The sequence below is a fragment of the Triturus cristatus genome, chromosome 7, assembly GCF_964204655.1.
Source record: "Triturus cristatus chromosome 7, aTriCri1.1, whole genome shotgun sequence".
NCBI classification, from domain to species: Eukaryota; Metazoa; Chordata; class Amphibia; order Caudata; family Salamandridae; genus Triturus; species Triturus cristatus.
This window is the reverse complement of record NC_140590.1, coordinates 604,366,617-604,438,705: the sequence shown is the minus strand read 5'-3', so window position 1 is coordinate 604,438,705 and position 72,089 is coordinate 604,366,617.

Below are 72,089 nucleotides of genomic sequence, written 5' to 3'. Positions count from 1 at the left end.
AGTGGTGTCAGAAACATCTGTTGAACTTAATGGAGGACTTCGAAGAAGAGCCACTGCAGGGAAGAAGGAAATTGTCAGTTGGAATCCAAAGGTGGATTCTTGATGAAGAGTACCTGAAATCAGAGGGGACAGAGTCTGGGTCTCTCAGGAGTGACCAGGGACTCGGTAGAAGAAAGCCCACCCATGTTGGGTGCTTCAGGTGAGAAGAGGTGTTCTTGACTCTGCAGCCACTGGGGCCAGGAGATGTTGAGGATAACCAGGAGCCGGATACAAGCTGTCCCACAAAGGATGTCGAGTGCTGAGGGGTCATTGTCTGGCTGAAGCACCAACATGCCTTGGCAACGGCAACCCACAAGGAAGGTCAAGAAAGGCTACGGTTCGGACCAGCAAGGTCCAGGAGACTCATCAAACACAGAGGAGTCAGGGTAGGCCTGGAGCAACCAGAGAAGCCCAAGAAAAGCAGTGTTGACCCTCAAGAAGACTCACAGGCCGGAGGCACAGGAGTCGCAAGGGGACCTCAAGCAGTTTCACAAAGCTGCAGCCCACGGATCCCTCGGTGCAAGGAGGCTGGAGTTCTTTGGTGGAAATGGTGCCAGAGGTTAGGGCTACTGAGAGCCAAGTGCACTTGTTTTGGAAACACCAACAAGCATATGCACTTGCAAAAGTATGCAATGCACAGGGATACAGGTATTGCAGCCCTCACATGGGATTCTGACCTCAAACTTGGTAAGAGGTCAGCTCAAACCTCGAGGAACTTGGATAGCTACCTCCTGTGTTGCTGGAGCCATAGGAGTTGGTAGGAGCTCAGGAGCAGCAGACTACCAACCGTGATGTGGTGCCTGCGGTTGCAAGGGAATGACTCCTTCACTCCAAGGGAGATGTCTTCAGTTGTCCTTGATGCTCCACATGTCCTGCACTCAGCCTGTGTGGTGCACATGCACACACGAGGCTTCAGACTGAGAGGGAGAGGAAGTTGGGCCCAAACAAAGTCCAGCGAAGTCCAGAGTGTCCAGACGGTCGAAGTTCAGTGGTTTCTGGTTCAGAATCTTGTCCATGTCAAATCTAGGGTCCTACAGCCAGGTAAGCCCTTTTGTACCCTCGGGAGAGGGTTGGACAGATTCAGAGCACCCTCCCAGGGGAGGGGCAGGTCAGTGGGGAGGTTACTCCCAATGTCCATTGTCCAATTTTGCACCAGATCAGGAGCCAATGGCTCCCAGGACTGGTTTGAACTGGACTATGCACAGGGACACCAAATGTGCCCCTCATGCAGACTTTCGGTCGCCGGCAAGCGCACCCACCGAGGCCTAATACACTAAATCCTGTCTGGGAGGTGGTAACAACTCCCTGTGACAGGATGCCTATTGTTCTGCCTTCCCCTGCTCGAGCATTGCTCAGCAGCAGGAGGGCAGAAATGTGTCTCTGGTCGGCAGCAACCATTTTGGGCTGCCCGGGACTAGAAGGCTGGTACCGGGAACACCAGTGACCTCACAAAGCTAATTTCTGAGGGGTAGAATCATGCCTCCCACACCGATTACCGGTGTGGGGGTATGATGGTTTGATACCAAACACGATAGGGTTACTTTCAGCCATTTTGGAGTTGGTCATTACGCGGTTGCGTAATGCCAACTGAAATTTCGAAAATGCATGATACACTGACAACCCGGAAGAATGGACTCCGTAGGCTGCAGGGGTGTTCTGCTCATGCAGGGGCACCCTCTCACTTAGAACAAAGCACCCTGCCTTCACAATTTTTAAGGCCTGCTATAGGGGTGACTTATAGGTTTTAAGTGCAGTGACCCTTAGATAAAGGAACCCTATATCTTAAAGTAAGAGGGGCATGTACCATCTTACACAGGCTGCAATGAAAGGCCTGTAGTTCCATTTTGCAAGACCTCTCATTGGTGGCATAATACATGCTTCAGCCCATGAGAGGCATCTGGGGTGCCTATGACCTGGGTACTTTGGTACCATATACTAGGGACTGACAAGGGTACCCCAGTATCCAATATGGAGTGTGCCTAGGTACATGGCATAAGCATTTAGGGAGAAAGCAGATAGACCGGGGTCCTGATTAGCAGGATCCCAGTCAGACTAGTCAAAAACAGTATCACTTGAAGCAAAGAGTGGGGGTAACCATAAGAAGCAGATCCGATTTTTCGACACCATCTTCTTCTCTTAGTCTTTGTCAAAGTGAGTGACCAACCCCAAAATCCTGGCCCACTATGGTAATCTTAAAAAGTACATATAAATACTTGTCTACAACCTGTAACACAGAGTGATAACAATTCACTGTTAGAGGCCTACTGGCTTTAACAAATGTTTTCAATCTAAATAAGCCAGGCAAACTGCCTTTGTCATAACTTTTCATAATAAATGGACAAAATCTATGGCATCTGGGATCATTTTTCCCAGTCCACCAATCAGGCCTATAGATGTTATTGTTGACGTGTCACCATAACTGACTGCAGCTTACTGTAATGAGCATAAAGTGTCTCTTCTGACAGGTGTTTTAACTATAGTATGACAATTCACCAGCATGCTCACGTGAAATAGCTTGTGTCATGTTTTCCAGGAATTTAGGGGTTATTCCATTGTTTTTGATTGGTTAACTTTTAGGTTTTTAGTTCCTTGTGTTTTCTGGGGCCTTGAGAGGCCTTAAATGTATAAAGGCTGAAACGCGTTTACCTTTGTTCAGGAGGAGCCTCACTAGACATAGTTAGACAACTAGTATAGTCATAAGGAGCCAAGGTAAGGTACTGATGCCTCACCACTCCTTAGACTCTGTGGATAATCAAAGGCGGAATAACATTTGGACTTTTTGTAACCACCTCCTTCAGAGTACAAAGAAAACAAGGAGGAATGAAAGGACTCTCAAAGTAAAAAGCAAAGAACAATGAAAGGGCAATACATTCCCTCGTGGAGTGAAAAATTGGGGAATACGTGGCATGTGAAAATTGTATAATGTGGTTGTATGTAATTTGGTGTGTATAAGTGTAGTTACATGTGTTACTTTGTTCTGTTGTATCAGAGACTAAGAAATAACGAAGAATGTAGTTGTATGAAAAGACAGGTTTAGGATATTAAAAAACAAATTGATTTACGTGGAATTAAATTCATAAGCCAGTAAAAACTGACTGTTTCATTGTCGATCTATTGTATTGTATGTGAATTTGTCCATTCAGAACACCACAGCTTTGTGTTTGAGTTTTACTGCGCAGGTTATGTGGGGTGAGGTGGGAAAACCCACCCCTCCCTTACCTTCTTTTGTGGACCCATCATTCACATTGGCATATGCGGGACATGAGAAGTCAAATACAACAGCATTTCTTGGTAAAGAGGCTGGCTGAACCGGCAAGTACTCTTTCTGTGGAAGCACTGGCAATTACTCAGGGCCTGATACCAGTCCATAGTTATTTTGCACACCACGGAACCTCAGTTTGGACCCAGCTATATACAGAACAGTCTTGTCCCTGCTTCAGGTGGAACAGTCCAGCCCAAACTGCCAAGCCAGGTCCTCCCTGAAATGTAAAACAATCAACCCTGGACTGGTTCCACTCTTGTTATGGGCTCTTCAGCCCGGTATAGCTTGGTTCCAGTGGCACAGTGAGCCAGGAACCCATACCTGTGCATACCCAAGGCACTTAGGAAGTAAAATGTAAAAACAACAAGATGATGGATGCAATGCTTAAATTTATCTTAGCCATTAGCAATTGCTCAGGCTGCATCTCAATCCATTCTTTTTCACCCACCTTGCCACCTCAGTTTGCACCCAGACCAGTCACGGCCAGTGCAGGTAAGAGCGGTGGCTGGGGCGGGGCAGGAGGGAAGTTGACGGGAGATGGACTAGGGAAAATAAAATAAGAAAATAAAGAAAAACACTTATCTTGCGCTTGCCACATCGCCGATGTGGCGAGCACAAAGTGGTTTTATTTATGTTTTTATTTTTTTCTCCCTATTCTGTCATCTGTCAACGTCCCCACACCCTGCCCTAGCCCCCGCCCCACCAGTCTTACCTGCACCAGCCGTGACTGACCCAGAAATACGCAAATCAGCCTTGATCCTGCTCTTCATGGGAGGTCATAAGCAGGGCATTGCTGGGGCATAAGTTATAGATAGCTCAGGTAACTATAACTGCTGAATGTCACTGGTTTTGTAAGAGTGAAATGTGAGCCTGACTATAACATCCCTGTAACCTTTGCATTTTTCAGTGAATTTCTGAGGTATTTTAAATGTTGTGTCCTAACTATCAGTATAAATGCAAATGGTCCCAGAACATACGTAAAATTGAAAAAAGGTAAACAAAATAACTGTTGCAACGAATAAGGCAGAACCAAAGTGTTATTTAATCACACTTGGAACAAGCACATAAATGCATTTGAAAAAATCACACTATTTATAAAGGTGCAGGGTGCCACGGGGAAGGGGAAGGAGTGACGAGTTAGGTAGGGTAGTAGGATAAGTGACATATAAGTGTTCATAACAATAATACAAATCAATTGCTGGGCACGTTGCTGTCGTGCCGATTAGTCAGGATTAGAGTCATTCATTGACAAAATTGAATGTTTAACCGAACAACCATATACAAGTGATAGTCCACAGTGCTCAACGCACTATTGAATGTATTGGCATGGTGGGATGTCGACGTTTCGACCCCTCTTCCAAGGTAGGTTGATTAAATCCTTACAGGTGGGGTCTTCCTCAGGACAAAGAGGATGGTTGAAAGGGGAAGGTGGGCACCAGTTAAAGGAACGAACATCTAATCAGTGTCAGCTTAACAGCAGGGCAAAAAGGCTCCAAAGACGGGTGGGAGTGAAAAGCACGTGTATTGCTTGAAACAAAAGGGAGGAATTGATTACTCCATCGAAGCACACCGTCGCGTAGATCGGTATGTTGAGTGAAAATGAATCACTGGAAAAACAGCCTCTTGAAGCGGCGTTCGAGACTCCAACTGCTCGGATCTGGCTGCTTGTAAGAGTGAAATGTGAGCCTGACTATAACATCCCTGTAACCTTTGCATTTTTCAGTGAATTTCTGAGGTATTTTAAATGTTGTGTCCTAACTATAACATTCCTGCAACCTTTGTTGTTTTACATGAATTTCTAATGTTTTTTCAAATTTAATTTCCTAACTATAAACACTAACCTTTGACAGTGAGAATGTGAGTGAGTACATGAGTGTCTCAGTAGGTCTGTAAATGGGTGTGTAAGTCTCTGAGTGAGTCTGTGAATGGGTGTGTGAGTATCTAAGTGGGTCTGACAGTGCTTGAGTGTCTGAGTGGGTTTGTGAGTGAGGGCATGAGTCCCTGAGAGGGTCTGTGAGTAGGTGCATGAGTCACTGAGTGGGTCGGTGAATGGCGGCATGAGCCTGAGTGGGTCTGCGAGTGGGTGCATGCGTGTCTGTGTTTGGGTGTAAGTACATGAGTCTTTGAGTGAGTCTGTGAGTGTGTGCATGAGTCTCTGAGTAGAAGTGTGAGCCTGAGTGAGTCTGTGAGTGGATGTGTGAGTCAGAGTGGTTCAGTAGATGGGTGCATGAGTGGCTATATGGGTCTGTGAGTGGGTGCATGAGTTTCTCATTGGTCTGTAATTGGGTGTATGAATCCGAGTGGTTCTGTGAGTGAGTGCTCTCTGTTTTGCCTTTCCTTTCCCAACCCTTTGTTTTGCCTTTTTTGCTCAATTTTCTGCCCTCTGTTTTGCCTTTTCTGCTGTCTTTTTGCCCTCTGGTTTGCCTTTCTGCTCATTTTTCTGCCCTCTGTTTTCCTTTTTTTCTCCCTCTAAAATGAGGAAAGGCAGAAACGTTTTAAGGCCGTGGCCCAGGGCCCCAGCAATTGAGGGATTTGCCTGATAGAATAAGCTCTGTTCTTTAGAGAGTCATGCCCGGATGACCTTGAACAGTTCTTATTCAGATGTCTTTAACTGCTGTTTTCCTTGAATTTATTTTTAATGTGGGTGATATGAGCATGCAACATCCATAAAAAAAATTGTTTTAGATCCAAAAAGGACCTCACATATGGAAAATGGGAGATGGTGGCCGCACGATTATTTGCAAAAAATATTAGCGAGTGGCTGCTGCATTAGAATATTGGAAAAACACATCAATAGCCATAAATATTAAAAGCAAACAGGTTTAGAATTTGGACTAGTGTGCCTCTGCACTGGCTAAAGAGGGCATGAAAGAGCTGAAACTGGATCATAAATTCAAAGCTGTCCCAAACAGGGGCCCCAAAAATACCTTTGTCCCAGGGCCCCTGAAATCCTTAAGATGTCAGCCAATGTAATTTCAATGGGAGAGGAGGACCACGCAGTCCCCCCCCCCCTGATTTCGGACCCGGAAAAGCAATCCTCCCTGTGTCTGCCATAATACAATGGGGCATGGGGCCAATAGCCGCCTCCTAGTGCTGATTTTGGCTCAGGGGGCCCCAGGTCCCAGCCATAAATGAATGGGGAGGGGACCCATGCACACCCCCTCAGCTTATTTCCGGCCCAGGTACTACATCCCCGGGAGCTCGACTGTGATTCTCTGGGTGCCCTGGTCCCAGCCAGGGCAGCCTAAGTGCTATGTGACCACAGGGGGAGCATCAAGGCCCCTGTGGTCCCAGCAGGCTTCATGCCACCTGGGGGAGCCAGAATTGCTATTGCACATAGGGAGCTGCTGGATATGCAGCTCCGTGTGTGCAAGAGCAATCATTTTTTCTCTTTCCCTGTCTGTATGTCTGCAGGCAATGAAAGGAATGAAACCTCTGCCTCCGGGGGAGGGAGGACTTTGGCAGCTCCCGCCTGTTGGAACCAGAGTGTTTGCTTTTGCTTGGGGGTAGCTGTCAGCTCCCATTGTGCAAAAGCAAACAGCTATGTCATTCCGGGACATAGCAGGGCCATATGTGACTTCAGGAGGGCGGCCATGTGGCCTTCTTTGTTAATTGTGTATGGAACAGCCCCAGGGAGGTGATGGTCCCTGGGGTCATATATGGCCTGGGAGGGGGGTTGAGCACCCCCCTAGTATTATTTGGGCCATGGGTGGTGGTGGTCCCCGGGGTCTGAGTGGGGCAATGTAGTCCCCCACAAATATATTTGCCCGGGGAGGTGGTGGTCCCAGCGGCTTCTAAAAGCCCAGGAGGGAGGGTCTGTGCGGTCCTCCTTTATTTGAAATTAAGCCCTGGGGAGGTGGTGGTCCCGGGGATCAAAGAGCATCAGCAGGGGACCTTGTGTGCCCCCTCCTTTTCCTTTTTTTTATAAAATGCCCCAGGATCTACCCCACCTGGGACCCTTTTCAAAACAAGCGTGGGAGCCTGTGCTTGTTTTTTGTTTATCTTTTTGCTGCAATTGTTTTTTTTTTTTAAACTCCTTTTTTGCCCTGCCAGGGTCTCCTCGATCCCAAGACCAAGGCTTGGGGGTCCGGTAGTCCTACCCTGCCCCCTTTTCTTTTTTTCCACTTGTTTTGGTGGTACTTAGCAGCCAATCAGAGCTCTGCAGGTCACAGCACAAGCTATCATTATTCACGAAGACTTTGAGATAGCAGATTAACAAATTTGAAGTTCCTTAAATTTCTCAACAACCAGTGAACAGATTTACACCAAATAATTGAAAGCACGATCTGCTAACCCAAATCTACCTTTCTGCCAAAGTTAGTGTAATTCCATCCAGTGGTGTGGGCTGCAGGAGTGTCTAAAGACTCTGCAGGGATTAACATGGGAAACACACTTTTACTGACCACTCCTTTTTCTCGGCCTTCGCTTGACGGATCTCCTCGAAGCCTTCCATGCAGAACAAGATTCACCGGGCACTATTTTTAAAAAAATTTGTGAGCATTTGGCAATCTGCGTCAAAGTTATAGGCAAGTGAAAAACGCTTTTCCTGTGGATCATGGTCCTACCAATAACTAGCTACTGGTGAAACCTGGAGTGTGGGTGCTAACCCTGCGATAGAGCCAACAGGCTACTTTTTCTATTTTGGTGTTCTGGCTTTTTGACGATGTCAGTACGTCTGCACAGTAAGGCCAGGGTCTGCAAGACCAACCGCATGCTGCACAGAAGGTTATGTGCTGTGTTTCATTCAGGTAGCACACTTTTAAAGCATTTGGGGCAGGGCCTAAGCAGAGGGCAGGATTTACACCCAATCCCACACTGTACTCTGAGGGGGTAGCTCACTTGCAGGGGTTCGGGAGCAGGCCCTGACTAGTCCATGATTATTGTCTAAAGCATCAATCTCGTCAAAACTAATTAGCCACACTATTTGTAGAACAATTAATTTCCAATGCCATATCATTGTTTTCTGATGCTTATGCATAATGTAAGTTGACACTAGAGGCATTCAGGTGAAAGGAAATAGGAGTAGGAACACACGTCATTGCTACTGGAGTACTAGCATGGCTTCAGTTGCTAGGGGAACAGCCTCCTTTTCTCTGTATGAATTTATAATGTCTACCTCATTTGGAATATGTCTCGTGCACAACACAAATAACATTACAATATTGAGAGCAGTGCCATGTAACTCTCATATAATGCATCTTTTAATTACTCATAAAAAGACACGCTAGGGCTCCTTCATTATATTGGATAATGTTATGCAGGGACTTTAGACAAGATTTTAAGACGACAGTCTTGAGGTTTTCAGTTGATGTGTGTGAATTGATTTGTGTGTCATGTTTGTCTTAAACATAGGATGGTTGCTACTCCGTATTTTACGTGCATTTCACGCACAATGCATGTCATGGGGTACTGCCGAGCGCAACCTCGGGAGATAACTGAGCTTCCCAAGGAAGGCATCCTTAAAGTAATTCAAGAGAAGACATAAAGGGGCATATCATCATGGATGGCGTTAAAATAGGAAAGTGCCGCTAAAGCGGCGATAATGGGCTTGATAATATGCTGCAGACAATTCCAATAGAAGCCCAGGTTCACACCAGAACATGGGCTTCTATTGGAATTCTCTGCGGCATATTTTACGCCGTCCTTGATAATATGTTCCTGTGTATTTACTGATTCTAAAGTGCGCTACATGTTTTAGCAAATATACCAGATGCACTTAAAGAGCTCTGATAATGCTTTCCTGTAATGCACTTGTATTTGTAATCTCTTTCACAAATTTCTAATTCTTCAGAAATCTTGGAGGGAAGCGTTGATATTAGTGGTACGAAAGGGGAGAAGGCAGATGACAAAGAGTTCATCTTATTGGAAATCTCCAGAGTACAAAGGGGCATATTAACAAGCCAGGCGATAAAATTGTCGCAGCGTTAGCGGCAGAAAACTGCCGCTAAAACGGCGATAATGGGCTTGATAATATGCTCTATGGAATTTCAATTGAAGCCCATGTTAAATGCCCTTCACATCTAACATGGGTTTCAATTGGAATTCCACAGAGCATATTATCAAGCACATTATCAGCGTTTTAGCGGCAGTTTTCTGCCGCTAACGCGGCGATAATTTTATCGCCTGGCTTGTTAATATGCCCCATAGTGTTCTCCATCTGAGCCGCTCTCAGCGCAGTCAACTGGTGCTATTTCATTGCCTAGCTCCCATGTGAACAATGGAAGCAGTTTGTTAGGGATATAAATAAGCGTCATGAACGTATGTACTATACAGTGAAACGCACACCTTACATACTGACAAGTTTATATTCGTTATTATGTTGCTCACAATATATACTGAAATACGTGCGCTGTACAATGTAGTCGCAGTGAAGTTTACATCAGTACACCTTCTATATCTTGAAAGACCGGAAGAGTAAACTTCCACTGTGCAAGTGATGCCACATAACAGGAGTACGTCACTCACTGGCCTTTACAGGGTGAATCCTGACAGATCAGCACACATTGTTAACAAAGCAGTTCATTAGCACTGCAAGCACATATGGAGAAGACCAAGGAATACTAGGATGAGATCATGTTTTTGGATGTGCTGTGGAGCAAGCCCTAGTACCCTATTCTAGGCGCTTGGCAGAATGAGGTGCTTCAGAATGAGGAATGGAAAGACATTGGTTTGAGGGTGCCCCAGAAACACATGAAACTATCGGGAGCATGGGCGGACTATAGATGCATCATCATCACCACGAAGACAAGCTCTCACGCCATGAATATAGAGGATACAGTCCGAACAGACATGGGCTCTGGGCTGCAACGCAAGGCTGACGCGCACATTTCCATTTAACTTCTGGCAAGGGTGTGGAGGGTGGAGGTTGGAAAGTGGTGATTGATGGTGCATTGCATCTTGTTACAAACACTTCAAAAGCCAATAAAATGTGTATTTAAATAATTTCAAATCAAGAAATGAATTCATAATAAAAAAACAAAAACACATTGGCTCAATTACGTTTCCTCAGATCTTTTGCAAGAGGTAGCACCTGTATTTTTTAATGTGCCAATGCTGACTAGCAGCAATGCTGATTCTCCAGCAGATAGATGTTCTGAGGCATAGGACAAGAAGCATCACTCGATGTTCTGGGTCTAGTCCTAAACCTTGCTATTTATTGAGGTACCCAATGCCTCTCTTCATTCAAGCTCTTACACCACACATATAACCGAATGCTAAAGTATTTCTAGACACTTCTCGATATCTGGCTAAAGGGAGAAAATCCATTCCCTTTATTAGGCCTAATGGAGGGGCACGTTACAATACATGTATGATATTACCTTGAACTAAAATCAAGTTTCCGCCACAGCATCAGATGCCACCATGTCACGTACATGTCATGTATTATACTACTTTTACTAGGACAGTGCCCAAAATGAATGATGTTGCATTCACATGCCCTTTCTTGACATATATGTACTTGGTATTCAACTAGAATACTTAGTAAATGGGTCAGCAGAAGAGATGGTGATGTATTTTTCTTTTCACAGGACTTCCTCTACGGTTTGCTACATTTTCTCCAACATATCTTTGGGATAGCCTTCAACTTCTCAGTCTAAATGGCCATTTTATGAACTGGTCTAAGGGTAGAGCACTTTCACCTCCGATACATAAATATCTAGTCATCATCTCTCCTCTCAACCTCTCCAGCTTCTCAAATATATGGCTATTCTTCCATCCAGGCAAGGCGTGTCAGCTCTTAGTCAGAGGATTGTTTCTGCGTTTTTATCATCTGCGGCTGATTTCCACTATTTGATGGTTTCCGGAAATGGCCACATAAGGTTCTTTCACTAACTTCAAACTTGGTAATGTTGTGCTCTGATAATAGAAGGTTCCAGTTCTAGATTTCTGTGGGGAATGGAATGCAGGGTTTGAATTGCATCGGAGGGTTGAGGGAGTTGAGCATGGCAGCAAAGGATGCAATTGGGCTGTATGGTTGCCCCCCACCTGGCCAAATAAAATGCACTTACTTGCAACTGGAGGTGAAGAGCTTCATTCGATACCACAGAACTGGTGATGAGATTCGGCCCCAGCAGAGAACACGCGTGGAAGGCAGAAAGTAATTTCATTGCTATAGATCACTGCTTGCTAGATACCTAGCGGTATCTAAACTAAAATGAAGAAACATGGAAGTGGCGGAGAGTAAAGGGCAGACAGGAAAAGGCTGAATTCATCTGTGTTTATAATATGGTGTGGTGAGCGCATTGGGGTCACAATCTTGATCGACCAAGCTCGCAGAGTAATGCGAGCTGTAGCTCTCAAGCTCGTTGGCTTCACGCGCTCAACAGTTCACTACAGACCAGCCTGCCTCGCGGAGGAGCATGAGTCACAGTGGGCACAGTGCAGGCTCATGCCTCTCTTTCGTGGCCACAAACTACGAAGTCAAACTACATGATCCCAGCAGGTGGCGATATTTTTCTTTCATCGATTATTATAAACACCATCTCTATGAGGACTCGCAACGTAACCCCAGGGAGCGGCATATTTTTTTGTGGTCATTATTTTATTACTATAAGCTACGTGCCTCCATTTTCGTGACAACCTTGTTTGAGTGCAAGTTTTCCGCTGCACATGAAACCTTCAGTCTGTAACCCAATTGTCACCTTATCTACACCGAGGTTTACAGTTCTTTAATTAAGGCATCATGTGACTTATTTTTTGGGAAGTTCCAAATGTATTGATACTGAGGATAAAGTACGGAAAATTAGCAAGGACATTTTTGAAAGTAATAACTGTGTGGGGCAACTGAGCTGGTGGAAAGGGGCATTGAAGCAAAGCATAGTCGATGAACAGGAGTAACAAAATGTTTGCGTCACAGACTTTCACACTGACACCTCTACAACTGTTTCTAGCTGTGCCAGGGGACCCAACATTGAAGTGGCAGGAGCGGAAGGAGTAGTTCTTGAATTATATAGACACTATAGAGGATGATGAATTGACTCAAGAGGTGAAAAAGAAAGTTCTGTTACATTCTCTGGGGCCTTTATTTTAAAACAGTATAGAAAAGAAAAACGAGACTACCTGGCAAAGGAGACATTTTTTCAAATGCTTTGTTTCATCTTCATAGTTATTATTCACCATTGGCATGTGATGCTGTAGATAGGTTTACATTTTTAGGTCTCGCCTAGCGTTGCTGCGCACATGCGCAGATTGCTCAGCGAGATTTAATGCATATGAGTACTTTTCTGAAAAGGGCTTGAAGCCCCGCCCCTTATTCCCATTGGCTTGCTTCACCATTTATGTTAAACGGTGCACCACCATTGGGAATAAGCTTTCCAGGGTGCCTCCTTTTCCCTTTTTTGACCGGCCCACCCGGACTGGCTGACCTGCATTACGGCTGTCATGACAAAGTTTCTTATCAGAAGCTTTGTCCCGCTGCCTTGCACGCGCCAGTCCGGCTCTTTGATTGGGTCGGACAAAAAAGCAGACACAGTGCTGCGTGTTTATTTTTGCATCTCACTTTCACTTTAAAGTGAAAGCGTGATGCAAAAATAAACAGCGGATTCCTGGCGAGCGCTTGTTCTTCATAGCCGTGTGAGTTAAAAGCTCGCTGTAGAACGTGCTGCTGTGTAGATGGCAATTCCCCCCTCCCCCCACTCCTCATGCCATCAATCTGAAGTAAAATTAGTATCTTTAAAACTTCTGACATTATTACGCTACCTGTACCGCTTAGAAACGACATCAGTGCGATATGAGGCGCTATTTACAATCATGTGGATGCTTTCAGCAGAACACGATGGCGGTGTTGCTAAGGCCCCGTTCCCCTCCTGGCTGGCCTTAATCTCCAGTGCGCACCCCCTACTCTCCCTCATGTCTGGGCTGCAGCTGATGCCCACGGTGCCCCTCCCATCCCCGGATCGGAGCGTTATCCTTACAGCGGAAGGGGAGCTATTCATTATCCTTCTTATAGTCGTGATGCAGGAGGCTTTGTGCAACCCCCAAACCCTCCGTTTGGATATGGGTTAGTTGCATTTTGTTTCATCCCTTACGGTAAGCCATTGGGGGCATCCTACGGGTTTGTGCGCTGCTGCCCACCCTCTTTGAACCCCTTGCAGAGCGCTCAGTGCTTCTTCGAGTATCCTGAAGAAGCGCCAGGGGGAGGGGAGAAGTCGTTGGTGGCCTCAGCTGACAGTGTCTCTTTGTTGTTTTCACACTGGGGGCCGGTGTTCCTTAAAAATGAGGTTAGCGTTAGAGTATCATTGCAGGAGCTCTAGAGGCCCTTTTAGTAAGATGGCGGGCTGTCTGGTGGGCTGTCTGGTCACCAAGAGATTGATCCACGTGAAGCCTTCATCTCGCGCTTTGAAATCCAGCTGTCTTTGCTCAGCCTTTCTTCCTGCTGAGGTAAGTAATATAAGTATCGTTTATTTAGGTACTAAAATAACACAGCAGTGGAAGAAAGCTCTACTTAACAGTGTCCTCTGTTGTTCTTTTTTCCTTCCCCTCCAATTGCTAATTCTTTCTACCACTAATGGAAAGTCTAGCCACATTCCACATAGCACTGCCTTCTGGTCGCTCTCCATGCTAGCTTTGTGTGTGTGCAGGTGAGGCCTTGTCCTTTACCAGAGGCCGCTTAATTCTGGCCCTTTCTGCCAGAGCTGTCAACTGTCTGACTTCTCCCGTCTTCACAAACGCAGAGTGCTTAGAAGCTAAACTGCCGACACAGAAACGCTACATAAAAGCAGGGTTACTAACTCTTTTCACGCAGACATAAGCGCCGTTGGACCTGTCCTGATTATTTTTGGGGTGTTCTCTTTTAGTTATGGCCTGACTAGAACTAGCTCAGCAAGATTTTCCAGGTTGAGGAGTTACCCGCAAGGGGTAGATGAACACACAGAAATATACATCTTGGTTGGTGTTTATCTACCGCTGTAGGTGGGACCTCCCTGGAGCGCCCTCAATCCAGTCCCTAAACTAAAATTTGCCAATATGGAAATTACAGCACAGAAACATAATTTCTGTGTTTGCAAATCCCTTGTGCAGTGGAAAATTCTATCATCGCTTTCTGCACATCTCAGGAGAACTTAGGTGCACAAAAATGTTGAATTGGACCCTTTAGTTATAGCCTTGTTCTCCTTGGAGTGTGTGCTTTTTCTACTTGTTCGCACCTATTTCAAGATTCCTTTCACTAGGGCCCCAACAGTAGCTTTGAGATTCATCTATGTGTGTGTTGTGTGACAACACCAAGAGTGTGGGCCTTTGGAACATTAAGGTGCAATGGCAGCTCTACATTTAGATCTGGCTAGGCAGTGCACTATCTACTTCACAATCTACTTATTGTTACCAGTTCATTAAAATATACATTGAGTGTGCTTTGGCCAACATAAGTATTTGTCTTTGAGCTCACACTGTTGGCTGTGTGGTGTATAATTACACCTCCAATGAGGTGCTAGCTTTGAAAAGTAGAAGGGCTATTTTACATCTCAAAAGAACACTGAAAAGACACACATAAAATTCAAGCAATCTGATTTTGGGTTCAACTCAGCATTTTTTTAGCTGGACTGTAATAATGATTGACACATTTCTCCCACAGGCAAGGAGGTATAGTTTTAGAAAAAGAAGCATAACCTATTCCTTGAAAGTTCAAATTGTGTGCAATGCAGAAACAGCTCGTTGTTAATCTAACTTTGATCCCTCTTTGGTTTCATTAGATGTTTGAACTCGTGGGGCAAACATTTTGTATGTCTTTTTCCCCCCAAAGGTGCCAATGGGCATTGTCAAAAGGCATGGCTTCTGATACCAATGCACGGCGAATTTCACCGTGCGCGCACCGTGCGCGCAAGGTGAAATACCTTAAAAATATATATATATTAATAAATACATAACTTAGCATTTAAAAAACCGTACAAATTCACTTAAAAAACCATAGGTTTCACACACGTTATAGTTAGGAATTAGCATTTAAAAAACCTTGCAAATTCACTTAAAAAACCATAGGTTTCACACAGGTTATAGTTAGGTGGACATTTCACTCGTAAAAAAACAATGAAATTCCCCCGTTATAGTTAGTTCAGATAACTACAACTCGCGCGACCGCCACTCTATCACAAGGATGATGTCATCAGTGATGTCATGAGTGATGCCACTGACCATGTCATGAGTGATGTAATATGTGACGTCATGAGCAGTGGATTGCGGGCGCGCGAGTTATAGTTATCTGAACTAACTATAACGGGGGAATTTCATTGGTTTTTTATGAGTGAAATGTCCACCTAACTATAACCTATGGTTTTTTAAGTGAATATATATATATATATATATATATATATATATATATATATATATATATAAATATATATATATAGGCACAGAGCATTCGTCAATTTCTCCAAGAAAAAGAATGCCCAAACTCCTCTTCGTCGGTAAGAACTTCTTTATTTTCAAAGTATTAGAATCTCCCTTTATCTGTCATGACGCGTTTCGGCCGAAGAACGGCCTTGATCACATGAAGCAAACTTTGCGTGTGACAGTGTTTAAAAATACTAACACCCATATCACGTGATGGAGAGAAATAGAAAACATACTATCATTTACGAATTCAATTTCCTGCAAAAAACAACATCATAATACTCGCATAATGCAAATAAAAAGTTATTGTTCGTGTGTGTGTATATATTCAATACAATATTCGATCTAACATTCCGAGTTTTACATTTAATGAAGAGTCTAAATACTATTGATTTTGACAAACTCAGAACACATAAAGCCAATTCTATGCCAGAGTTAGATCGTATAGAGTAAATGGGCAATCCCAAGCAGATCTCCTATATAATACATATCCTACAACACGAAACAATTATAACTAAATGTGCAAATATTGCTAGCAGTATATCTAAGGACCTGCAAAATATATCACATGGATAAAATCCGAAAGGCAGGAACCTCGTGTATTCAATAAAGTTCTATGTCAATCCATACAAAATATACTATGTGGCTTTCTATCGATATGAATTGTAGTTTTTTTGGTATGTTTTTTGTTTGTTATGTATTTTTTGATAATTTATTTCTTTAATGTGTATGTGCAATCAGATTAAAGTGCAAAAAGTGCATATAAGTGCAATTGATAAAGTGCAAATAGTGCAAAAGTGTAATTCAAGCATATGTGCAAATGCGCAATAAATGTGCAAAATATGTAACACTCATAAAGCACATACATTAGGATGATACATAACGATAGAATCCTAATATCACCTAAAATAGTGTTTTTGAATTACATAGACATGTAGGTGTTGTAAATTTTTTTTTAATCTTTTCTAAATAATAACCATGAAAGCGAGGCTGCAGTCACGTCCCAATGTAAACCGCAAGACTCTAAAAGCCAATGGACATACTGTCAAATTGAAAACATATATGAAGACAAGGAACATAGTCAATGCACAAACAAAATTTAATGAATAAATATGGAAATCAAACTGTTCAATATTTATGATCCAATCTTTTCCATTGTCATAAAAATTAATAAAAAGTTGTGCAAGTCTTCCGTTGTGTTGAGCCCGAGCGGTGTCTTACTGTCAAGCTCAATAATGAACCGAGTCTCCAGTTGTCTAAGCATACGCTCTCTATTTCCCCCATGTTTTAATTTAGGGATTGCGTCTACTACAAAGTATGAGAGGCAGGTTAAGTCATTGTCATGGACTGCTCTAAAATGACGGGCCACAGGATAAGTGGAATCATTGTTTACAATAGCCCTAAGGTGCTGTAAGATGCGCGCATGTACCTGCAGTTTGGTGCTGCCCACGTATTTAAGGCCGCAGGTGCAAGTTAAAATATATTCTGCAAATTCAGTACGGCAGGTGTAATGCCCCCTGATTCGTATTGGAGTGGGACTAAAAGGAGTGTTGTAATGCGTAGTATTCACTCCAAATTTACATGCCCTGCATGATGCGCATTTAAAGAAACCTTTAGTGGGCTGCAACCAATTTGTTTTGGTTGAAATTTGTGAATTTTTAAAAACCAACTGGTTTCTCATCGAAACTGCCCGTCTGAAGGTAATAGTGGGTGTAGATGGTAATCTAGGTGGCAGTACTGCATCTGTTTTCAGTATTGGCCAATTGTTGTTGACTATCCCTCTAAGCTGGTTATGTTGTTTGTTAAATGTATTAATGAGACGGGGTACGTTGGTATTTTCAGAACTGCTCGTCAATGATGTCGTAGTGTCACTGTTAGAGGATAGAAGGTCCTCTCTGGATTTGAGAGCCACCTTCACCTGGGCTTGTCGGAGGATATTGTTATTGTATCCCCTTTCTCTGAATCTGGACAATGCCTGTTCAGAGCATTTGACAAATTCCTCATAGGTGCTGCAGATATGTTTCAACCTATATATATGTCACCTACTGGCGGTCGCCAGTAGGTAGTTATAGTTAGAACCTAGTTTCCATAGAAAAAGCATTTTTTGATTTGCTAATAACTTTGGCGTCGTTTGACGAATCTTTGTGAAATTCTCCCAAACAAAAGTCTATCCAGGTCAGCTCCTATCCTGAAAGTTTGGGGCAGATTCGTCAAGCGGGGGCTGAGAAAAAGGGGGGTCTCAAAATGCATTTTCTCCATGGTAATTTCCATAGGAAATTTTGAGATGGGCTACAGCCTGAACTGCTGAACGGAATTACCCCAAAGTTGGCAAAAAAGTAAAGCTTGGTTCAGAAAGTGACCTTTTTTAAATGGGGTAAATCCGTTCAGTAGTTTTTGAGAAATTTCAAAAGTAAGAGTCAAAACATGAATTTCCCATGGGAAACTTTGGGCAAGGCTACAGCCGAAACTGCTGAACGGAATTACCCCAAATTTTGCAAAAATATGGTGCTTGGTTCAGAAAGCGACCTTTTTTTTAAATGGTGTAAATCCGTTCAGCAGTTGCTGAGAAATTAAAAAAATAAAAGTTTCGATATCAAGGGCAGCGGTGGAGTCGCGAACCCTCCCGACCACGAGCTTCATTCTAATTGGATGCCACGACCACGAGCTTCATTCTAATTGGCTGTCAACACTCCAAACCAGGAAGTGCTCTGCAGCCATCTTGTGACTCAGTAGAAGCGAGTCACCAGAAAACAGAGAAACAAAGATATAAAACAAGAGAAGGGGGCAGGGTAGAAACACCCTGACCCCCTAGGCCTGCTCAGGGGTCCCAGAAGGACCCCCAGTGCCAAAAAAAAGCATTTAAGAAAAAATAAATGGTGCAATATGCGCTGGGGTCGCGAATTCTGCCGAAATTGTTAAAAAACAATGAATCACGGGTTCCCATGTTTTATTTTAATGAGGCCCCCGGGTGGGCTAGGTCCCGGGGGCATTTCTTGAAAAATAATAGCGGGGGCCCACTGGGGCCCCCGCAGCTCCGGGGACCACCACCTCCCTGGGGCTTCACTCATGTGGGGAAGGCGGGCACGCGACCTCCTTCTGGATCCCGTGATGGCTCTGGGGACCGCCCACCCCCTGGACACTGCTGTTTGCTATGACAGGGCAGGAGCCGTGCGGCTCCTGCTCTGTCATAGCAAACTTGCTTTGGATTTTGGAAGCGAAAGCAGGAAAACCTGCACTCGCTTCCAAAATCCAAAGCCGATTGCTTTTCCACACGGGGAGCTGCATGTCAGCAGCTCCCCGTGTGGAAAAGCAATGCCGGCTCCCGCAGGACGCAGGGAGCCGGTGGGACCATGGGGGCATTGGGGCTCCCCCCACGGTCCCCAACGGTGAGGCCAGGCCCCGGGGGATGGCATCCTCTGGGCCGGAAATGGCCACGGGAGGGGGGCCGATGTGGCCCTCTTCTCTTTTAATTTTTGCGCGGCTCTCAGCGCGGCACTCGAGTACTTCTTTAGTCTTTCAAACACCGAAGGGTATATTCTGAAGGACACATCGTCGAGTTAACAGCCCTTTATCGCAACCAAAATGGTGATAAATTTAACGCACCATTCACAAGCTGGAGCAAACAGCCCATATAACCAATTTACCAGTGATAGCAGCCTCAAAAAGCATCGTCACGGATGACCCTGGTAAATATTGCAAATGAGATGTAGAGTAGGCGTACCCGTGCAAAAAGCAGCGAACACATAACTTCGCAAGTTTCTCAAACACCAGCAAGATTGTCGAAGAGAGTACAAAACAGGCGATAAGGTGTGTTAGTAGTAGGAAGTTTACACCTGCTCTGAGCTGGTGTAAAGTCAGACTACAACCTGCAACATGAAAGGGAGCCCAGCCCAGAGCCACACGTGAATGACAACAGATGCAATGGAGCCAACGATCATGCAGCTCGGACACCCAACACTGCTCCGACACCCCCGCCACCAGCCCCTTGTCTGCCATCCCCCCACACCACCACCCCCACTAACAAATGTGAGAGCAATCTTAGGAAATCTGGAACGTAACATATTGGGTGATGTCACACAATTAGAATTAAGAACATGCATGTGAGGTTGGACAAATAAGAATCTCAGTCATCTATGGATTTACATATAAAACATGTTTATTTAAACAAAACAACACATTAAAAGTAGGTATAGGCATGGCGTATTATCCCTCTACAATTTGTGAATCACAGCCTGCAAGACAAAAAGAAAGATAAGATTGTGCATCATGCGTCCATCAAAGGAGAGAGAGAGAAAGAGTGAGAGAGAGGAAGAGAGAGAAAGAAAGAAAGAGTGAGAGAGAGAGAGGAAGAAAGAGAAAGAGAGAAAGAGTGAGAGAGAGGAAGAGAGAGAGAAAGAGAGAAAGAGTGAGATACAAGGAAGAGAGACAGAAAGAGAGAAACAGGGTGAGAGAGAGGAAGAGAGAGAGAGAAAGAGTGAGACAGAGAGGAAGAGAGAGAGAAAGAAAGAACGAGAGAGGAAGAGACAGAGAAAGAGAGAAAGTGTGTGAGAGAGAAAGGAAGAGATAGAGAATGAGAGAGAGCAAAAGAGTGTGAGTGACAGAAAGGAAGAGATGGAGAGGGATAGTGAGTGTTGACACTGTGGAGAAAATCCTCACAGCTCACCTTTCTGCCACGGGTGTGTCTCCAACCACGTGCCGGGACATAGTGCAGCCCTCTAGTTAAGTCATCTGAAATATGGTATAGAATCAGTATTGGCAGAGTACATTCAACTGTACACGCGTAATTCTCTGTTATGCCCCTGCGCACCCAAGCTGCTGCACCCCATCGACTCTCGCAGCCCAGAGGTGTCTGTCCACCCTGCCCAATCAGGCTGCTGCACCCCATCGACTCCTGCCACCCAGAGGTGTCTGCCCGCCTCTGCGCACCCAGGCTGCTGTACCCCATCCACTCCCACTGCCCATAGGTGTCTGCCCGCTGCTGTGCACCCAGGCTGTTGCACCCCATCCACTCCCACTGCCCGGAGGTGACTGTCCATTCCTGCACACCCACACTGCTGCACCCCATCCACTCACACTGCGTAGAGGTGTCTGCCCGATCCTGTGCACCCAGGCTGCTGCACCCCATCCACTCCCACTGCTCGGAGGTGTCTGCCTGCTCTTGTGCACCCAGGCTGCTGCACACTATCCACTCCCACCGCCCAGAGGTGACTGCCCGCTGCTGCAGAAACAAGCCTCTCTGCTCACCTTCCGCCACTGGCGTTTGTGTAAGAGGGTCCACCACGTGCCAAAGCAACCTCCTCAGCCGTTGCGTACACGCTGTCAAGCCAAGCTCACAATTCAGAGTTGGTGTTGATTGCAGGATGGCCACGCATCATCGCAGGCCTGCTAGAGAAAAAGCAAGATAAGATTGTGCATCATGCATCCATCAAAGGAGAGAGAGAGAGAGAGAAAGAGTAAGAGAGAGGAAGAGAGAGAGAGAAAGAAAGAAAGAGTGAGAGGAAGACAGAGAGAAAGAGTGAGAGAGAGAGAAACAGTGAGAGAGGAAGAGAGAGAGAGAAAGAGAGGAACAGTGTGAGAGAGAGGAAAACAGAGAAAGAGTGTGAGGGGGAGAAAGGAAGAGATTGAGAGGGACAGTGAGTGCCAACACTGTGGAAAAAACCCTCAAAGTTCACCTTTCCGCCACCCGTGTGTCTCCAACCATGTGCTGGGACATAATGGAGCCCTCAAGCTCACCCATCTGAAACATATTAAAGAATCAGTAATGGCAGAGTACATACGACTGTGCATGCCTAAATGGCTGTCCTGCCTTTGTGCATCCAGGCTGCTGCACCCCATCCACTTCCACTGCCCGGAGGTGTCTGTCCACCTCTGCGCACCCAGACTGCTGAACCCATCCACTCCCTCTGCCCAGAGGTGGCTGTCCCACCCCTGCACACCAAGGCCTCACTGCTCACCTTTCTGCGGACAGGGCACCCTCCACATCATGCAACCCCGCTCTGCAGGCAACCAGGTCTCATATTTGGTGCTGCGTCTTGATTTTACCATTGCAGAGGACATACTAGTGCACCTATAATCATCGCAGGTTGCACACCTGCTCAGTCCTTGTGGTGCCACTAACTCTGTGACCAGTGAGGCCACGCCACGTGGCGGTAGGCCCCCGCTGGTTGATGGCTCAGGTCTACACTGCAGTCCAGCAGGGCACACAAAACCTGACCTGTCCGGACCACTGGGATGGGACATCAATGCAGGCTGCACACCTGCTCAGCACTTACAGTGCTCCTACCTCAGTGCACCGAAAGTCACCGTCCCGTGGCGGTGTGCCTGTGCCGGCCGCAGTGCATCCGGTGCACCAAGTCTGAAATGCAAATGGTGTGGAGCACGTGCGCCCGGTCCTTTTTATTGGCAGGGTCACGTGTCCTGTGACGCCTGTGCTTGATGGGTGTGGTGTGGGTATAAACCAGCCGGGAGTGGCTGTGGCATATTGACAACTAGACCTGTGAGCAGCAGATCACTACAATAAAAATCTGGGCCATGTAGTGTTGTTGTCACTCCCTGTATGCGTAAGCGGATTGGGCTGGCCTGGCGTATGGCAGTCCTGCGTGAGGCTGTGAACAATTAATCCAGAGCTCTGGGCGTGGTTCCTTCCTGGGCTGTATGAGAAATCAACTGATGCGGGTGTCCCTGTTGTAGTGCTGCCTCCGCCCGGGCCGCAAGCGCCAATGTGTCACTCTGTGACCCAAGTCCTAAAACATGGCCAACATGGAAGGTAGGGGGAATCACTGACACTACATTTGTCCATATTTCCACACATGAAAGATTGTGTACATGACATATCTATGTGGATATGAATGTTTATTGCACATTCAGTGGAGTGTTGCAGCAGTAGCAATACAGGGCCATGCAAAGTACAAATTTACGTTTTTGGCACATGGAGGGCAGCCAATTAGGGGTTAGGCTCCGTTAACATATGTACTTTTCCAATCACTCTGCCAATTCCGAAGCACTCATAAATTCACTATACACTCTCCTTGCAGTACTCTAATGATCCAGTCTCTACCTATGTACTTATACAATGACCGAGACAAAGTTACATAACCAAAGTTTTCCCCACTGCCAGAGGTAACATGGTTGGGAGCGCTGTCCACAGCAGAATGTAATGTGGTAGGGCCCAGGGGCAGCATCATGCATACATAATGAACACACAGACACAGTTAGATAGATAGTGGAACTGGGTACGGGCACGTGCGCTCGGCCCCTTTTTATTACCGGGGTTACATGTCCAGTGACGTCAGTGCTGGATGCGTGTGGGGTGAGTGTAAGCCAGCCCTCAGGGAATGGTTGGTGCTGGCAACAAGTACAACAGTAATCATCAGATCAAACACAGAGATTCAATCTTAAAGGGTCCATGACTTGTGCTGCACTAAGGTAGGGGCACCAGATGTGAAATAATACACAAAAGATTCTATCGTAAAGGGTTCATGACTTGTGGTACACTGATGTAGGGGCAGCAGATCTGAAATCATACACAAAAAATTCTATCAAAAAGGGTCCATGAGTTGTGGTGCACCGAGGTAGGGGCATCAGAAGCATTCCGTGTGTGCACAGCTGGCGATGACGCATGGTCCGGGAGGGCCGCAATGGTAGCAATGTCTGTTGCCTACTGGCCTGCATCATCTGCAATCGCAACTCGATCTAAATTGTGAGCCCCGCAGTCCGCAATGTAGATGGAAGGCAGTAGTCAGCACAGACATCGAGGAATGCTTTTTGTCACTTCCTCTTGACAAAATCCGAGGACATAGAGTACAATTCAGTCTGCAATTAATAAATCATGTCTCAATGTAAATTGTGAGCTCAGCTGACCGCAGTGTAGGTAACAAAAGATGAAATATGTATGGAATACATTGTCGAAATGTGTAGGTTTTGGGGACATTATAGTTAGTTGCCTACTGGACTCTGCAATTAATGAATCAAGACTGAATTTGAACTGTGATCTTTGCTGGCCACAGTGTAGACTGCCATTCAGTGTTCCTTTGGACTTGTATGATGAATTTGGTCATTGTACTAAAGCTATAATTGAAATCAAAAAAGTTCTTGAAGCAAGGATACTAAAAGGATATTGTGCAGGTTTCAGGGACGTTGTTGTTAGTTGCCTACTGGACTCTGTATTTAATGAATCAAGACTCAATTTTAATTGTGAGCCATGCTGACCGCAGTGTAGGCCAGAGGCAGCGGTCAGCAAGGGCCCACAGACACGTGGCAGTGAGTTGAGCGGCACAGTTAGGGGCATCAGAAGTATTCAGCGTGTGCGGAGCCTGCGATGATGCATGATCCAGGCAGGCCGCACTGGTAGCAATGTCTTTTGTCTAATGAATTCTGCCTTTATAAGGCTGCGTGGCGATGATTTGTGGTGCAGTGAGTTAGTGGCACCTGAAGCAACCAGCATGTAAGCACCCTGCGATGATGCGTGGTCCGGGCGGGCTGCACATGTCTTTTGTCTAATGATTTCCGCCTCAGTAAGGCCATGTGGCGGTGACTTTTGGTGCACTGTGTTAGTGGCACCACCTGAAGCACTCAGCGTATGCGCACCCTGCGATGATGTATAGTCCAGGCAGGTAGCAATGTCTTTTGTCTAACGAATTCTGCCATAATAAGGCCACCTGGTGTTGACTTGTGGTGCACTGAGTTAGTGGTACCTCTGGCGCTCAGCGTGTTTGCAGCCTGCGATGATGCGTGGTCTGGGCGGGTCGCACTGGTAGCAATGTGTCTTGCCTACCGGACTGCGTCATCTGCAATCGCGACTCCATCTGAATTGTGAGCCCTGCTGTCCGCAGTGTAGATCGAAGGCAGTAGTGTGTACAGACATAACTCTGCGGTCCTGTGTCGAGGAGGCCCGTGGTCATGGTGGCAGCCATGTGGCAGACGCGTTGGCCTTACAAGTGAACCACGCCCAGAGCCCCAGACTATTTATTCACACTTCTACGCTGGAGTGGCGTACGTTGGACCAGCCCACTGTGCTTCCGCTTACAGGGGACGATGACACAGGTACATGACCGAGGTCTTCCCCACTGCCTGAGGTAACATGGTTGCATCCACTGTCCACAACAGTACAAGCACCAGCAGTATATGTACACATGGAGAGGTATGTGCTCTGCATAGTGAGGTCTGTCCAGCACATCACCGCTACACTTGGTATTGTGATTGATGGGTGACTTGCTTCCTTCACACATGTTTGGTTTCCACATCTTCCAACATTCAGCTATTGTGTGGCTGAGGGGCCATGCCATTTTGGGAAGGTCCACTGTTCTGTTCTGCGCTGCCTCGGTGGTAGTAGGGGGGGTGCGAAGGGTAGGTCCTGGGGGTGGTGGCGGTGGGTGTTGTGGCCTTCTTGGGTGTCGGAGATGCATGGTCAGTAGCTCTATGACATGTGTTGGGCTACATATGTGGTTCTGGGCTGGGCTCCCTGTCATACTGTAGGTAATCGTCCTGCTTTACAACAGTAAAAGGCAGATGTTAAATTCCTACTGCTAATGCAGCTTATCGCCTGTTTTTGGATCGCAGATTTCGCTGGTTGTTGAAAATATCGGAAAGTGGTGTTTTCATGGTTGTTTTTGCACAGGAATGCCTATTCTGCATATCATTAGCGTTAGTTGCCGCTCTCATTGGTGGCGATGTTTTTTTGAGGAAGCTATCACTGGAAAACTGGAGATATCGGCAGTTTTCGCCAGGTTGAGAATGGGATGATAATTCTTTTGCTGCAGTAAAGTGCCGATAACTCAGCGACAAGTTCTTGAGAATACACCCCATCGTTTTTTGGTTTTTTTCCGTCCGGATTCATGCACCCAGCCGCTTTTAAAAAAATAAAATAGTAATCATTTTTGGGCCCTGGAGCTTTTTGTGGGATCCCCTGAGCAGGCCTAGGGGGTCAGGGTGTTTGTAACCTGCCCACTTTTCTTGTTTTTTCATCTTTTTTCTTGTGATTCGCATGTAGCTACAACAAAGTACTAATAAACACCAGGGCTCGTTTTAGAGTCACCCTATAACCCAACAGTTGGGACTTATCGCCGAGTTATCAGCAGTTTAGTGCAGCAAAAGTGGCGAAAGAATTATCACCCCATTCTCAAGTTGGTGCACACTTCCACATTGCCCACAGGCTGATGGTACCAACACAGCGGACAATCAACATCGTTACGCAGACAAAACAGCTGGCTGTGCTGCACCTGTTGGGCTCTGGTATCTTCCAACTAACAACTGCGAGAGTCGGAGGTGTCTCACAGCCAGCCCCATTAAACTTCCTCACACGTCTTAGATGCATGTCTACAAAAGCAACTTAGGGACCCTGCATCTGCACCACCCGCTCGTCCCAATTCGCAGTATTCCTGCACAACCAACCCCAACCCCAGCCGTTGCTTGACGCCTCTGTGCTCCAGATCCAAGATTGTAGTCACTGAAATGGGGGTGCGCCAGGTCATGAAGTCTAGTAGTCAACAGTAGTGGAAAAACAGTACTTTATTAGTAAAATATAAATTAACAACACAAAAACATCAAACCATGAGTGACATTGCCAACGGGGAACATTAACTTGTGGATCGAAATAACTGTAGATCATCCTGGAAATTCCAAATGTCCATATTCAGAAACCTGTTGGATAAATGAAGATTATGGTCAAGCGTTAGTATGGTCACAAATGTAATATGGTATAATGTAATGCACTTGGACAAACTGGAATGCTTACAGGTATGATAAATCCTGCACAAAAAGACCGTAACAGAGGTTTGTGTGGTCCTAACCTTCGTAGGAAAGAAAAGAAATGGTACAACCACACAAACGTCTGTTACGGTCTCATTATGCAGGATTTATCACACCTGTAAGCATCAGGGTTAGTTTCAACTTGATACACATACATGTTCACTTCACCTAAACTGCGCAGAAACAACTGGAGACCAGGCAAGGAAAACACGCCATAGCAGCCTTCCGGCACATATTGGGGGCAACTGACTGCACACATGTACTATTTGTGCCCCCTGCCGACACTGCACCCAATCACCACAATAGAAACCACACGCATTCCAACAATGTGCAGGCAAAACTGGACCACCGGGACCTGTACACTAATGTCGTCGCAAACTTCTCAGGCAGTGTGCATGATTCTTACATCTTTCGCAGGCATCCCAGCCCTGGTCCCCAGACCAGTCCGCTGCCCAGCGATGACTGCCCGACCCTACGCACCCATATCTCAATGCTCACCTGCCGCCACCGGCTTCTCTCCAAGAGGACCCACCACGTACCGGAGAGACCTCCTCAGTCGTTGCTGGATTCCGCAACACAGGCCCCCAGCACATCCTGCTGCACCGCGCTGAAGACTCATGTCTGTACAGACAGCTGTCTTTGGCATACACGCGGTCCAGCTGAGCTCACAATTCAAATCGGGTCTTAATTGCCAGGATAGCGTATTGAGGCCATGCAACATCGCAGGCTGCACACCCGCTCAGCTCTGGTGGTACTAACTTAGTGCAGCTCAAGTCATCGCCACATGACGGGAGGCCCGTGTTGGCCAAAATGTCTCGGCTGCCAAAAACTCTGTGCACCTCGAGTCATCGTCACATGGCAGGAGGCCAGTGTCCGGCAAAGTGCTTCGGCTGCCACCATCTCTGTGCACCTCAACTCATGGCGACATTGTGGGTGGCCCATGTAGGTCAAAGTGCATCGGCTACCACCAACATAATAAGCACATGGATACACCCAGATACATAGTGGATATGGCATCGAGCACGTGCGCCCAGCCCTTTTTATTGGCAGGGTGACATGTCCTGTGACACCTGTGCTGCATGGATGGGGTGTGGGTGTAAAGCAGCCATGAGGGAGTGGCTTCGGCATGCTGACAGCTAGACCTGTGATCAGCAGATCACTACAGGGAAGACCTGGGACATGTATCGTTGTAGTTCCCTCCCTGTAAGTGTAAGCAGAGTGGGCTGGCTGAAACGTGCATCCTTCACGACTTTAACAATATGGCGTTTGAATCCGCACACCCAGCGAGATAGGTACACGATAGGTGCGCGACCCCACTTTTTCTCAAAGAAAATAAAAATATATATATTAATATTTAAGAAAACAGAAGACATTATATTATTTATTATAACAAACAAAAAAAATACAAAAAATATTTTTGGGATATTAAAGCTACAAATTGTCACTTTAAAAAAAAAAAAATTACTGAAAAAACCATAGCTTTAATGAACATTATAATTCGAAATTAGCATTTAAAAAACCTTTGAAATTCACTGAAAAAAACATAGGTTTCAGGCACGTTATAGTTATAAATTAGCATTTAAAAAACCTTAGAAATTAATTGAAAAAACGTCAGGTTTCAAGGACATTATAGTTAGTTGGACATTTCACCCGTACCAAACCGGAGAAATTCCCCTGTAGTTCAGCTAACTATAACTCGCGCCCCCGCAATGCACTGCTGATGACGTCACATATTACATCATTCATGACATGGTCAGTGACATCACTGATGACATCTCTAATGACATCGCTGATGGCATCACTGATGACATCATCCATGTGAAAATCTGATCCACCTCCTCACACTCTAATATAACCTTTGATACACCCACTGTGTAAAATACAGACTACCATTTTCTAAACCATCGAGACACCAATGCCAGTTACTACATATGCACTCACTGATCCCTAGGTCTCCAAACATATCCACTCATTCACCCATACAATCACTCATACATCCAGTCACTCATCAATAGAACACTATCATATGCACTCATACACCTATACAGACACTCACACACCACCACTCATCCAGGCCACACACCTAGTCAGTCATGCAAAGAATCAATCATACTTCCATTTACTGACCTATACAGTTATACACAAACCACATCACTTATTCAAACAAAAACAAAACGTACTCTCTTCTACAATCACTGATACAAGTACACACTCAGCCATACAGCCACTCTCACAATCACTGACTTTCACGTATAGTCATTTATATACTTCAACTTTCACATACACTGCCTTTTACATATGTTGTTACTTGGACATGTACTATTGAGACATCCATTCACTCACCAACACAGCCATACACACACTTACCCACCCATACAGCTGTCTCTACATGCACTCTTGAACCCATACACACAGTGAATCAACCACTCAAACATCTATGCACAGACTCACACAACACCCACCCACCCGCACACACATTCAGGCAGCCATACAAATACTCGGGCAAGCAATCAATAACCCATATAGACACTCATGTAGCTAATGACCAACCCATGCAGGAGCTTATACAACAACAGACAGACTGATTCAGACATTAACGCAGTTTAGTCACTAACCCATGCATTTAGTAAGACACGATTAATCACTCACTTAAACAGTCAGTCACGCACCTACTAAATTCTCCATTTTGACAGTTATACCCCCAATCATTCTTCAATACACCTTGGCATATATATAATACATATTTAAACTTTAAAGAAAAATACAGTCATTGGATGATGTCATCAGTGATGTCACTGATCATGTTATGAATCATGTAATATGTGACGTCATCAGCAGTGCATTGCGGTGGCGCGAGTTATAGTTAGCTGAAAGTGAAAACTGACTGCTTTCTCGCTGAACGTAACCATCAGTTTACATGTTCCAACGCGCAATATTTTCAATATAACGATATTTGGTCAAATGTAATTAATTCCTTCGACGCGCATGACGGAACGGTTCCGTCATGCACGTCGGTTGCGCTGTGCGCATGACGGAACCGTTCCGTCATGGCCCCGCCCGCGCACGGAACCTTCAGCGTGGCGCGGAAATCCGCGCCGCGCTGAAGGGGTTAAAGCGTCTTTGTAATGGCTTGAGTAAAATTCAATTAGGAATATTAAGTTATTCGTGAGAAGTCAATAAATATTCTCATAGTTTGTCAAAAACATTGTTGTACATCGTCAAATGTAAAGTGCACACTGTACCAGGATACGGCCTAAATATATATTCTTATAAAATTAATATTATACAATTTTTAAGAACCGTTCTTAAACAATCAGCACATAAATAAAACAACATACATTAATGTATATAATATTTCATGCTATATGCTTGTGTTTGCCATAAAAAAATCTCAGTTATGAGATCATCGTTGACCAGCGCAAAAATTTTTTTTCAATGTACTTCATCTCGATTTCAATTCATTCAAAATAGAACCAGATGATGCAATCATGTCCAAGTGGGCTTTTAACCCACATCACTAACTGCTAAAGTGCATGGATACCTTCTTTCTAGCGAGAGCTATATTATTAACCAAAGAAAGTGCTCAGTGTAAAGGGGTTATGTTATATGTTAAAAACAATGCAAACATTTCAAAGTTAGAGGACTGCTATTTTGTTCCCAATTCTTACTACATGTTTGTATATAGATCTTCCTCAATCTTAAGACTCCACAGATTTTTTTGTGTTTAACTGTATGATATATCTAGATTCCATGCATCTGAGATGTCTTTCTCTATTTTCGCCTCGTAAATTGGGAGGGAAAGCATCTGAGACGAAAATACAGTAAGCCTGTTTCACCATCATGCTCTGTTTCAAAATGACGGGGCACTGGGTAACTCCTGTCTCAATTTTTTTATGGCCCGTAGATGTTGCAAAATTTGCTTTTGGTCTGGTAAGGTGCTACTACCTATTTAAGACAAGCCACATGGACATTGCAATATATACACAGCAAATTGCAAGTGTAACTACCTCTGATGCGTTTTGTTTGAGCTCCTAATGGTAGCTTGTATTCACTCATATTTTTGCCATGTTGGCAGGCTTTATACCTTCCTCATTTACTGAACCCTGATTTTCTAGCAAGCCATGTGGTTTTGGGTTTCTTACGACTTTCTGCACTGTACCTGACCAATTCTCGTCGCATTGCCTATGCTCTTCTGAATGCTATGCCTGGTTTAGATGGCACCACTTTGCCCACTACAGGATCATTTTTGACTAACTGCCAATACTAGGATAGAACAAATAGCGCCTTCCTGTTTAATGAATGTGTCTCACTCTTAAGGTAAGGATACTGTTTATTAGATTTTTAGTGATGGAAACTCTTTGCATGCAAGACTCTATTACCCCCTGTAGGTTTTCTATATAGCTCGGTTTCAAGTTTGTTATCTTTGACATATACTGTCAAGTCTAAAAACTGTACCTCCGTCTTGCTGATTGTACTTGTAAAATATAAATTGAGGTCATTTACTTCAATTTGATTGAGAAACCTTGCACCACTCTCTTCAGTACCCCTCCAAACTATAAAGGGGTAATCTATGAAGCAACAACAGGGAATTACATTTCTCTCCCACACATCAAGATAACAGGTATGGATCACCTTCTCCTTCCACCAACCAATATGCAAATTCACATAACTGGGGGTGAACCAGGTGCTGTACCATGAATCTGGTATTAAAATTCATCATTGAAAATAAAGAAGTTACTTTTTAGACAATGCTTGACCATAGTCAGCAACATTCCAGTATGTTGCCACATATTCAATGGTCTAGCTCCTAGTAAGTGATTGACTACTCTTAGGTCATCTTTGTGTCTAATGCTGGTATACAATGTGGTGTGCCCCCCTTCCTTTATTATGTAAATGCCCCCCTGACCTGGACCACCTAGGGACCGATTCTTACAGAAGCGCCAGAACCTGCACTTTAAAAAAAAAAAAAAATCACAGGAGCAGTGGATCCAACGCAGCTCCTACCAAACATTAAACCACAAAATACTTTTTGGGCCCAGCGGGGTTCCAGTGGAACTCCCCCAAGAGGCCTAGAGGGTCAGGGTATTGCTACCCTGCCCCTTTTTTTTATTTTGTTTTAACTTTTTTGTGGGACTCTGCACTAGCTGAGTCCCCAGATGGTGGCCAACACTTCCTGGTTTGAAGTGTTGGCAGTCAATCAGATTTGAGCACAGGGACTATCAGATCCTTTGAGGATCCGTGTCACTATTTCTAGAAATGTGGACATTGGATAATATCTCTAAAACTACTAAACAGATTTACACCAAATTCCAAAAAGTCACTTCCGTGGACTAACATGTACCTTCCAGCTAAAATTGGTGTAATATTGTATAGCAGTTTGGTCTGTAGCCATGAGCTAACTATAACTCTTGCCTCCACAATACACCACTTATGGCCTTCCATATTACATCACTCATGGCATGGTAAGTGGCATCACTGATGACATCTCAATTGCCATTACTGATGACATCATCCACTGACTATGAGCATGTTTAAAAAGGTTATGAGTATTAAATATATATATCAAGGTGTATTGGTGAATCAGTGGGTGTATGAGTGCCTGTATGGATGATTCAGTGGGTACGTGAGTGATTAAGTGTCTCAGTGAATGTATGGGTGAGTGACTGGTTGTGTGTATGCCTGTATCAGTCTGTCAGTGGGTGTCTAGTGTCTGTATGGATGTGTGAGTGGGCCTGTGAGTGGCTATGTGGGTGAATGATTGGTTGTCAGAGAACCTGTATGGGTGTCTGAGGGTCTATGTGGGTGGGTGAGGGTGTGTGTGACTGCCTGTATGGATGAGGGAGTGGGTGAGTCAGTGACTGTGTGGGTTAGTGAGTGTGTTTGTGTGTGAGGGGCTGTATAGGTAAATAAGTGTGTGTATGTCTGTGTGGGTGAGTGAGTGAGTGGAGGTGTCAGTGGTATATGGGTGAGTATCTGGGTTTGTGAAAGGCAGTATAGGTGAGTTAGAGGGTGTATGAGTGACTGGGCGAGTGAGTGAATATGGCAGTGACTGTATAAATGAGTGAGTATGTGTTAGTATGAGTAAGTAAGTGGGTGTGGGTGTAACTGTAGGGGTGAGTATATTGCTATATCGGTGAGTGAGTAGATGTGTGAGCAGCTCTATGGGTGACTGACTCAGTGTGTGAGTGCATATGTCAGTGGCTATATTAGTGTGTAAGTGGATGTGTGTATAGATCTATGAATCACTGAGAGGGCATGTAACTACTGGTTTGGGCCTGTGAATCGGTTTGTGAATGGTTGAGTGGGAGTGGATGTATGAAAGGTTCTACTGCGGTGTGAGAGAAGTATTAGTTATTTTGAAGATAATGTCATCAGTGATGCCATTCATCAGCAGGAGCGACCGGTTCAGGTAAGTAAAGTTGGGTGAGGCGAGGGGGAATTGAAAGCCAACGATGAGGGAACATTACATTTAAAAAACCACTTACCTAGCACTCACCATATCGCGGACTCTCCTACACCACTGGTCATCAGTTATGTCACTGGCCATGTCATGAGTGATTTTATATGTGAGGTCATAAGCAGTGCATTGCGAGGGCTCAGCTAACTATAACTGCTTTTGTAAAAAAGTGAAACCTGAGTCAAACTAGAAAGTCCCTGTAACCTTGGGATTTCTCAGTGAATTTCTAAATTTTTTAATTCCATTTCCTAACTATAACGTCGCTGTAACCCTTGTTTTTTTAGTGAATTTCTAAGGTTTTTTAAACGCTAATTTCAACCTATAGCGTCCCTGTAATCTTTGTTTTTTTCAGTGAATGTCTATTGTTCTTTAAGTACTAATCACATTTGCAGAGTTTTGGAGAAAGGGTGCTGGGCCTCAGACCAGCTCTCTGGAATTCCACCTTGTAGGAATTATAGGAGGTACCAGAAGGGGTTGTGCGCACCCAAGGACCCTCAGCAGCCAAGGTGGCTTAATTCCCCATCTAGAAATGCACTTGCAGAGTGATGGGAGAAGGGTGTGTGGCCACGAAGACCTCTCAGTAACCCCACAGTGTGGGACATCCTGAAGGTAACAGGGGGCCAACAACTTCTCCTGTTACCTCCAGTAAATCCCACACAGCACAATTACTGAGAGGTATTCAGAGATCACGGCCCCTTTTGCCACCACTCTCCAAGCATGCCTCCTGGTGCACTACAGGTTGAAGGATTAAGTCCACTCTTCTCCTGAGGGTCCTAACTTACTTAGATAGCACCCTGCCCTTAGGGCTACTTTGGGCCTGCCTTAGTTGTGACTTAAATGTAATAAAAGGAGACTTTAAGGCTTGGCAAGTAGTTTTAAATGCCAAGCCAAATTGACAGTAAACTGCACACACAGGCACTGCAGTGGCAGGCCTGAGACAGGTCTGAAAGGCTACTTCTGTGGGTGGCATAATCAATGCTGCAGCCCACTAGTAGCATTTGAGGTAAAAGCCCAGGGTATGTGGGATACCACTTTACAAGGAACTTGCCAGTACATCAAATTTGCCAATCAGGTATACACCAACGTCATCATGTTTAGGGAAGAAGCACATACACTTTACCACTGGTTAGCACCGGTAAAGTCCTCAGAGTCCTAAGGCCAACAAAAAGAATCAGCAAAATGTGGAGGCAAAAGGCAAAAGTCCTGGGGAAGACCACCCTAAGGATGCCTTGTGTGACACATGGGATGAAATTAAATATCTAATTGAGAAGCACATATTTAAGCTTTAAAAAATGAACGATGCAAGAATTATATTTTCGATGTGACAAAAGAAGAAAAAATAAAAATCAAAGACCCAACTGGAACAATTCACTTTAACAAATGTGCCATTTTAAAGATATTAATTGAGCTTTATTCAAAGCTACACACTGATGAATATTGTGATAAGTAACTGTAACAAATGTATTGTGAAGGAAACAGGATATCAATTCTAATTATTCATCTATTTAGAAGTATAGTCTTTTATAAATTTCCCAACATCTGAAATCACGAGAGGTAGAGAGCATCACAGATTCTTTGTACAATATAACTTCCAGTGACAAAGCAATCTGATCAGTCTGCTACACAGTGTTTCATTTTGTAAATGTTGTTTTCTTAAAATAAACCAGGCTCCATCAACCCTTATGGGTCGATGTAAATATATGATCAAAGGTGATTCCTCATTTGGTTAAAATTGGTATAAGGCTGCTTGCTTTCAAGACCACATATGCCCCTTCCTCAGGGCTTTATTCTTCAGGAACTAATCTAAAGGGAATGCCTGAAAAATATGAGTTAGCCTTTTAAAGTGATTAAAACAATCATTAATGAGCGCATGTCATTTTTCCAGGAAACTGGAGCAAAGCACCACTTTGATCCAGTGTAAAATAGAAACATGCAAATTATAAATTATGTCTACACAGTTAATCAAATTCAGGGAATTTATAGATCCATTTAGCATTATGAAGTTCACAGAATTTACATGTGGATGCCTAGCAGAAAATGTACTTAATTACTTCAGTCCAATGTCATGTGCAAATAGCATGGGGCATCAGCCTGGGGATTTGATTACACAGTGTTGCAGTCCTTCTGTTTTACAGAATTCCAAAAGTGCCAGTAAAGACTCACTTGACACACAATTACTTTCTATTCTTCTTCTTCAGGTAAAAGTTTATTAATTAGACCCAGATAGAGACACATCTTAACCATTCAGCTCCATTTCCCTTTCTTCAGTACAATTAATACCCAAAACATTCCATTATCCCTACAACAAAGACGATCTGGTTGATGTCATTCTCCTCAGAAACACAACATAAATACAACACATCTCCATTCTTAATAACACTAAATTTAAATAGAAACAATTCAGTTGATGTCATCATGTAATTCACATTTTACAGCATTAACATATTTACACTTAATTGTTCCGAAGTCAGATCTATATTTTATAATCCTGGAACTGTCCAGGGGATTTTTGGTACATTGTTTGAAAAGAGTCTACTTCTACTTCATCATTTTTTTCATTATAGAATCCATCACACATAGAACTACTCTTCTCACATTTCACTTTTTGTCATTATCCAAGAACACTGTGTTCCCAAAGTCATGCTTGCTGCATTTTCATTGACTCAGAAAATTTGGATAAGCCATTTTAGGGTAGGGCTCCCAATTTCACTCGAGCGTGCCTCATCCTCATGCTTTGACCAAAACTGTACATTCCCTCATTGTGCTTCTTTTTTAATCGATCATGCTTCTCTCTTGCGTTCTCCAGTGTCCATTTTCTCCACAACTCTTCATCCAAATGGAACATACAACAGATGCTGGTGCTATCCTCTCGACAACACAAAATGAGATTAATTTGTAGTGGAATACAAAGAATATCTTCTTCAGTATGTACTTCAAATCTAATCCACATCTCAGAGATATTTGGATCCAATTGCTCAGAACCCAATTGAATCTTCTAACTAAATGATTCTCTAAAGGAAGTATGATACAAGTGGGTGCTTTTACGTAAACCCCCTTTATTTTTAAGAAACTCCAACATCTTTAAAGACACAAACTAAAGGCCATTGCCTGAAACAACTTCCTCTCAGAAACCTTCTCTAGGAAATAGTAATACATCATTTAAGAATGATATAAAGGCTTATGAATTCACTTCACTCACCACTCTTTCTTCTGGCCTCTTTGAGAATTAATTAGCCATCACAATAACATATCTCTTCTTCCATTCACCTACTCCAAATGGTCCATATACATCAAATCCACCATTGGGGACTTTGAAAGGAACTATGGGTTAATACTTCCCTATGTATGCTATATCACATTCCATACATTAAACACAATTCCTCACACATCTCTTCAAATCTCTATCCATTCTGGGCCACCAGAAGTCTACATGACCTTTCATCTTCATGGATGACATTCCGTATTAAACCTTGACCTTCATGAAGTAACATCATCACTCTATCCCCCAATGACATGGGACCAACAGTCACTCACCCAGATACACCAAATAATTCATTACAGACAACTCCAACCATACTAATTTCAACTTGCCCAGCAAACGTTTTCTTTAATTTCTGAGTTAGGCGAGTGTCCACACCAGACAACTCTGGATCGCTTACTAGTGGCATCTCCCAACATATTAGCCAGCATCCAATCATCATCTTTCTAATCCCTCAAAACGTCCATTGGAAGTCTCAACAACTTTTCCCTGCTTTTTTGTAGAAATATGTTGATGAACTGTTTGTGATCAGTTATTAACACACACCACACTCCCAAGAAATTGGTGTGAAAATGCTGCATGCCTCATCATCAAATCAATGTTTCTTTTCCTGGTACAAAATAGCTCCTTTTTGCCCCTTTAAGAGATCTTGACACACTTTGAACCATGTTGTATTACAATGAGGTGCGTGAATCCTTTTAACCTACATAGCTTTTCAAAATACTTCAATGGTTTCCACAATCAACATATCCACATCCGTTAAACATTTATAACACACACCATAATCAAGATGATTGGTATTCAAAGTAATTTCTGTTCTCTCCATTCAAGTAGAACCCTTCCTTTCTTGGCAACATACACTTTACCAGTAATAATCCTTACTTTAAATGACAAAGTTCCTTTTAAATACCCTATCATTGGAAAACTTACACCACAATAACCCACTTGAATCACTTCTGATTTCATGAGTGTGGAATTCCCCTTTAATAGTTTGTACAGATTCATATAAATTAATTTATATGGATAACAGTAATGAGCACACAGTTCAATATTGAGACCTAATACATTAAGCCTACATTTGGGTGGGTTATACGGATATGCATTAGGAGGGATCCAGAAGGTTGTGGTTCTCCATTTGTCCGGTTAACTGGCTGTTGAAAGCTTTCTCGATGACCTTGGCTGGGAAGAGGAGCTTGGAGATGGGTCAGTAGTGCTTGGGTTCTCCTGAGTCCACGGGTGGTGTCTTCAGCAACTGCCTCACGTCAGCATGTTTCTATTTCTGGGGGAAGTGGGCCATGGTGATCGAGGAGTTGAGGACCTTTGTGAGTTCTTTGCTGAAGGGTTGATTGCCGAGGTTAAAAGTATGGTGGGGCGGGGGTCTGATGGAGCTTCGGGTGAAAGGATCTCATGATGAACACTGTTTCCTTCTCAGTGAGGGTGTTACACGAGGTGAGTTGGTGTGGGTGTGTGTCGGTCAGCATAAGGAGGTTGATGTCATACTCGGTGGGGGTTGGGAGCAAAGTCTTGGTAGTTGGTGCTGAAAAAAGGGTGTGAGGGTGTTTTCGGTTGCCGAGGGGTTGGTGAACTTCTTGACTATGTTGAACAGTTTGTTGCTGGTGTTGGAGCTGTCATTAATGGGGGTGGCTAGGGCGGTCTTCTTGGTGTTCTTCAGAAGGTAGTGGTATCGATTGAGGGCATCTTTGAATAATTTTCAGCTTACTAGCGTGCCATCTTTTTTCTTTCTGTCTGCAGTTGCGTTTCTGGGTTTTCAGTTCTGCCGTGAACCAGTTGGGGTACTGAATTTGTTTCTTGGGTTTGGTAGTCTCCTTGGTGTGACTTCATCAGCTCTTGCCGTGATCCAGTTCGCCACATTTTCCGCTGCTTGTTCTGTCTCTTTGGTGCTGATGGTGGCGGGTAGGGAGGAGTTGATGCTGCTGGTCCATCATTGTTCTGATACGTTTGACCAGCTGTGCCGTGCATCACTGCCAGTGGAAGTAGGAGTTCTAGAGGTTCCAAGATGATGAAATGGACACATTGGTGATTGGTCCAGGTGAGCTCCTCGGTGTGAGCTTAGGTTACTCTTTAGCAGGCTGAAATGAGGTTGAGCGTGTGTCCTGTAGGAGGGGTCAGTGACAAGCTGCTTGAGTCCGAGGTTAGCCATACTTTGTAGGAGGTTGGCCATACTGGTGTCATTGATGTTCTCAAGGTGAAAGTTGAGGTCTCCTAGGAACATTTTCAGATTTGAGTGGATGGCAAAAGGGGCGATGAAGTTGGGGATTGTGTTGCAGAAGGTAGGGCGGGGTCGCAGAGGTCTGTATGGGAGGGGCCTCTGATGGTGTGCTAGAAATGGGGGTCTCTAGTTGGCTATGGCTTGCACCTTTGCCCAAGTAGGGACCCTTGCTTCTTGTCCGGGTAAGGAAGTTATGCCCTTAGACAACCCCTGCTCACTCTCTTGGTAGCTTGGCACGAGCAGGCAGGCTTATCTCAGATGCAATGTGTAAAGCATTTGTGCAAACATACAGTAACACAGTGAAAACACTACAAATGGACACCACACCAGTTTAGAAATATAAGAAATCTTTATCTAAACAAAACAAGACCAAAACGACAAAAATCCACCATACATATCAGGATATCATCCAAAAATGTTATTCACAAAATAAAGCTTGTAAAAACAAATAGGTCCACCAGGGGCTATTACGACATTGTGACAGATGAAAAATCTCTAAGTGCGGAGCTGTCTGCGAGGTGTCAAGCCCAACGTCACACGGACCCAAAAGTACGGTACCTTGGTAAGCGAGGAAAACAAAGACGGTGAACTGCATCGGTAAGGTGATGGTTCATTGGCGCAGGGTGGCTTTAGTTCCTTATGACCACAGGGGAGTTGTGGTGTCATTTGCTTACTGTGATGTAGTGGAGGTGAGGCGTTGGTTCCTCACTGTTGCCGGAGAGGTGGAATCACGATGGCGATGAGGCATCAGTTCCTTACTACGGTGCGGGTCCATGGATTCAGGAGGTCACCCACATCAAGTATCGGCTCCACGATGATGAAGCACCGGCAACTATGGGGTCAGGGCTGCGGTGCAAGTCGGGTGGTGCGTTTTGACCATCACAAGCGGTGCCCTCGGCTCCGGTACAGGCAGCAGCCTCGGTGACTGCGTCAGAGTCTATAAAATGCAGCGTTAGCAGGCATCAGAGCTGCTGTTACAAGTCGGGACATTGTGTTGTGCACTTCATGAGTGGTGCCCATGGTTTTGTTGCAGGCATGGCGTCATTGTTGTTTTTCCCTCAGTGGCGGCTGAAACTGCATTTCCAAGTGCAGGAGGACAGAGGATATGAAGTCTTTGTGTCCCTGAGACTTCAAAACAGGAGGCAAGCCCTACCCAAGCCCTTGGAGAAACTCTTTTAGCAGGGTACACAGCACACTTCAGTCATTGTCCTCTCCTTGGCAGAAACAGCCACTGCAGGCCAACCCAGCAAAGCATCCACACAGCAATGGGGCAGTGTGCCTCCTTACAGCTTCTCCAGCTCTTCTCCTTGGCAGAAGTATTCTAAAGTTCTAGGGTCTGGTCCCCAATATTTATACCACATTTTCTTTTGTTCTCTTGTGGCAAAAAGTCTCTCAGCTCCGTCCAAACCAGTATGTCCTATCTGGTCTAGCTTCTTGGCAGGAGGTGGAGACAGCATTGTGCACAGGAGACAGGGTCTATTCAGGTACAAGGAAAACTCCTCCCACTACTCTAAATGCAGCCCAGGTCTATTCAGCTCAGCTCTGAGTCATCCAGGAAAGGCAGGACACACCTCAAACTCCCAGTGTCTTTTTTAGGTCGAGCATTCAAGACCTTTTGTATATACTTTAGTATATACTTATATATACTTATATGTGTAATCCAAAATTCATCAAGGTATTGGACGCACTCTCAGAGGTCAAGTAACTTCACCATAAGTTTTTATTCTTGTTAACCAGAATAAAAACTTATGGTGAAGTAACTTGACCTCTGAGAGTGCGTCCAATACCTTGACGAATTTTGGATTATTCATTTCCGGCTTAGGGCTTTGCCGGCTGACGCATCACCTGACTCGGGACTGGTCCCAGGAAGACCCATTCTAACTTGTTTATACTTATATGTGTATGTACTTTGTGGGCTTTGGAGATCAGCCATAGGACGTGTCTGTTTCCACTTAGGGACTATTATTCTGTTCAACTGCCTCTATTTAACTGTCTTGATAAAAAACGACCAGTAGAGGTCAGTAAAACACCAGAATTGCTTTCTGCTGAGATACTTTCTTTTTTTTCTTTTTTGGGCAACTGCCTCTATTTAATTTTCTTGATAGAAAACGACCAGTAGAGGTCAGTAAAATACCAGAATCACTTTAGCATTTTCTAGATTCCAGTCTATAGAAATTGTCTTCCACGATCACCCGTAGACAATAATATTTTTTTTAAATCTTGTATTTTCAGTGATCTGAAAGTCCTGATTTTATGTTAAAAACAGAGCTTTGGATTATACCATTTCCTGCTGAAAGGCAATATTTCTCTCCATGTATTCCCATACCTGGCGTGTCACGCAGTTTGGTGCTTACTTTCGCTCCATGTTAAAGAACAGTAGATGTTTCAGCACCCAGGCTAAAGTGCTACATAGCTAAGTACATATAAGGTCCCAAAGGCGAGACGGATTGCATTAGAAATGCTTGTTTTACATTGAATGCACATCCCCAGCTCCTGTCACTCCAAAACCAGACATTCAATATGCAACCCAGCAGAGGCACATAGGAGGACGAAGCAAGAAAATGGCCACTTCCTAAAACTGGCATTTTCAAACACACAATTAAAAACATCTTTACTAAAAGATGTGTTATTAAATTCTGAGTTTAGAGAGCCTAAACTCCACTCCTCTATCTCGTCCCAATGAAAATTTATACTTGTAAGATGTTACAAATATACTCCCATGTTACCAAATGGGACAGATAGCCTTTTAATTGTAAAAAATGAAATGCCCAGTATTTCACTATCAGGACATGTCACCCACATCAGTACATGTCCCACCTTTCACAAACACTGCACCCTGCACATGGAGGTACCTTTGGCCTACCTGAGGGGTGTCTTACATGTACGAACAGGGAAGCTTAGGACCTGGCAAGTGGGTGCACTTACCAGGTCAACATGGCTGTTTAAAACTGTGCTCAGACACTGCAATGGCAGGTCAGAGAACCCTTTGAAAGGCTGCTTGTGTGGGTGGCACAATCAGTGCTGCAGGCCCACTAGGAGTATTTTATTTACAGGCACTGGGCACACACAGTGCACTGTACTAGGGACTTACTAGTAAATCAAGTAAGCCAATCATGGAAATGCGAATCCGTAAGCACAATTTACCTAGGGAGCACTTGCACTTTAGCACTGATCAGCAAAAACGAAATCCAGCACACAGCAAAAATACAGGAGGCACAGGCAAAAAGAAAAGGGAAATCGCGCCATGGATGCCAGGTCTAACATGATGGATTTGCTGTTTGTTTGGAGTAGAAAGTGGAGGTGTCCCATGAAGGAGGTAGAGTCATCTGTGGTGATTGAGCATTTGAGGTTCTCTTTGTAGAGTAGGGTGATGCCTCCGCTGTTTCTGTTGGATCAGTCCCGGGATGCTATCTTGTATCCTTGGAGGGTGGCTGTGGTGATGTCAGGAGTAGATGTGGGGCTCAGCCAAGTTTCTGCGATTAAAACTCCATCTGGGGCGTGGGTCGTGATGGTATCCCAGATTTCAATGGCGCGTTTCCGAGTGTGTGTGCGTTAATCAGCAGGCAGTTGATCTTTCTGGATGTGTTGGCATCGGCCTTATTAGTGGGTGTGTGTGTGACACTGTGTGACTGATTGGAGCATCGTGGGTGGTATCCTCAGTGACGTGGATTAAGCAGTGATCTGCATGCCATGGGAAAACTTGAAGCAGGCCAGTCAAAACTGGTATTTAAAGGCAAGAGTCAGACACAGCACAGCACACTGAGTTGGATAGAGCCATACCACCCACCTCCCCCTCGGAGCGGTCCCCAGGTGCAAGATTGACTTTCTCAATAGTCAAATTGATCGCATGTAAGTGTGTGAGCGGACATGCACGACGACTGGCTGGATCACCTTGAAGCCCGCGCATCTGATGCGGAAGACACTCAGACAGCAGCCAATGAAAACCTGCTCCACATGGACAAAGTCCTTGATGTCATCAAACTAAAAAATGAAGGCCTAGAAGCACCATCCCGGTGCAACAATCTCTGCATATTTAGAATATCGGAATACACAGCCCTCGACCAAATGGAAAACTTAGTTGAGAAAATGCTGCGATCATTATTCGAGGATGCTCTGTTGGCTGTTTTCATTGTGGAACGAGCCCACATATCTCTTGGTCCGCGCCCTCCTACTGGCACTCAGGATAGACCCATATTCGCTAAACTACTTAATTACAGAGAACGCAACGTGATCCTCCAGCTCGTTTGAGAGCATCGATCCTTCCAATATCAGTGAAATAATGTTTCCTTCAATCTCGATTTTACGCTGGCAGTGAAGGCAGCCTGAAGCAAGTTAATTCCGGCCAAACAACTTTTTCAGCAGGCAGACTTTGCGTACCCCTTACTCTACCCTGTCAAGCTGCAGATACACCACAATGGGAAGCCCAACTACTTTACCGATGCCAAAGCTGCACCAAAGTTTTCTCGACAGGTTTTGACCAAGGAAGTAATTCCATGAGCATCCAATACTAATCAAGATGATGGATGTCGCAGCGACAACAAAAAACACACTATGGAGCAGCTGGTGCCGCTGCTCCCCCAGTGGGGCGCACCGACTCTACAATTGTGTTTCAACTACAGCCACTATACCACCTGATACCCCATCGGCCACCCAGTTTTTGACTGGGTAGTTTACCTGGCTCTTCCACACCTTACAGGATGATTCCCACTGTTCAGGATTGTCCCTGGGCTATGGTTTTGTGTGGGGGTTGAGATGGGCTCTCTTTATTAAGTTTTGGGGTTGAAGTGGGTGGAGGGAGGCTTTGTTCCCTTGTTTGTGTTTTCTGGCTCTCTTTCTACACATATCACACCTGGCAAGACACCACACAGAGTCACTGCCCCGCGCAGCTGACTGGCCGTGCTTGGCCTACCTTCATTATAGCACTCTGCCACCTTCTTGCAGTGCTATCACCACTATCAGATGTCTGACCTGGAAGGCCCATGGGTTGAATGACCAGCAGAACGCCAGGTTAGTTCACGTTTATCTCAACAGGCACCACATAGACTTCTTTTTTTCCAAGAACTCTTGCTTCAGACGCTCGCCTATGTGTGGGATGGTGTGCTGAGACACATGTGTCTCTGTTCCTATCACGAAAGAGGGACCACCATGCTCATGTGCAAGGGACTGCACTGGCACCTGAGCCAGGCTTTCTGCGGCACTAATGGGTGATATGTCCATCTTGCTGGCACACTTCACAGACTTCACAGTCATTCTAGCCTCAATCTATGGCCCAAAACATGACAACCTGGAGTTCTTCACTGACGTTTGGCACCTGATCACCAGCATGGAGACCAGCAGCTTTCATCTGGGAGGGTATATTTTAATGTGGTCCTCGATCACGCGGCATACTACTCGGGCACCTCTAGGCGACCCAATCCTAATGCCACAACACAACTCCACACACATATGAGTGAAAAAGACTTCACCAAAAGATAGTGGCAGACACTCAAGTACTGTAGAAGGTACCTGTGTTACAGCAGCACACAGCATGTGGTATGAATAGATTATTGGCTGCCCACCTGGGATGTCTTCACTAGAGCAACCGCCGTGACACATTTTCCCCACACACTCTCAGCCCATGCTCCTGTCCGGCTGGAACTCTCCCCGCCAGTGGCCTCCCGGGGGACATTCATCTGGCTCTTGGCTCCCAGAGTCCTATGAGACGAGGTCTTTAGATAGGAGGTCTGAACTGCGATCTTTGATTATTTTGCTACCAATAAGGGGTAGGTCATTTCACCGTCAACACTATGGGAGGCCTTCAGTGATTCCTCTCCTCGCCACTGACACCACGGCACAGTAATGAACAAACCGGAACCAGAATCAGCCACACACTAAGTGAATAACACAATGCGATCTACAAGCTCCCTGACCCTCCCCCGTCCCCCAACTTCCCTCCTTTGTTAACGGTTGTTGGTTTACCTCCCCTGGCGCCTACTTAGACGATTTCACCGGGTCAGAAACACATTTATAGGCAACCCCAAAGAAAATGCACGGGATAGAGCTGGGGACTTAATATCTACCCGCATCCCACGGAACCCTACATAGGCAGGCACCAGACAAACTACCACTGCCCGTAATAGTTCAGTTGCAATGTACTCTCCGTCCCATTTTCCTATTTCTTATGTCGAATGCAACATAGGTAGGGAGATAGTTGTTTCTGGGCCCCAAGGAAATTATTCAATGGTCTGTATGCAACTGCTTTCATGTTTTAATAAAAATGTGTAATTCTGTACCATGAAAAGTGAAAATCCCAATAAAATATTTTTTAAACACTATGGGAGGCCTTCAAAGTTGTCAGTCATGGTGTTGGTGTTGAGGAAGAGTCAGACATCATCAAAGCGACTGTTCGCCACTACGGGGAAAGTGAATGCCTTGATAAGGCGCTCACTAACATGCTGCGCAGGCCATGGGCTTCAGCCTAAGTTGTGGAACTTACTGATGAACATCAAAAGAGGCATACAACCCCTGTCGGGCTGCTCCAAACCATTACCTACTTTTACTCCTAGCTCTCCAGTGCCTCAGTAGTGCCAAGCAAGGAGGAGCTGTGTCCTTATCTGGACACCATCCAGCTGCTTTGGCTAGATCGGGCCCACTGTCTCTACCTGGATTCGCCCTTTACAGTGGAGGAAGTGATCCAGGTTATACAGGGCCTGCCCAGTAATAAGGCGTGGCTGGATTGGGCCCACTGTCTCTACCTGGATTCCCCTTTTACAGTGGAGGAAGTGCTCCAGATTATACAGAGCCTTCCCATTTATAAGGTGTTTGGTCTAGATGGGCTTACCACCTCCTTTTACATGTAATATGCAGCCCTTTTAACCGCACATCTTCTGACAATGTATGAGGACTCCCTGGCACCTGGTGTGCTTCCGCAGTCCCTACAGGTAGCAGTTATTATCATGATACCCAAGCAGGACAAGCCTGCTAATCAATGCAATTTGTACAGGTTGCTTTTGATGATAAATGTCGAGAATAAAATATTTGCCAAGTTTCTCATCCCTGCTGCCTGATATTGTCTGCCCAGACCAGTCAGTATTCTTGTCGGTCCACAGCACACAATGATCACACAATGTTCACCCTCATGCACACTATACATCCTCGGCTCACTACTGTTGCTTCTCTGCTAGGCACCACAAAGGCGTTTTACTCTTTGGAGGGGCTATACATGTTCCGCTTACTCTCATGCATTGGTTTCAGACCATGCTTTATCCACCTGGTTTGGCTTCTGTACTCCTCCCAACTGCCCAACTTCACCTCAACAGGAGGATCTCAGACCCGTTCCCTGTCACTTGAGGAACCCAACAGGAGTGACCCATATTACCAGTCCTATTTCATGTGGCAATGGAACCGTTGACTTCTGGATATGGCACAGCCCGAAGGATATTAGTGTCTATGTACGCTGATGTCACGTTGTTCATCAGAGAACCCCAAACAAACCTGGCCCCCATCATCCATGAAGTCATCAGATTTGGTGGATATCCAGGCATCCATATAAACTGGGCTAAATCTATTCTATTTCTCCTCACCACAGGCATGCAACAGTTTGAGTCTGAATACCCACTGCAATGGGCCACTGAACCAGTGCTGTACCTGGGTATCCTGCTCAGCCGTGACATGGATGAACTCTGGAGGACCAACTATAGCAGGGCCATTTCGTGGTTAGTGGAGTGGATCCCGATATGGACTTGGCTGCCTCTGTCTGTAATGGAGTGGATCGCTATCGCAAAACTTTTCTTGTTCTTATCTAAATTCTTGTATCACTTTCTTAAGCTCCTGATCTTGCTCACCACACATTTCCTCAGGCGATTGCACTCCAAACTGGTAGCCCTGGTCTGGTCCAGGAAGCAACCGAGGATTAGATGGGAGATGCTCACTCTGTCATTTCAATAGGGGGGATTAAATTACATTAAGTGCACAGGCTTAATGCATTAATTTTTGGAGCTACCCCACATGCTTTCAGCTCATTACAGCAGCAGAGGTGGATCAGGTGGCTCCGTGTCCTCTGGCCACAGTGCTCTACCAGCCCTACAAGACATCGTGCACAGAAATTAATATGGTGGAGTGCGTTCAATCAGCATGGGACGGCATGCAGTGTTGCACCCGGCTACCTTACATCTATGCTCCCTTCATTACCCTTGCACACAACCTCATGCTGCAACAGTTGCAGGTTGATGACGCTAGAGTGAATACCCACAGGTGACGCATCACTACATCTTCAGACATATACCCTGACTGTCAATTGTTAACCCCATTTGTGGAGGACGAGCATTCCTGACCCACAGTGCTAGACGTCTGTGGTAATGCCAACAGACAACAATACTGAGGGTTTAATAAGGTTTATTCACATTAAGTAGCACGAAGCATGATCTCACCTTTGCCAGCCACAGAGCAACTGCCGGAGGTCGAATCCTGCAACTGTGACATTCCAGAGTAATGGAACTCCGGAGAAACGTACAGCAAAGCACTGCCAAATGGAAGTGCCACATTACAACACCCCCTCCCTTCTGCCCAACACTGAACAATCCAAAGTAAAAATAAAATAAAAACATCAGGCAAGGCAAAAGAAAAGGAGCAAAAAAAAACGTAATGAGGAGAGGGAGAACTCTCCTAAGGGGAAACCCGCCTTAAGTTTGAACATAATCCTCCTAATAGCTGGGCGGTCTGCAGGACCTAGGGCAACGGACAACTCTGGCTCTCACATGAGAAGGAAGGTCACGGGGAAGAGAAGTGGAAGCATCCACCCTCTCTACTGGCTTCAGACCCACTGGATGTCAATTCCATATTACTCATCAACATGAACCCATTCAAACTGTCTCCAGAATGAACACACCCAGGTTCGGTCACCTTAGTGCTCACTCCCTCCCCTTTGTGATACAACGCAACCTTGCATTTGTTCCATTTGTCACCATTGTCAAGAAGCACGTAGTTGTGAAAAACATGCCTCACTCTGAAGGGACCCCAGAACTTAGACAATCCTTTGCAAGGTCTGCCATGTTTAATTTTGACCCACTCACCGGCACACACACTTCTGCCGTCATACTTGACACCAACCACCTGTTTGGATGTCAGCTTGGGAGAGATGAGCCAAGCAGGTAAAAGTTTGGTGCCAGACCTTCTCCCTCGCATCTTTTCAAACAGGGCACACCCAGTCACACTGTTGGCGGTCGTGCGATGAGCCCAAACCATCTCACTCACAATTACCCTTACATCCTTCCCACTCTGTAGAGCCATGGAAATGGTACCCTTTACCAGGCGATTAGCCTGCTCCACCATGCCATTGGCTTGTGGGTTGTACAGAGCCGTGCATTGGTGGATAATTCCACATTTACTTTGAAAGTCCCTTATCTCATGTGAAACAAGTTGAGTGTCATTATCAGTGACGAGAATGCGGGATAGTCCCTCTTCCTGAAAAATGGCCTTCACCTTGTCAATGGTCCTCTTGGTTGTAACATCAGACATGAATGTGACAACGAGCCACTTAGAATGTGCGTCAACCAGCACCAAGGCATTCCTCAACATCTCCTACAGACCCTGCATAGGCCCAATAAAGTTTAAACATGCTGTACTCCAGGGTACACCAGGATCTTCGATGTGACCCAGGACAGCATGACTACCCGTCTTGAGTCTCTTTTCACTCTCCCTGCACATTCCACACTCCACAACCCAGGACATGATCTGTTCATCCATGCAGGGCCACCAAAAGTTATCACACACTTGTTTTTTAGTCATGGTTTGACCGATGTGCCCTTCATGGGCGAGCTTAATAATCTTGAGCCTCAAGCCCACAGCTGATACAAACTTATCATTCCTCATGAGGACTTTTGGGTCACTTACGCTAAATTTGTCCAAAACCTTCACAAACAGTCTAACCGAGGGAGCCCAAGTGCTCTCACACCACTCCCCCAGAACTAACATACGTTCCACACTCTTGAGTACAGCGTCCTGATCCATGAATTTACACCATTCATCAGCAGAGAAGACACAAACAACACACTCCTCCCCATCCCGCAAAGAAGCTACAGCACCAGCTTGCTGACAAGACATACCAAGACTATGCTCACCAGTGCCCTTCAACGACAAACGAGATAAATAATCAGCCTGTGCATTTTTCCACCCCGGAATGTGAGCTACACGGTATCAGTATTCCTGGAGCCTAGAAGCAAGTCTGGCCAGTCTTGCAGAGCCTTTGCCAGCACAGCCAGGACTCAACACCTTGACCAAGGGCCTGTGGTCAGTGCGAATACAAAAATCAACACCCCACAAGAAGGTCCTGAAATGCTTGACTGGCCAAGCCGCTGCTCGGGTTTGACACTTGATGACCTAATAGTCACTCTCGCATTTGGACAAAGAGCGCGAGGCAAACACCACTGTTCTCTCAACACCTGCATGCACTTGGGAAAGCACAGCCCCCAAACCATAAGCACTCGCAACAACGGTTAGAATGGTTTTAAGATGAGTATCAAAGGGTGTGAGAATCCCTGCCTCGCAAATGTCCTTCCTGATAATATCAAAAGCATGCTGTTGAACATCACCCCACACAAAAGAACACCTTTTCCTCAACATCATCCTGAGAGCATCAGTCATGGCAGCAAAGCAAATGTGGGATAGTATTTGATTAAGCCCATGAACGACCACAACTGGCCCTTGTCAAGGGGAATGGGGGCATCCCTGATGGAATCCAGGATATCGACCTTAGGATGGACTCCGTGCCCAGAAATGGTATGGCCAAGGTATTCAATTTCTTCCACAAGAGTCTTGCACTTATCCTTCCTCAGGATAATACCAGCCTCCCTCAATATGCCAAGAACCTTCCTCAACATCTTATTGTGCTCTTGAATAGACCACCCGAAAACGAGGATGTCGTCCTGGAAAGATTTTACGTTGTCCAAACCCCAAAAGACCTCCAACATGATTTGCTGAAAATTTCTGGCAGCGGAGGACAAACCAGAGGGCAAACTCATGAAGCAAAAAGTGCCCTCCATGGTAATGAAGGCCATGAGGTTTATTGAATCTTTGTGTAGCTTGATCTGGTGGTAAGCACTTTTCAGATCAAGTTTGGAAAAGTACTTACCTCCATTAAGCAAAAGCAGCAGCTTATTGATGTTGGGGAGTGGAAAGGTATAGGTTACCACAAGTTGGTCAAACTTTGAAGGTCCACACAGAACCTGGGCTTTCCATCACTTTTTTTGGTTAAAACCACTGAAGAGACCCATTCAGAGGCCTTAACAGGTTCGATAACACCTTCCTTGAGCATGTCCCCTAACATTTTTTTAACCTCATCCCTCACTGGAACCCTCCTCAACTTGTGCTTGACAGGGATAGTGCCTTCCTCCAACACAATCCTGTGTAAGTACCCCTACATTTTCCCATGTTTCCCACTAAAGACATCATCCATTTCACCCAAAACATGTTGTGGGTGACATCGGCCAAGCACACAACATGGGGCGTGAGGATTGATGACGATATGACAATGTTTTCTTCCTGGGCGAACCTTTTCTCCAGGCGTATTTTGGCCTCCTTAAACACATCCTCCACTGGTTGATTGTCATTGCCTAACATCTGAGGTGAGTATTTAAAAATGAGATGTGCTTCTTTACCAATAGTACCTAACGACAATGCTTTCTTCCTTTCAGGCAAAAACTCAAAGCTATCTAAAGCTACAATATAGTTGTCGGCAAGTCAATCTATTCCTCCCATTTTATGGAAGGTTGACCTGGTTGCGCAAGAAATGGGGGTGGAATTAATATTGTGGACACAGCCATATTTAAGGCAGGAGAAACAGAGCAGGAGATGTAAACTTGTTGCTAGGAATAAAAACAATAAAAGTGTTTAGAACCAGTGGAAGTAGAAACCATATGAGTGAAAAAAAGAAAATCGGGCTGAACTGAGTGCACTGCAAAAATAAGAGTGACCAGCAGGGAGCGAGCAGAAACGTTCCTTAATAATGTTGGAGGAAGCTCCACTCCTCAGACACTGGGCTCCTTTCCTCTAATGTGTCACATGGCCAGCAATCTGAGGGCAGAGAGCATACTGCAGGGAAACTGCACGATGATGAGATAAGGCCTATAAGGAAAACGCTCTGGCAAAGTCTCACAGCAGTGTGACAAATCTGTTGCTCCACACTGACTCAAGCGTGTCTTCTACGTCACACAGTGGTAGCATGTGGAAAGTTGAGGTGGGGCAACTCATAGACACGCAGCGGCCTCTTACTTGCGGGCTGCGATAGGATGGCACCTTCCATACTTCAGGCAACTCTTCCAGGGGTCATCACCTTGAAAGACTCATTCTTGTCTCTACACACGCTCCTCCCGCCTCAGTGGCCGGTGGCGTGTCGGAAGTCAAGGTGGGCAGCGGATGAGCACACAGCAGCTCCTTCTCACCTCAGATGCAGGCCTTGGTTAAACATCGTCAAACTGCACCTCCCTCAAAGCGGGTCAGGTTCCTCACAATGGTTACGGGTCAGCGCCTCCAATGCCTCACGTTCATTCTCCTCATGCCTCTGTGCTGCGATGATGACACCACATGTGGCTGGAGATCGTCATCAAAAATGTGGTAATTACAACGGACAACAATATGGAGTGTTTAACACATTTTTATTCACATTAAGCAGCATGGAGCGTGAGCTCACCTTCGCCAGCCACAGAGCAACTGCCAGAGGTTGAATCCCACAACTGTGACATTCCAGAGGAATGGAACTCTGGAGAAATGTACAGCAAAGCACTGCAAAATGCAAGTGCCACATTACAACAACGTCCTTCTCTACCACCATCTCCGTGCTACCTTCTGCGCACTGCATGACATGTTCCCCACACCACCCCCATGCTACATGCGCTTGAACATATGTTAAAACCTCCCCTCGCAGACTAGACTCCCAATTGTACACTGAGATGCAGAGCAAGGCGCCAGTGTGCTCTCCGGTGGCAAGTGCTGCCTGGGAATTTGCCTTACCCCCTCCCCCATTACTGAGGTGCACTGGTCCTATTGCTGTAGGCAAACTGCAGCCCTCTCACCCAACTACAGACTTCAGCTCATTAATTTCAAATTCCCACACAGGCTATACAGGCTTTGCATGGGGTTAGTTGTGGATGTGCGCTTCTTGCAGTCACGCAGACCTCATTCCTCCATCTTGCCTGGGAGTTCCCATGGGTGTCAAGATACTGGTCTGCAGTCTATGCAGTCCTGATTCAGATAACTGACCATACACCACCGCAGACCCCCTTGGTTGGACTCTTGGGAAAAGTAAAAGATGTTTCCCTCGGCATTTGGCACCTCACGGCCTTGCTCTTGCTTTTAGCCAAACAACGGGTCTCTATGCACTGAGGCAAAAGGCCTGCACCAAGGGCTTAGACCAGTCTATAAAATGTGTTATATTGCAAAGAGCAGCTTTCCACCAACTAGGAAATCATGTCAGCAAGATCCGCCCGAAGGACACCTGGGAACCAATATTAGCCTACCTAACACAAAGAAACAGCTCCCTCCCCCGCCAAATGCAGAGAGGGATTTGCCGGACAAAGGGGCATTATTTACAAGCTTATTTTTGCCGCTTTAGCGGCCGATTTCGGCCGAAAAGCGGCGAAATAAACATCTCTCTATTTTCAAGGACACCACGCTAACGCGTGTTTCCTTGATGCATTAGCTGTTTCCCCGCCATTTTGCATGTCAGCGATTATTATCGCTAATAACATGCAAAATGGGCGTTCCTCACAATGTCTGCATGAATTAGGTGGCAGACAGACCTTCGCACTATTTACAATGCGGCCCTAGCGATGTAAAAAAACGCGCTAACCGTGGTTATCACATGTATTTTACGTCTGCTTCTTCTTCCACTTAGGTATGCTGATAATGGGAGGTGGGTCGCCATGTTACGACCACACTCCCCTATCAGCAAGCATCTCCATTATTATTGCTGGATTTCAGGCGATGTTTCTGTTTCTCACCGTCTATCGCTGGAATTACATCGCCAATTCGCAAAGCGTTGATAATACTCCGCTAACACGGCGATGTAATTCAGCGTTAGACGGCGATAAACAGACTCGCGCTAAGAGCGCTTAGCGATGTTTACCGCTCTTCCTCGATGATATGCCCCATAGATATCTCCACTTTGCTTGATGATGCTACCAGGGACCCAGACAGTTCGACCACTGACCTCCGGCTCACCTGAAACTCTGTACCATGCAGTGGATAGTAAAACCGTGCCTATTTACCTATACATCTCTCTGATGAGGTGCCGGTACAAAGATTTATTATGTACTAAAATTATTTTACTGCTATTTTAGGCATCTTTTGAATGGGATGATGATGCAATGATGTATTGTGTATTAAAATTAACACTGTGCCTCAACTTCCCCCTCTTTCTCCTGTCACTTTTCCCCTCCCCCTTGAAGGCTGTTGCCTTGTTATTGTTATCTTTATGAAATGCCAATAAAAGCATTTTGTAAAACAATAGCCAGGCATTACAGCTAAAGCTGCCTCAACACTCTGTAAGCAGTAACTTTGAATAGTGACTGCATCACAAGTATACAATGTACTGCGAGATGAACGTCTTTCTGTCATTGAGTACACGGTCGTGATGCTCCTCGGCGCTCCAAGAAAGGATGACACATGTATGCATGGCCGCGAGCAGCTGCAGCTCGCTCTTCGCAGGCAGGCAGCCGGGAATTAATTTAACACTGCTCCAGGAAAGAAGCAATACCCACTTACTTTGCTGACATTAGAGGCGATGCTTTAATTCCTGTTCCCTGTTATCGAGCTGTTTTTTACAGGGTACCACTGTTCGCCATAAAGGCGAAATGTTTCGGTCTGTTACACGCTTGTATTTATTTCCAAGTACGTACAAATAAATGAAACCTCAAAATTGTCAGTGGTTCACTGAGCAAAGACTACATAATAAATTAGCCGGCGCTAACAGAGTACAAAAATATGTTTCTAAGGTCAGTGATCTTAAAATGGTGCTCATGTAAAGCGCTCTGATACCCGATTTCTCGGGTCAAGTTCGCGCTATATAAAACTCTCTAAAAAAACTGTGGCTGGTTGTAATGTAATGTATCTTTGTTCACGTTAGGTGAAATGAAAGTCTACCGACAAGAAACATTTTCCAACTGCAGTATGTCCAATCATCAAATGTGGAAGTACTTCTCCCCTGACACCACCCGGCTTTTCTGGTTACTTCTGCTTAAATTGCCAGGCCACGGTCTATGAAACACAGCCACAAGAATGCATGAACACACAAGTGCCTTCAGTACTTGGCCTTATGGGCATATCAGCAACACCCGGCGATAATTATCGCTCAGCGCTCTTAGCGCTAGGATAATTATCGCCGGGTAACGTGGATTTTTATCGCTGAGATAGCGTGCTATTAGCAACGCTTATCTCCTCAGCGATAAAAATCCTCACGCTAACTGCCTAACGTGAGATTATCGCTGGAAACCCAACGATAATCTCATGCAATGTGGCGTTAGCTTGTTGATAGGGACTCACAAACTTAGCCATGACATCCACCTCCCATAGGATATCATGGCTAAGTCAGTCCTGAAGCAGGCGTAAGGAAAGTAGCGATAACAGGGGTTATCGCTACTTTTCCTGACGCTATGCTTCATAGCGTGGGGCTTGATGACAGGAGAAATGTAAGCGACATTTCTCCTGTCATGTTAGGTCAGGAACGCCCACTTTGCATCTCATTACAGATGCAAAGCTGGGCGTTAGGAATCCCCACGCTAAAGCAAGGTTTCACGCGTTAGCGTGGCCTTGCTAATTAGGCGATAGAATTATCGCCGCTTTTTGGCCGAAAACGGCCGCAAAAGCGGCGATAATTTTTTATCGCCCGCTTGTAAATATGCCCCAAACTTAGCCATGATATCCACCTTCCATAGGATATCATGGCTAAGTCAGTCCTGAAGCAGGCGTAAGGAAAGTAGCGATAACAGGGGTTATCGCTACTTTTCCTGACGCTATGTTTCATAGCGTGGGGCTTGATGATAGGATAAATGTCGCTTAGCGACATTTCTCCTGTCATGTTAGGTCAGGAACGCCCACTTTGCATCTCATTAGAGATGCACAGCTGGGCGTTAGGAATCCTGATGCTAAAGCAAGGTTTCACGCGTTAGCGTGGCCTTGCTAATTAGGCGATAAAATTATCGCTGCTTTTCGGCCGAAAACGGACGCAAAAGCGGTGATAATTTTTTAACGCCTGCTTGTAAATATGCCCCTATGTAACTTATGCGAACATAGCAGAAGGACGCGGAGCTGCATTGCATAGAAAGAATGAATGCAACTTAAGGAGTAGCGCACAATCCTGGAGATGGGCTTTGTATCAAGCTAAGATAAAATCTAAATTAAACTTTAAAGCATTGAGCTAGACGACTTTGGAGTACAACATATCACTAAAGTGCTTATTTGATTAATAGTGTAATTAAAAGCTTTACCTCGGTTCACTCCTATATTGCCAGGATGACTCTAGCTCACATTGGTAGCCATCAAAAGTTCTAAACTGTTGGCAGTCCCCTGGTGGCTCTTAAGAAATGACCTAATAGGCGCTGGCTATTTCTTGTAGATGGGTGTTAAAAAGAACTACAGTGACAACTTTCCCGTCGGCACTAATTGACGTGGGGCTGGCAGGCTCTTGGGCGAGGCCAAGGATTAAGTGTGTGTGTGTTGGGGGGGGAGGGGGCATTGCTCTCAGCTCTGCTCCCCCTTAGGTGATTCCTACAGAGCAAGATCGAGGTATATTTGACACAGCGCTGTTTTTTCCCTTTTTTTAATGCTTTTTTTTTTAACTATCAGCTCGGCTCATTCATCTGTGCCAGATGCTGTCATACTTCCACTTGCGTATTTTGAACACATTTTTAAACAAACACGATATTATCACCTCAAGAAAGTGAAAAAGAATTCAAAACTGCTAACCTCTATAAAAGAGTGACTAAGCTAAGACAAGCATTTGCAATGTAATCGGTCTCGCCTTTGGGACCTGATATATATTTAGCTATGCAGCACATTAGCCTGGGTGCTGAAACATCTACTGTTCTTTAACATGGAGGGAAAGTAAAAAGTAAACACCAAACTGCGTGACACGCCGGGTATGGGAACACATGAAGATAAATATTGCCTTTCAGCACGAAATGAATAGTCCAAAGCTCTGTTTTCAATATAAAATCATGGGTTTCGGTGGTCATATCACTGAAAATACAACATCTGAAAAAAATATTATTGTCTACTGATGATAGTGGAAGACAATTTCAATGGACTAGAATCTAGAGAATGCTAAAGTGATTCTGGTATTTTACTGACATCTGCTGGTCGGTTTCTATCAAGAAAGTTAAATAGAGGCAGTTGCCAGAAAAATAAAAAAAAGAAAGTCCCTCAGCAGAAAGCAATTCTGGTATTTTACTGACCTCTACCGGTCGTTTTCTATGAAGACAGTTAAATAGAGGCGGTTGAGCAGAAAAAAAGTCCCTAAGCGAAAGCAGACAAGTCCTAGGGCTGATCTCCAGAGCCCACAAAGTACATACGCATATAAGTATATAGTAAGTATATACTGAAGTATATACAAGAGGTCTCGAAGGCTCAACCTAAAAAAGGGTTATTGCTTCCTGAGCTTCAGATTATTTAAACTCTAATACTATTATTGCATGTGGTATTTTATAGCACAGCTACTTAATTAGTATATTAAGAAATTGAATGCCCTTTTGGTTTCTTCATCTCTATATGTATTCTGCTTTGATGTAAAAACTAGGGGTGGACATAGCTCGCATAATTCTGTGTAGCGTAATCATGTGAAATTACATAACAATTCTGTAACATTATGTCAAATTATGCAAGACGAGTAATTCTGTATTTAGATCCGTTTTCTTAGCGAAAAAATGCCCCCTCGCATCCAAAATGGTCCAGAAAGCAACAGAACATAAATAGCAATACAAGCAGGCTCTCGAGATCGCTAAATGAGCATGTGGGGTAGGATTTTCCCCAACTTACTCCATGCATTTAGTGCTAGCTTCTTAGCATGTAGCCCTCCTCACTGAGCTGTATTCAGCCCCAGGAACCCCATCCCCCACTTATATTGGTTGGGGGTCACATGGCAGGCCTCCCTCTGCAAGTCAATATAAGTCATGGGGAGCCCACCCACAGGGCTGAAATCTCCTAAAAAGGGGACGCATGTCCTCTGTGGCATGGCTCAATCCTGAGCAGAACCGATGTATCGCCTCTGCTGCAGGGATTTAACAGATGCAAGGAATCTGCATCACCATCCGCAGCCACCATGGAGCTGCTACTGTGGGACACATTCTCTCCACAGGCTTTCGCTTCGCAAGCCCAACGTCGATGGAATCCTCAATGATGACACAGGACTTCTTATCCAAAGCCCTGATGCTTCTTCGGAACCAGCAGGTGCACGACGCATCTCGACACAGGACTTTGCATTGCAAGCCCCATGTTGATGGCATCCTCTTTGACAACACAGGACCTCACATCGCAGCACCTAAGAATCACCATTGTGCAATGTATCTGTGACGCAAGACTTTGCTCCACAGCCAGGATTTAAGGTACTCTTGTTCAGCAGGCTGTTATAACCTACTTGTTGGTTGGTGCATCCTCCCTATTCTTGTTCTCTGCCTTGCTGCTCAGCCAATGGTGATGTCATTTGGAATGTTGAGTGTGTTTGTGCTTGAGGAGAATTCAATTGGAGCGGATGGGCTGAGCAGCAGGGAGGCTGCTCCTGGTGGGGCATTACATGGATCTTACTACCAACCTGTAACTTATATTTGATCCTGTAACCTGACAAATAAACCTACAACTTGTTTTCTACACGACCTGTCTACGAGACATTCTGATTTTAATACCGGCGACGATTTGGAAGAACCTACGTGTGTTCTACTTCAATGGATATTGGTTTATGAAGCTTAAAGGATTTTCATGGAAAAGGAACTTCAAGAGAACTTACGAGCTGTGTATTTAAGTAAGCTGGCACCCCTGAGCCCCACCAGTGACTACTCCATCAGTCGCCCTACCATGTAAGTGCCAGTTTAGGTTGGACTTTCTATTCCTCCATCTTGCTGCCTTGTTACTGCTTTCCCTGTCGCAACCCAAGTATGCCAGTCCTTGCTGTGCCTGTTTCAAATGCTAATCGAGCTGCAGCATCCCTATTCATCTTTTGCTTGTCCCCAGAAGCTGCTGACCTGCCTGGACATGCTCCATTGGACATACATTAAAGATTAGTGAGTTGGAGATGTACTACCATATGTGGGTTTCACTTCTATTGTGACTGCACAGGATTATGTAGTCTCTAGAAATTGAGTACAGTGGCTGCACTGATGGAGTATTCAAGTTGCATTACTGTCATTTTGTCATCGTTGGTGCTGAGCCTGTGTGAGTGTGTACGAGGAACCCCACATGGCTATTCTGGATCAATATTAGTGTAAACTTTCTGCAGCTGTTATGAATGTAATCACTACTATGGACGTCTGGTGTGAGAGTTATTTTCACTTTCTTATTCTTACATTTCTATAAGTTTAGTGTGCCAGTGAAATCGTCCTAACCTTTGTGAAGATGGTTCTTTGCTCAATTCCAGGTGAGGCATTTCCTCATGTACAAACTTTATCGTTTATTGACTACCCACCATTTTACCGGCTGGGTTTTCAAGCTTGAAGCAACTTGGGCGGTTTAACCGTTCCGCATTATTTCAAAACAGTGGTACGAGTCTGATGTTGCATGCGCAAGCTGTTACCTTCTCTCTTGGAGTCACGCGGTTTCCTGGATGTTCGTCCTTTTTGCCGCGACACAGTTGCTACGCAGCAAACCTGCGCTGCTGATAGATGTATTGTGCACCGACGTGCTGTGAACCATTTGGCGAGACGTGTGGAAACATGGCGCCATCTTGTGGTTGGCTGAAGCCTGAAGTTGCCATTGTGTTCTGCTTTCATGAAGGGCCATTCCCTCACATGTCTTTCAAGCATTACGGAAGAACACATTGCGAGACTCAAGACGTTGGCAAGTCATGAAGGGGAAAATCTTCCATTAAAGGAATCACCGTTGTGAGGCGTGGGACGTTTCTACACCAGCGCTACCAAAGGCACTTGGTGCAAGATAAGAAGAATTTAAAAGACGTTTCTACACCAGCGCAACCAAAGGCATTTGGTACAAAATAAGAAGAATTTAAAAAAAAACTTGTGGTTTTTGCGATGTATCGACTTGTGTGATTTGGAAAAAGGACTTTATCAACTCTTATTTCCCAACAGGTGGACACTTGGGTACTTGGTTCGAATGCCGGAGCTACTTTCTCAATGAATCGTCCTGCATTTGCATATAAGAATGTTTTAAATGTATTGCCTACCTGAATTTGAATTATTCATTTAAGTATATTATTGTGGTAGTTTTCCTACTTGGCTGAATGTATATTTACCATACTTAATTTGTTTCTTTATTTGTTTCTAAGCATGAGATTAGCTCTAATTTTACAGTCTTTCCTTTAGATTTGTACACTTTCTAGTGCTGAGCCATTAAGGTGCTCAATTCTTTGTCTTTGTGGTGGTGAGCACCCTTATACTGTTTTGTGGGGTTGTGAGTTTTATTCTGTTTCTCAGGGAGGAGTGTTCCCCTATTGGGAGGTAGTTTCCCCTATTACATTTTATTCGGTTTCTTAGGGAGGTGTATTCCCCTATGGTGAGGTGTGTTTCCCCATTACAGTGTTCAGTTTCATAGGGAGGAGTATTCCCTTATAGGGAGGTGTGTTCCCCTATTACAGTGTGGATGTTGATGTACTGTTTCTAAGGGACGTGTATTCCCCTATAGGGAGGTGTGTTCTCCTATTACTGTAAGTTCCTCTTTTACGGTCTTAATATGCTTCTCAGGGAGGAGTACTCCCCTATAGGAAGGTAGTTTCCCCTATTACGTTTAGTTCAGTTTCTAAGGGAGGTGTATTCCCCTATAGGGAGGTGTGTTACCCCATTACTGTGAGTTTGTGGGTGGCGAGTACCCAACTATTAGTTTCTCTAAGGAAGGGGGAGGGAGCTTCCCTACCATGAGTTCTGTAAGTGCAGTAGGGGGGTTTGTAGTCCCTAGTCCAGGCACAAGTTGTGTTTGCAGTAGGGGGGTTTGGAATCTCTAGTCCTGCCATGAGTTGTTTCTTATTTTTCCTAGTTTGGAAGGTTATGTAATTTTTTATTATTGTCATATGTGTGTCTTTTCATCTCTTTTACATTTGATTTTCTTTAATCATTATAAGGGGGAAGATGTGTTATAACCTACTTGTTGGTTGGTGCATCCTCCCTATTCATGTTCTCTGCCTTGCCGCTCAGTCAATGATGAAGTCATTTGGAATTTTGACTGTGTTTGTGCTTGAGGAGAATTCAGTTGGAGAAGATGGGCTGAGTAGCAGGGAGGCTTCTCCTGGTAGGGCATTACATGGATCTTACTACCATCCTGTAACTTATATTTGATCCTGTAATCTGACAAATAAACCTACAACTTGTTTTCTACACGACCTGTCTACGAGACATTCTTCTTTTTAACACAGGCCTAACTGGGTCCCTGTAGCCAGCTCACGCAGTTGGCATGATTTTGTGACTTTCTCCAGGTATAGTGCAACCAGATATCCACAGTTGGTGTTTTGTGCTTTTTGGCTCTATTTTCACTTAAATCTTTAAAAATGTATATCTCCAGTTCTACTGATGTTTATATGGAATTATTTGGTCAATTTTTCTAAAGTGGAGTGGTAATCTTCTGGTTTTGAGTTTTAACTTTATAACAGTTTGAAGTGCTGCATAAATACTTTACACATTGCCTCCAAGTTAAGCCGGACTTCTCTGTGCCAAGTTATTGAGCATAGGTTTGGGCATTGCTGTGACTTCACCCTGACAAGGATTGTGGTTGCTGTGGGAGTAGGGTTTCACCCACCTCAAGTAGTAATGTATTTTCCTATAGACGCTATAGTTAGTTTAGGTCCAAAGACCTTAATTATTATTTTTTTTTTTAAATGAAAAAGTCCAAATTAAGTTAAAAAACCAAAGGTTAAAGTTGTAACTTGTTTAGGACTCTTTCCTGGGCATTGCTAAGTAGACCATTGCAATAGTCTACCTTTGACATAACCAGTGTGCTGATAAGAGTCCTGCCAGTGCTAGATGGTAGAAAAACAGGGTCTAAGCCTTTCTTTCCAATTTTTTGAAAAATATTTTTTACATTTGTGTAATTGGAGTGGGATCTTGTACAGTATGGTGGAGAGGTGTGTAGTAGAGTGGAGAAGAGTGTTGTACATAGGGGTGTAGGGAAGACTGGAGTAGAGGGTTGCACAGTGTACTGTAGGGTCATAGAGTGGACTAAAACGGCACTCAGTGTAGTAAAGTCTTGCAGAGTGCTGTTCCATAAAGTGGAGTACAGTGTGGTACAGTATTATTGTTAAACATATTTATAGAGAGCTCGCTTAACCGAATGTGCCCTGGTGCTAGCTCAGAGCTAGACAAAAAAGAAAAAGAAGCCTTGGTCTTGCGATTAAAAAGCCACATTTTTAACTCCTTTGTGAAGGCAAGCAGATTGGGGGAAGATCTAATAAAATAAGGTAGTGAATTCTGGCCTCCCCCAATTAGCTCTCTTGAATTTGGGAACCACAAGGTTTTTAACTCTCAAAGAAGAAGTGTTCTACTGGGTTCGTACCATTTAAAAATCTGTCTCGGGTGGTGGGGGCCTGTATTGTGAAGCACCTTAAAGGCTTGACAAAGGACAATAAATGTGATGCTGTGCCTCACAGGGAACCAATGAAGTTTCTGAATTTTGATTGCGACTGACTGAAATTTGGGTGTACCAAAAGGCACAGTGTACAGCGGAGACAGATTGAAGTGTTGTACACTGCCATAGAGTGGGGTAAAGTGTTGTGCAGTCAAGTACAGTGGAATGGAGTCCAGTGCAGTGGTGTAGCATATATTTGAGTAGTGTGTTCTACAGAGCAGTGGTGTGGAGTCGAGAAGAATGGAATGGTGCAGTATACACTGGAGTAAAATGTTTTAGCGTGCACTGGTTTGTGGTACAGTTGAGTGGAGCGTTGTGTTGTAGAGTGTCAAAAAGTCTTGCAGAGTGTAGTAGTGTGGAGTGGAGTGACAGAGTGGAGTGGTGTAGAATGGAGTGACGTAGAGTGGAGTGGCAAAGAGTGAAACAGTGTACACTGTAGTGGGGTAGAGTGGAGGGGCATGGAGTGGAGTATCGCACAGTGGAGTGGAGTGAAGGGCAGTCTAGTGGCATAGAGTAGAACAAAGGAGAACAGAGGGAGAGAGAGTGGAGTGGTGTACAGTGGAGGGGTGTAGAGCTGAGTGTTGTAGAGTGGAATACCTTAGAGTGGAGTGGCGTGCAATATAGTGGCATACAATGGAATGGAATAGTGTACAGTGGAGTAGCGTACATTGGAGTGGAATAACATTGAGCTTACTGGTGTACAGTGTAGTTATGTAGAATGGAGTGGAATAGTGTGGCGTAGAGTGTCTTATGGTGGAATAGCATACAGTGTGGTAACACAGTGTAGTGATGTAGAGTGGAGTTGCGTAGAATGGAGTGGTGTACAGTGTAGTAGCGTACAGTGACTTGTTTGTAAAACAGAGTGGCATACATTGGAGTGCATACAGTGTGGTAAGTGAAACAGACTTAGCATGAAAGTGTGTGAACGGATGTAGATATAATGTGGGAGGAATATATATTAAAAGGTTTAAATTTACATTATTGGTAGTATGTGTCAATAGTGTAAGTAGTGTTAATGTTATAAATTGTAAAATACCTAGTTGTATATTGTGCCACAGTGTACCACGGTAAGTTTGCGGTATGCCATGATACATGTGTGAAAAGCCTGACAGCCTTAGGGTGGCCTTTTCCAAACGTTTTGCCTACCTCCCCTACTTTTCTGACCTCATTTTTGCTGGCTTTAGGACTCTCTGCACTTTACTACTGCTAACCAGTGTTAAAGATCATGTGCTCTCTCCCCTAAACATGGTAATATGGCTTATCCTTAATTGGAATATGTAATTTACTCATAGGTCCCTAGTAGAGTGTGCTACATGTGCCCAGGCTCCGTAAATTAAATGCTACTAGTGGACCTGCAGCACTAACTGTGCCATCCACTTAAGTAGCCCTCTGACGGCTCAGGCCTGCCATTTCAGAACCTGTGTATGCAGTTTACACTGCCTTTGTTGCCTGGCAAAATACACCTCTTTTCAGGCCCAAACCTTCCCTTTTTATACATATAATTCAACCCTAATGTAGGCCCTGGACAACTCGGGGGGTGAAATGTATGTAAAAGGAAGAGCATGTACTTTTAAGTTTTGCATGTCCTTGCAGTAAAGAAAGTTCAAAGTTGTTTTTCACAGGTACAAGGGCTATCTATCCCAAACGCTAACATTGGGATTACTCTATTACATGCCTTCAGTGTGATTCCCAATTGTGAAGAGATAGACTTTCCAAGTCTGGAATCTCTGGAATCACAATTTAAAAACACAACTTATTAATCAATCAGGGTTTTTTATAAAGCGCGCTACTCACCCGTGAGGGTCTCAAGGCGTTGGGGGGGGGGGGGGAATGGGGTGGGTTGCAGCTCTGGTTCAGTTGAAGAGCCAGATCTCGAGGTTCTTCTTGAAGGTGTGCAGGGTAGGGGAGCATCTGCTGTTGACAGGGAGCTCATTCCAGGCCTTGGCTGCGATGTAGGAGAAGGCTCTTCCACCTGCTCTGTTTCTGCTGATGCGTGGGGTTTCTGCCAGGGCGAGGTCAGCAGAGCGGATGTTCCTTTTGGGTTCGTGGAAGGAGACTCTCTTGTTGAGGTATTTGTGTCCGATGTTGTGGAGGGATTTGTAGGCGTGGGTAAGTAGTTTGAAGGTTACTCTCTTCTCGACGGGGAGCCAATGGAGGTCTCGTAGGTGTTGAGTCATGTTTTCTGCCGTGGAGTCTGAGGACGAGTCTGGCTGCAGTGTTCTGGATGGTTTGGAGCTTGTGCAGGAGAGTTCTGTTGATTCCGGCGTAGAGGGTGTTGCTGTAGTCCAGTCTGCTTGTTATGAGTGCGTTGGTGATGGTCTTTCTGCATTCAGGGGGGATCCATTTGAAATTCTTGCAGAGGATGCGGAGCAGTTGATGCTGGTGGAGGTGATGGAGTTGATCTGGTGGGTCATGGTGAGGGAGGAGTCAAAGATGATACAGAGGTTCCATGCGTGGTCTGGTGGGGTGGGTGGGCTCCCAAGGGCAGAGGGCCACCAGGTGTTGTCCCAAGCAGTGGTGGAGGGTGCGAGGACGAGGACATCTGTCTTCTCCGAGTTTAGCTTCAGGCAGGCTGCGACGTCCTTTCATTCCTTCCTGGAAACAGAGTCTAGTGTCTTCGGGGTTCTTCGTGAGGGAGAGGATGAGCTGGGTGTCGTTGGCGTAAGATACAATACTGAGCCCATGCTGTTTGACGATGGCGGCAAAAGGGGCCATGTAGATATTGAAGAGCGTGGGGCTGAGCGAGGATCCTTGGGGTACTCTGCAGTTGGTCTCTTTGGGTTCGGAGGAGAGGAAGGGTGGTAGTCTGACCCTCTGGGTTCTGCCGGAGAGAAAGGATCGGATCCAGTTGAGGGCAGTTCCTCGTATCCCGGTGTTGTGGAGTCTCGCTGCGAGAGTGCGATGTGAGACTTATGGTGAAGTCTGATTTTAAATTGCAGTTATTAAAATGCCACTTTTAGAAAGTTGGCCTTTTTCTCACTTTAGTTATTTGGTGCCTGCTGCCTGTCTATGATACAAGTCTGTGGAGAAAGACAGATAGGCTTTTTTATTTCCCCTAGACAGCCACACACAATGGGAGCTTGGGTGTGATTTGATAAGCCATCTTGGCAGGATAGGAGGGAGGAGCTGGACCCAAACTCACGGACACCTGCTTAGGCTGGGCACCATCCCCACAGAGAGGGCTCAATACCTCCCTGTAGTGAGCCTGGAGCCAAGGCAGGAAGGGAGGATCTCTGTGCACTTGAAACACCTACCTTTGAAGTCTCCCCTACTTCAAAAGCACAACTGGGTACAAGGACTGGACCTCTGGCACTACCTCTAAAGTAGACTTCTGGATCTGTGAAGACTCTGCTAGGAAGAAGAACTGATGTGCTGCTGAAGGACTGGCATTCTACTGGACTGATAGCTTGCTGGACTCCTGCTTTGCTGTGCTGACTTCTGTCTGGATGAGAAGAACTTGACCTGCATCACTTGAACCCAGAGGGACTCCCAGGGCTAGCTGGCTTGCCCTCCTGATCGGAAGTCTCAGGGATGAAAAGACTTTCAACACACCAGCTGCTGCACCTGGACTCTACCATCTGTGAGTCGGACCTGCCAAATGGTGCCACCCCAGTCCTGAACCCTTGGAAGTGAGGCCTAAGTTGCTTGCTCTAGTGAAACTCATGCATCCTCTCTTGAATAGGTACATTGGTGCCGTTGTCTGTATTGGAACCGGTGCATCAACCCTTTCGCATGACCAGAACCTGCTCATTGCCTCTACTGTGTAAATTGATCCGATGCATCGCCTTCGGAACCTCACTGTGCGACGCTCAAAGTCTTCACATCTGTGTTGATGGCACTGTCAATGACTATGAGAAGTCTGCATCAAAGCCCCTGTGCTCATCAGAGCCGATGCATCACCACTGCTGAGCAGATTGGGACCAGTGCATTGGCGCCACTGCGACAATCCGCTGCGACGCACTGCTTCGGCTGCATCCTGCCTCTTCATTGTTGTAAGGCCATACGACGTCAACGCCACCTGCAAAAAGCGGCCCAATCTGGTAGCTGTAGCTGGCCCGAGCACCATCTAGGTCAGCCTGAACTTTTGACTTTGTCCCAGTTCTGTGCGACCAGATGTCCCTTGCTGGTGCTGAGTGCTTTTTGGCACTATTTTCACTTTATTCTTCAAAAATTCCTATCTCGAGTTCAACTTATTGTATTTTTGTCATTTTCATCATATTTTATTTATTAAGTTACGTTCTAGTTTTCTAACCTGGTGTGGAACCTTTTTGTGTGGTGTTTTGACTGTTCTGATGTTTGATGTGTTGCACAAATACCTTACACACTGCCTCTAAGTTAAGCCTGACTGATCTGTGCCAAGCTACCAGGGGGTGACCACAAGTTGATTTAGGAGTTGCCTGCTTCTTAATCTGACTAGGATTCTGGTTAGTGTCAGACAACAGTCAACCAAAAACCACATTTCTACTAATGCAGATAAGAAGGCAGAGTGTGATTAGTTAATGGCTGTGTTTACCAAACTTAAAAGGCAGTCATTTCGTTTTTATCACAGTTTGGATGTGTTATACATTTCGCTGTGTTCTGGGTTAGGGTCGTAAATATAGGTATGCAGTAGGTTTTATTTATATTCTCTACCTATTAGCACTTTATAAAAGTGGTAATAGGTAAAGAAATGTATGTATAATTTTCTAGGTTTAAGTAGCTCAAGCTAGTTAGGTTTTGAATGAAGTATAATAATGTTTGATATAGATAACTATAAGTTGAGCACCCAGCAGGCACTGCTAATGACCTCACAAATCTCATCTCTGAAGTCAAATGACATCACTGATGACATCTAAAATGCCATAGTTGAAGAAATCACTGATAACACTGTACTCAAATTTAGCATAGTTACTGAGTGTACATATGAATTTTCCAGCATTCAAATAATGTAAGCCTTGGAGGCAAGTGTATTTGTGCATGTTGAAACGTATATGGTGCACCATTTACAAATCACTAAGGTTTGGGGTACAAATATCACTCCATTGCAGAGATATGATTCAAAATAGGTTGTAGCATGAAGTCAAAGCCTGTTGCAAAAAATCTCTGACAAAGACCAAAGCTCATGTCAACAACAAATCATCCACCAGTAGATATTGGGCACATGCTACATAATTGCAACACAGTACTATAGACAAATTCCCATAGTGAGGACGTTTGTAAGGTGTGGAGTTTATTTCCAGAAATCTGCTGCAGATTTTGAGCCATTGAAGACTGTTGAGTAATATAGAATGTATGAGTGCTTCACTGTTAGAGTGTTTTTATTAATCAGAAAAATAATGCCTAATCCACATAAATTAAGTTAGAATGAGTAGGCTGCTGCCGGCTTGTGTTGACACCTATCCATATTTGCAGAACGAGATGGGGACTTATATTTTATGTGAACTAGATTTTCTGTGCACCTGTGTTTCTCTGTGAGCTTTTCCATTTATAAAATCAGCAAAATAGAAGCCTAATCCCTGATCTCTGTATTAATATATGGTATTATTGGTATTATTCTGTGTTCCCTTCGAGGAAGCTATGTCAAGGACGTTCCTGTTGTGGTATATTTGAAGGTCCTTGAAACGAACCAGTCCTGGAGACCATTCATTAGTTGACCTGTCTATTGATTTTCTGTATTACATTAAACATCATGTAATTTCCTTCATTTGATATGCACACCTCATTCTTTAATATGCAGTAGAATTTGGTGTTCCTAGAAGTATCATATTGATTGCATCTTATACATTGAATATCCATTGGCTTGGATGATACATTGCTAGTTCAACCCTATTATGTCACATCTAACCACTGAATATGTGTGACTTTTCTGTGTAAGTTCTATGAAAGATGATATTCTTGGGAAATGTGCCAGTCTTTCTTGTACTTTTCCCGAATTGTTTTGCCTTTCTAATCATGCAGATTATCCTAGTCTGTTATTTGATGTATGCTTAGTCGTTTCTGTTTCTTTCTCTGGAGGTAGGCTATTATGTTGGTCCTCTTGTTGAATTTTATTTAGTTTTGTCTGCTTCCTTTCTTTGGAGATAGAACTTGAAACTCAGCCGCACGTAAGTTTATTTCACTGGTTTGGACTCTGTCTTAAGAAGATACAGATAGCTCTGATTCTACACATTAACCCTCTTATTATTTGAATTAAAGTGTCAACACTAGATAGAAGTGGTTTATATCGCACTTGCATTGTAATCATGGACTTTAAGGTTGTATGTCATTGTGCACATCTCAGGAATTTGTGTGGTGTATTTTACTAAAGTATGGAGGCTTGTCACTGGAGCCTAGCATAAGATGTCTTCTTAGTGGCAAATGTAGACCTGTCGATTTGATTTAAAACTTTATTCGGCACACATACAAAAGGTCATAAAAGTACATAAAAAAGCATCAACATAAAAACTCATAAATGCACAACAATATTAATGAAAATAAAGCTGGTTTAAAACCCACATATAAAATTCAATACAATACTACGCTTTTCCTGAGATGTACGGCAACCCAAATATAAAGCGCAATTCTAACACAGACCAAAGGATTCATTAGTGCAAACATTATACCCAAGGAAAAGTTGTTTTAGGTAGTATTTTCTTGAACCCTCATGAAAAACACAAAATAACAAAATACTTTGAGCTGAAACACCATCACAAGGTCAGGATGTAGTGGCTGACGGGTACTTTTTCATTTCAGGAAAGGTGACCAAATGGTGGGCAATACCCAGTCGTAGTCTGTTTAACAAAAAACGGTGTTGGATACAAGTCACCCAGGTAAAATAATGCGGACATCCCTCCAACAAATTATTTGATATATATAAAACTACAGTGTGTTTCTTATATTCTTCAAGCATGTTATGCTCCTATCTGTAATTCAGAAAGGTGCTCTTAATAACGTTATTTTCCAGTGGTGAATAAGTAGCAGGGTTGGTCACAATGGGCAAGTCAAAACACAATTTGTAGAAATCATTTATATAGGACAACCAGGCTACTTTCAGTGCATTGTCAAGAGCTGAACATTCAGTTATAATTGACTTTGTATAGCTTGTTTTCAGCCTTATAGAGTGCTAAAGTGAAATGAATTTTAGAGTTAGTGCATCCTCTAAAATATAGATCCCAGCCTCTTTATGCATTACAAAAGATGACGCAGATCTAGGTGCACACAACAGACGTTTAAGAAAGCAGACTCTTTCACCTGTAGTAGTAGACTGGGAGCATAAACCCATAGGCCTCCTCCATACATAGTGGTTGAAATGTTATGTTATGTTATAGTGATTTGTACAGCGCACAGCTACTCAGCAGAGTGCCCTGGCACTCAGACTAAGGGCAACAGACTAGATACCTAGACTGACTGCATTAAGAGCCACCTCTTCAGTTTCTTCTTGAAAACATCAAGCTTGCCGACTAGACAGAGGTCTTTCGGAAGCTTGTTCCAGGTGAGCGGCCCTGGACAGGAGACGGATCTACCACCCACTCTAATTCGGTTGATCCAGGGCACACTTGCCAGTTGAGCGGAGGAGGATCGCAGAGTATGCGCTGGGGTGTATTTGTTAATCCTCTAACGAAACAGTACCAGAGTCGTGCAAGGTCTTATGCATTAAAACCATGGCCTTATCATGATCAGAGCCTGAATGACCTTTTTGCCCTCTGACTCAAACAGAAGAGGTAAAAAACTAATTGCATATGGAGAGTGCTGATGCTTGAATCTGTGATTGTAAGGAGAGGGTGCTGTCAATTCTAATGGCTAAATTCTTCACAGAATTTTGAAGGGGGCCAGGCTGAGGTGCATTTTTAGGAAAGCAAGTTCTCAGTAGATAATGGGTGACATCTCCAAAGACCACAATCTCGGTCCTGTTCGGGTTGCATTTCAGTTGGTGTTGGGCCAATCACTGAAATACTCTGGCAAGACAGTTAGAGATGAGCTCCCATCCAATACCCTTCCCTTACCACAGGAGAAGGGAAGCTTCAAATCATCAGCATAAGAAATTACTTTAGGACCCAGTAACTCTGCCAGTATAGCCAGGGGCATGAGGTAGATGTTAAACAGGGTGGGGCTAAGGGCCAAACTCTGGGGTACACCCACAGTCAGCGTTCTGCCTTGTGAGGTATATAGGGGCAACCATACTTGAGTTCAATTGCTCAAAAATGAGGTCAACCAATTCAAGGCAGTATTTCTGATCCTTAAATTACCCTCGCGTTTTAGATTTCAATCATTGCCTTAATTGGGCGACTGACAATATTATGGGAAAACCTGAACACGTCCTCATAGACTCTACTCAATTTCATCTCTGTACTTAAAACATGCTGGGCCCAGGATCCACTACATGTAAATAGAACCCCTAGATAGGCGAAGAAGTTAACATTAACAATTGGGACTCCCTTGATATAAAAGGTCTTATGTTTCAGCACTTTCTCACATACCATCAAAAAAGTATTTGCCTTATTGATTTTCATTTTCCTTGAGTCCATAGAGTCCCAGAAGGTGTCCATCCATTTTTGTAAGCCAACTGGTGTCCTAAATAGTAGTACAGCATCATTGGCGTACAATACAACTGGTACAGGGCATCCACCAACAACAGGCGCGTCAGCCTGCAATGTCTAAAGTGAGTCTACCACCCCATTGATAAAAAGTGAAAAGAGGAGCAGTGCTAATACGCATCCCTGACTGATACCCCTCTTGATTTTAACCGAGGAGGAACATTCCCTGTTAGGGCCATACCACACCGTGTTAGAGAGATTTATATAAAGGTGTGGTGAAATGTTCCTAGGGGCACCCTGGACAATCAATGTGAACCAGAAGAGAGTATGATCAACCAAGTCAAAGGTATTACTGAGATCAGCTAGACAAAGATAAAGGGAACCTGAATTAGCTTTAGTGTATTTCCCAATGAATATTTCAAGGCTCATACATTGTTCCACTGTACCCCGGTCTCTCGTAAACCCAAATTGTTCATCAGAAATAATTGAATTACTCCCTGTCAAATCACTCCATAAGAAACTTTCCCATCAATTTAGCTGATGAATTGAGAAGGGAAATTTTGGCAATAACACTTGTTGTCAGATTTATTTCCCTTTTTAGGTCTCACTGAGTCAGCGCGCATGCGCAGCTCGTAGAGACATTTAGTAGATGAGTTTTCAAAGTGCTGCTTGCTGGCCCAGCGCTTGCGTTCACGCGAGCATGCATGCATGCAGCCGGCCGTCAGCAGGCATTCACAGGTCATTAGAACCGTGATGACTTTCACTTTCGCAAAGTAAAGAAATAGAAAAAATAATCTATTTCTTTACTTTTATTATAATCGCGGCACCCGCGCTTTACTTTTAATGTTCAAAGTAAAGCGCTGGTGCCGTGATGCTTGTTCTCGCGTGCGCGGCCAATGCTTGTTATATTTGTATTTCTTGCAACATACAAAGCTCATGGCCACATTCCTTCTCCATGGCATCTGCAACCGTATCGTGTTGGATTCAGTTGTGATTTCATGGAAGGCGGACCTGCGGCCAGAGGGCTCCTGCTTATATACGAATAAACCTTCATTTTTTACCTTTTGGATTTCTCTCGTACCTTCATTTCCCACGTAACATTTTAACGACGAGCGGTAACAGGCAGGAGCCCGCTGTGCCTTCGAAGTTTTCTTCAATTTTGGATCCTAGGTGCAGCTGGTATTGTGGAACTTCCGCTGGGGACATTTATCTCTCATCTTCATAGGTCTCGCTGAGTCAGCGCGCATGCGCTGCCCGGAGAGACATTTAGTAGATGAGTTTTTAAAGTGCTGCTGACTGGCCTAGCGCTTGCGTTCATGTGAATGTGCACGCGCGCAGCCAGCCGCCAGCAGGCTTTCACAGGTCATTAGAACCGTGATGACTTTCACTTTCGCAAAAGTAAAGAAATAGGAAAAAAAATCTATTTCTTTACTTTTGATTTAATCGCGGCACCCGCACTTTACTTTTAATGTTCAAAGTAAAGCGCCGGAGCCGCGATGCTTGTTCTCGAGCGCGCGGCCATTGCTTGTTATATTTGTATTTCTTGCAACATACAGAGCCCATGGCCACATTCCTTCTCCATGGCATCTACAACCGTATCTTGTTGGATTCAGTTGTGATTTCATGGAAGGCGGACCTGCGGCCAGAGGGCTCCTGCTTATATACGAATAAACCTTCATTTTATACCTTTTGGATTTCTCTCGTACCTTCATTTCCCACGTAACATTTTAACGACGAGCGGTAACAGGCAGGAGCCCGCTGTGCCTTCGAAGTTTTCTTCAATTATGGATCCTAGGTGCAGCAGGTATTTTGGCACTTCCGCTGGGGACATTTATCTCATCTTCTTTGGAATTGTGAGTGTATTTTCCTACACTCAATTGCAGTTTTACTTCAACGCTCACCTGCGCCTACACGCACTCCTCCCCGTTCCCTCCCCATGTGAGGCTTACATCAGTTGCATATTCAGTCTTCATTGCAGACGCTCTCCTCTACGCACTTTCTCAGCAGCCATCTTGGATTGGGATACAATTTTGATTCCCATTATGCGAGAGTCTCATTGCAAACAGCTGTTAACCTGGGAGTTGTCAGCTCTTAACAAAAAAAAAGTCAAACTTTGCGTTTGCTTCTGCATATTCAAATTTTGAACATAATTGTGCCTGATAAAGTTCATTCAGCACAAATAGTTCCTAATAACTCCAAGAATTCTCTATATTGTTTGTACTCAGTAAATAAATAAATACAGAAACGGAGACATGGCAAATATTCAACAATTCGTGAAGATTCAACAATTTCTGCAAAATCTGGGTAAACCTTTGCTACCTTGGGACAAATGGCACAATTCATTTGAAAACTTCCTGCTGGCCATTAAAGCAGAAAAATGAAATGCAAAGAAGAACAAGCATTGGCATAGCCAATAGGTCTTGCTTTTGGACCTTATAAGTGTTTAGCCATTCAACAGTTGATGTTGTTGCTCCAAGGATATTGTGCTGCATAACTAAATACTTATAAGGTCCCAAAAGCGAGACCTATTGGCTATG